We start from the raw sequence: 64,978 nt of genomic DNA on the forward strand, positions 1-64,978 counted from the left end.
ACGAACGGCCTACTTTATGTAAAAAAAAAAAAAAAAAAACAGAACGAAAACAAATATGTAACACATCAACGAACGACAACCACTGAATTACAGGCTGCTGAGATGGGACAGACACATACAGATAGACTGTGGCGGGGTTAAGCATGTTAATGGGATCCCAACCCTCCCCTTACATGGGACAGTGATGTAACAGTACAACATGAGAACGAACAATTTGAAAATTGTTAGTTGAAAAAAATCTTAAATTATCAGCTTGATGCAAATAGAAATACATCTATCAAAAACACAAAGTGGGCGTGAACAGGTTCTTGTATATGCAAACAACAAAAAGACAATATGAAATTTGTATAAACACTCGATGAACCACGGACGCACTCTAAAAAAAATCCTGACGGCTCTCGAAAAAACTCAAACATATAATCAAAGTACTGAAGTACTGAACATCGGATGACCGCAAGTTCTTGTGGATGATTATAAGCACATGTCACAGAAAAAGATGCCTTCATACAGCACAGAAAACCCGAAGTGACTATAGAGAGTAAATGCTTTAAGGTGTAACTAAATGCATTTTAAATGTTCAACAAGTGCCAAAAAGGAGAAGGTCCGGTAAGGGCACAGTTTGGCCTCAAATTTCAGGTTCATATGAAGAAAGATTTTGTACACTTTTTAACACTTACATGCCTACTTTAGTCGATTCAATTAGTTTATGTTAAAGATTTGAACTGATTAAATCATTTCAGACGCTCACATTCAAGCTTAAATATGATAATTCTATCAATTATGCCATAATATGTCACTTTTTAGGTCGTTTTTGTCAAAAATGAAAGTGGCCGCATCCGTGTTCACTCTTAACCTTTATATATGTAATGTATTATTATCAAATACAACTTACATTAAAATATTAAGAATGAACACGAATGCGGCCACTTCCATTTAAGACGAAAACCGTCTAATATTTAACTCAAATACTAAAATTGTGAAGATTTCAGTAATTTCGCGTGACTTAATGATGCTCGTACTCGATATATGTTCATTATATTTTCAAAACAGCCCATAGTTATGTAGCTGAAGTATTTCCAATAAATAGCTAAACGTTTCCATTATAACAATTTTGTAAAACTGATATATTTTGGGGTCAAAAAGGTGTCTTACTGAACCGACTCCTTTATACTATTTCTATTTTTTAACGTATGACCACGTCCAGCGACGATTTTTTTATGCATATTCATGACGATACAAACTAACAATAAACTTAGCAGATAGGAACTGCTAACTGGGTCGACCTAAATGATTTGACATTTCCACTTCCTCTTAAAAACAATGAGATGTTTGATAGACATTAAACTCAGTGTGTAGACTATTTAATACCATTTGCACCATAAAGTCAGTATGGACATGTTTATGCCCATTGCAGATAAAATTTGATTTTAATCTTACACTATACAATTAAAAATGAATTTTAGAGAAATTATTCAAAACGAAGCGAAAGCAAGTGACGCCGATACAACACAATGCAAACAACAAATACATCCCAACAAAAAAGATTCAAAGACTCTCAAAGTGAATAACCAAGTTGTCAAAACTACAGTGTATCTTAGTGTTTTCGTCTGACAGCACTGCCTTAAAAATATCCATTCTTCTGCATGCAACAATACTTCCATTCATTCCAGAGAGTATTGTATTTTATGATATAAAGCATTATTATGTGTTGAAGACTAAGCTACCTGTCAGATTAATGATTGATTGTTTGTTTCTAAACGCCCAGTGGGAGATAGTGCATGCATTTTTATGACGGGAACAAATTCATACATTATTGAATAGGTAAAGGTCTGGCAATAGTGGTCGGGTGTGTTCACATTTCTCCAACATTTGATAATCAGACATACAATTACATCATGTACTTATTGACTGGCATCTTGGTATTTACCTGTAATTCACCTGTTTCAATTCTTAACTAAAATACTATTGCATATATACATATAAAGGGAATTTAAGAGGACCACAAAATCCCCAATGTCTTAAGTCTTTTGGTTGATGAAACGTGATTAATTCCTATATGTAGAATTTGTAATATCATTTAGAATATTCCAGGTTTTTCTCTCAGTAATTGATTGAAAGGAACTTGTTTACAAGCAAAACATAACAAAAGCACTGAACTCCAAGGGAAAATTCAAAAGGTGAGATAGACTAACAACTAATAAATTAAACTCTATCAATCAACGCAACAAGTGACAAACAACTGTAACATTAAAGACTTGGAACAGACATTTCCGAAGAAATTGGTGGATTAAACATTGTTGTATAGCTGGTCAAAAATTTTCTCTTGCTACTTAACCAATTTTTCTCAGTGGTAACTTCATACAATTTCCAAATTTCCAAAAATGTATTCGAACACAATTAGTATTTGGAAGCTATTTGTAAAATAACGGTGTCACAGATTAACCTAAATAATGCTCATTTGTTGTACCCACTAAGTTGTTATTTAAAGCACGAGCAAAATAAATCAAGTGGAGCAAGAAAAACCACCCATCTAGATCACCTTAATTTTCCTCTCGGTTGTTTAGGGGTTTGTTTTGCTCAATGTTTACGTTTTTTTAACTGTTTTACTTTCAGTTATCTTTTGGTCAAGGTGTTATACGTCTTTTTTGGCAATTTTTGTTTTTTTGCTACATCTATTTTAACTGTAAAATCTCAAAGTATTGAGATACACATAATATATGCTACAAATAATATTATTACTTTTTTCTATAGCAAATTAGCAATATAACGCTTATATGTTGAATATCAAACTTTTTATGCATTATTTTGTTGATATTATCGTAATTTCCATAAAATAACTTAAGAATACTACATTGAAGACCTGTTGGTGACCTTCTGCTGTTGTTTGTTTTTTATTTGGTCGGGTTGTTGTCTCTTTGACACATTCCCCATTTCCATTCTCAATTTTATTAAATAAAGGCAACAGTAGCATACCGCTGTTCGAAATTCATAAATCGATTGAGAAAAAAACAAATCCGGGTTACAAACTAAAACTGAGAGAAACACATCAAATATAATAATATGCCAGACGCGCGTTTCGTCCACACAAGACTAACCAGTGACGCTTAGATGAAAAAAGTTTGAAAGCTTAAAGTATAAAGTTGAAGAGCAAAGTTAGAGATTTTCATTACACTATGGCGACTAGTTTTTATCTAACTGAGTAAACTTCGTTTTTTATATAAACTTCTGATATAACATTGTGGAGTTACGGAACTTTATATTTGTTGCAAAATCATCAAAACTAAAAGGTCGACAGGCGTATCATGCGCTCATGATGTAGTTTTTCATTTCCATATTCTCAAATCTCTCTTGCTTTTTTTTTCTTTTTCTTGTTTTTTGTTAGAGTATTAATGTAACACTTACCATTAACAGCGGTTACGTTTTGGATTCTGATCAAAGAGCAGTATGCTTTTGCAATGAATATATTAGACGAATACATTTATGTTGAACAAGTACTGCAATTTCTATCCATAATTTTGATAACTAATAATCTAATAGTTTCCTTAGTTTCATTACAGAAACTTTTTAACACATATTTTGCAATATTGCATATGAAGCATTTCTATGCAAAATTTTAAAATGGAAGATACTAAATGTGTTGTTTTAAGTACAACAAAAGTATCATAAAATGTCAATTCTCTATATTTCTTTTCAGTTTTTCAGCAGTTTGTCTTTTGGTTTTGGTAAGATGTTAGTCATGTTAAATGTATCTTGTCAATAACTTTTTTTATACTCTATATAATTCCGACCAATTCTTTAACCAATTGATATACTGCCTTTGTATCGTCTCTATTACTTTGTTTATATGAGTCTAAGTATAAACATACGGCTTTACATCAATAAAATATTTCTCCATATTAAGAATATAAACTCAATAAATGCACAAGGATTTTGTAATATCGATGCATTTTCAATTTTTGCATTTATGATTAGGCAATCATCATAAATGCAAAAGAAAAAAGTTCATAGCTTTCATCATGCAATTCTTAATTTCAAATTCTTATTAGTATTATCTATACTCTGGTAAATGTCGTCATTTTTTAACTTAGAACGAAATTGTGACACATTGCGAATGTTTGATGCTATGGGTCATGTAGATAAAAAGTCATTTTCCCAGTTCCTTGGTTGGGTGTTTTGGTTGCCTATTAGTGATTAAGATTTTATAATACCGTTCAATGGATCTTCCTTTTCTAGTCGCAGTCTTAATTTCTCGCACCTACCAAACTTTTATCTAAGTTCTCGGTATACTTTTAGTTATTGGTGATGTTGTGCAACTATTTATGCATACCATGATATGTAATCATTATGTACAATGTCAAAATTCTTTTATATATTCCCGCTTAAACTAAGTTAAACCAGAAACATCAGTCGAGCCTACGAAATCAACAATTATAATAATTGTGTTGTGGAATTACATTGTTAAACATTCAAAGAAAAGAATCACAGCAGACTATTCAATTCTCCGGTACGGGAAGAACATATCGATATTGTATGATTAAAATTTACTGCTATAAAATTTGTGAGATCATTTTTACGTGCGGAATATATATCGCCATTATGTTACAGTGCTTATCCAGTGACCTTTGGGGTATCACATTAGCAAAGACTAAAACAGTTTACCAAATAGCAGTTAGATTTCTACTCCAACTAACTGATCAACTGGTAAAATATTTTAGCAGATTGCTCAAGTACAATGTTGTTAGTACAAAGTGAGTGCTGTAAAATAAAAAGTAATACCTACCATCCAGATCCAGTTAGTTGATTCTTTTGTCATTCATCTTTAACACAAATAATATCTTACTGTAGTATGAGCCACTGAATAAAAAGGTATAATTTCGACATGGAAACTTCTAACATAAATAAATATTATAAATGAATAGTTCAAAACATTGTTTTGTAGGTGTATATTTTATAGCTTTGTCTTCCAAGATGAAGTTATTGTGCAATTGTGATTCAAATAACATTTTCTATACAAATTACTGATCTGCTGGCAACAAAGGTATCAACTAACTGGATCTGGATGGTAAGTATCACTTTTTATTTTACAGCACACACTTCTTACTAACATCATTTCACTTGAGCAATCTGCTAAAATATTTTACCAGTTGATCAGTTAGTTGGAGTAGAAATCTAACTGCAATTTGGTAAACCTGTTTTACTCTTTGCTAATGTGATACCCCAAAGGTCACTGGATAAGCACTGTAAACCTTATATACATTTTATTATTTGTGTTGTGACAAGCTATTTGACGTTTGTCTGAGTGTTTGTTTTTTTTTAATATGAAACATTTGAAGTCGAAATCTGCATCTGGGTCAATTCAATTTGGTACAGTTAATGTTATTATGTTTTCACTATAAACTCTTGTTTTCCAAAGTAACTTTATCCTTTCATGTTTAAGGTAAAAAGGAATAATACTGCAAGAAGTAAAACCTTAGGAACAATCATCAATGTCAAATATGACAATACAATAACTTTGATTTTGATAACCAGTGTTATTAAAAGTTACTGTGCCCACTAAGTTCGAGGCAAATGAATGTACCAAAGTATAATCCAGACGAACTGCAAACAACCAGATAGCACGATCGATGAGCTCTTATTTTCATCTACTTGTACAAGACAAACCGTAGTAACGCTAATAAAACAGAAAAATACCGATATACTAGTCCAGCTTTCTTTGACACCTTTATTAGATTGTAAGTAAGACATGATTGTTTGACATTGCTGGTCCCATTGTGATTAAAGGTGGTAACCTGTTGATATTTTTTTCTGTTCATAAGAATACTTGTTCGGTAGGAGCCAAGGCTCCGTGTTGAAGGCCGTACTTTAACCTATAATGGTTTACTTTTTAAATTGTTACTTGGATGGAGAGTTGTCTCATTGGCACTCACACCACATCTTCCTATATCTATTGGTTCAAACATTCTGAAAGTTATAATTGAGGAAGCTAACAAATTCTATATTTCTTTGCATTTAGGATTCTGTAAGCGTATGCCCATGTCATGATAATGAGCAAAAGATTCCTTCAAAGAACTGGAGTAGTACCGAAGAGTATTAACAAGCAACCTTGAAGATGCAGAATATTTAACCAGACCAATTAACGAGCTTCTTATGCAGGTGATTTAAAGTGTCATGATAAACATTATGTTAGTTATAGCCTTTTTTGGGGCCTTATATAATATTTAAAACATTAATATTCCTTAAACAGGGAATCTACATTGTTGACCCAACCTCGAAGTTAAGCAACGTTCTATAAATGTAGAAACATTATTTAAAAGTTTAGCTTTTGAACATTAAATTCATGATAGTAGTTATCAAAAGTACCAGGATTATAATTTTATACGCCAGACGCGCGTTTCGTCTATAAGACTCATCAGTGACGCTCAGATCAAAATAGTTAAAAAGCCAAAACAAATACAAAGTTGAGGAGCATTGAGGACCCAAAATTCCAAAAAGTTGTGCCAAATACGGCTAAGGTAATCTACTCCTGGGCGTAAGAAAATCCTTAGTTTTTCGAAAAATTCAAAGTTTTGTAAACAGAAAATTTATAAAAATTACCATATAATTGATATTCATGTCAACAGCGAGGTGCTGACTACTGGGTTGGTGATACCCTCGGGGACGAAACGTCCACCAGCAGTGGCATCGATAGTGATAGAATACTGCAGAACATATCCAGACAGATTATCCTTACTCCACAAAAATCATACACCGTACAACAATATGACCGTTCCATTTATTAATACTTTCAATTGCATAATATGTAAAGATAACTTAAAGTTATACATGTATATATTACGTAAACATTCCATTTGGAGCAAAAGTCTCTCAACATTTCAAAGAATGATTCTTGCGTATCTGCTTGCACTGACGTGTTTTTGTAAGTAAATTAAATAGTCATTTATTTTGCATAGACTTCACAGATATTTAAGATGTCGTTTTTTTACATTTTTTGTTGTCGCCTAAGTATCGTTTTACCTTAAAAGCTTATTTGGATTCTTGGAGGTAACACGGTTTGCTTCTGAATATTGTCATGACTTTACACCCATAACATATTTTTTTACTTAGAAAATCCCATAATGACTTTGTAATATCAAAACGCTATTTATTTATGCATTTATGATTGTCTAAAGCCAGAAAAAGAGAGTTTTATTTCCTGTTTTCTGATCAATGACATCATATTTCAACCTACAGTATTGTAAATGATGCACGCGGTAACATGCATGGCTAGATTAAAGAGATTTACGTGACTTATGTAATGAATAGATATGGAACTTCTTAGACACAGGTTGTTAAATGTTGTTTTCTATATACGTCAACCAAAACGTCATCAATACATGAGGCTAAAATAAATTCTACGAATTAGAATACGTTCACAGTAGTTGATTTACAGAAAATAATCACATTGAATAAACGCATTAAAGGCATTTAATGTCAACACAATAGTTGAAAAACATCAATTATGGTACAAAACTTATAATTATTAATGCATCACCAAGAGCTACATCTTCAAAAGAGGGACGAAAGATACCAGAGGGACATTCAAACTCATAAATCGAAAAAATCTGACAACACCATGGCTAAAAATGAAAAAGACAAACAGACAAACAATAGTACACATGACGCAACATAGAAAACTAAAGAATAATCTCGTACAGGGTGATCAAATCATAACATTTAGGAGAATTGAAAACCCACAATTTACAATTTGTGTGTCAACTGGCACCTACATTGTCGTGATTTGACGACAATTTTTAAATATCTAAATCTACTTGAATATAATTTTCTTTTTTTCGATGTAATTGAATACTTAATTTTAACCGTACAGAAAATGGCAAAAGCGTTTGATATTGGTTATTTTTTTTTTTACAATCAACGGTCTTGTGTTTCAGATGCTGTTCACTCAGAATGTCCATTTGGTTGGGTTGTAGGTAATACTTCATGTTACCTGTTTCATCATGAAAAATTGACATGGACTGTGGCATCAGTAGGTTTATTTTGCGTATATAGACATATAGTCTGTAGTCAAGTTTAACATCATTTATAACAATTCCAAATCGAAACATTTTCATATAGAAGTACGATGTCTAAAACAGCACCAAAACATAAATTGCGACTTTGATCATGCACCTGTGCTGGTTTTCAAAATTAGTTGACAGACATGAATAACCAAAAATATTTCATAGAACATCACACCACACTTACTACCAACGTGTTACTCCTCAGAAAAAAAGACTTCCAAACTTTCTAAATAATCAGAAGATGATACATGTTATGCTAATACTATAAGCCTGGATCTGTTAAGTCAATATATATGATTTGGTTTTACCACTTTTACGTTCAGAAAACCTTCCCTTTTGGATCATGAAAGGTGAAATTAAAATGACGTGCAGTGAAACAAAATCCGCCAAGTATCAACAAACATCTACTAACTTATTGAGGAAATGAAAGACGGCAGCTAACTTGGAAGCTGTTACATTTTGTCAATTAGCTCATACTAATTTTTTATTATATTTTAATAAAAGTATGGAAATCTTTTAAAATACATGTCCGTCTCCAAGCTTTACTCACATGGTTAGACATTTCGTTCTAGTTTCTGTTTAAAGACTTTCAGGATCATCTAGTTTTGCCGGATTAATAAACACCTTTAAAAATTTGCGGGATGAAATTCGATTGACTGCTGTAAATAATCATCGGAACGAAAGTAAAACGGAGTGTTTTCAAATAATAAAAACAATGCTTGAACACATGATCTTTATTTCAATCAGATTGCAATTTTGGTTGGTTGTAGATTCATTTCCAATATAAATATCGTAATTATGTACTTTGCTGATGATTATTCTTAGTTAATATGAAAAATGTTAATAATAAAAATGTACAAGCAATAATGAACATGATATATAACAGCTTAATTTTCTTTTTTTTTAATGTAGATTTTCAGCGTCAACCGGTAAATGTGCAGTACATGTAAAAGTTTTGGGTTTTTTTTTCATTGAGAAATCAAATTATGAAAGTTCATCTGTAAAAAACACCAGAATTCGTGTATCTCAAAGTCATATAAGCACAAAAAAGTTTCACGCCAGCGGTTTTCGTCGCATGATATAAGTATTTCATACTGATTAACGTTTAAATGAATGTCAAAATATCCTTATTGACTAACTATCTCATATACCCCAGATTCCTATATACAATTGTAAATATCTGTATAAAACTTTCAGCACTACTGCCGATCGTTGGGAGGACATCTTGCTACAGTGGAATCTAAACAAGAAAAAGAAGAAATTCATGAATTTTCAAAGTATCATTCAAATGGTACGTCAAAATTAATACTGAAAAGAGAAAATATATTCAAGCAATAAGCAAACTGTATGTGCAACATTATAACTTTAAAATAATATTATATATGTCATAGTCACCTGAAACGACCAAAAATAAATATTTTTAGAAACGAAACATCATATTTCTACACAAAATTAATCTGATTTCTTCTATATTTAGGACAATAAATGAACAGTAATATATAGAAGTTTCTCCTGAATTTCACGCACCAATTATTTTCTTCAATCTTAACTGCTTATATAATTAAGAAAATGAATTTCATCTTCAACTTCAGTGTTACATAATTTACATATTCTATCCACTCGAAGCCCCACATATCTGCCTCTTTCAATTTCTAATTTTTGTGCACTGACTCTAAACTTAGTGAGCAGTCACCTTTCATCCTCATTTAAAATTAATAAGTTTTTTTCCATATAAATATTTTCTTTAAATAATCTGTAAGTTCTTAGTTTATTTCCATGCTGTTTATTTTGTCTATCATTGTAAAGTTCAGATTTCCAAATACCATAATATTTCTGTTTTAATTTCCGGTAAATTAGTGATTTTAAATCCATCTTTGAGTTTTTAATAAGTTTAAGATCTATATCAAGATATTTCATAAGAATAGGAATACAACTATACCAACTATTTTTGTTTAAACTATTTAGTGATCTAGAGACCATCAGGGCTTCAGAGAGAAGGATATCATCAGACTTTAATATACATTTATAATATCTTAACATATTTAAAATTACTTCAAGAAATAAGGGAAATCTTCTCAATTCACCCAATACAGCTATATTTGTAGATTTTTTACCTAAACCCAAAGAAAATTTACAGAATTTAACATGAATACTTTTTTGTTTCATGTCCTTGCATAGTTTAAAAAGATTATGTTAATTTTTATTTAGTTTATTTATTACTGAAGATCCCCATATTTCACTCCCATACAACAACACAGGTTTCACAGTATGATCAAATATATGTGAAAGTGTGTTAATTTTAGGTTTATATAAGTTAAAACTTTTTTTATATTTAATTAAAGCTTTCAGTCCCCTTTTATATAAATCATCTTTAGCCTCTGTAAAGCTTCCACTTGCGCTCACATAAATTCCTAAATATTTATAGCCCCTAGCCCTTTCAATAGGTATATTATTAATATTAAATATGTTTTCATCTAGTTTTCCTGTTTTATTAAATACTACTGATTTAGTTTTCTTTATATTTATTTGGAGCCCCCATTTATCACAGTAATTATATAGTTTATCAATACACCTCTGTAGACCATCAGCTGTTTCTGACATCAATACTAAGTCATCTGCATACAACAAGCAATTAAGGTGTAAGGAATTTAAAATAGCAGGTTTACATGTCTCATCAAAAGAGTCAAGAATATCATTTTATAAAAATTTTAAATAAAGTGGGGCTTAAATTATGCCCTTGTTTGACTCCTATGTTAGATAATAGCAACTGCAAAGTGGATCTAGAATCACAGTACCGAGGTTCAAATAAATAATCAGTTACATATTTCAAATATGCAAGTTATTTTTGCGATAGAATTTATATTTCAACCAAATTTCAGAATGAACTTTTGGTATCTTTTACCGACTGTTTGACTTTTAAATGCATTCTTTTTCAAACGGTGCTTGAGGGGCTTTGTGGTCTTGTCATCTCAGTTGTAGGATTGTTGAATTTCCTGCCGTTCAACTTTTAGCACTGGTCACTGCTACCTATACCATTTACAAAAATAACATAAAACAGCCAAGAGAGCTCAAAGTGGCGAAAATCTATCAATCAATTAAAATGTTTTGATTACTAATCGTAATCAAATTGGTATCAACTGCATTTATGACAATATTTCAAGTTACCTTTTCCCTCACCCTCTTGATTTATGTATATAAATACAGGAAGATGTGGTATAAGTGCCAATGGGACAAATCTCCATCCTTGTAACAATTTATAAAATGAAAAACATTATAGTTCAAGGTACGGTCTTCAACGAGGAACCTTGGCTCACACCAAACATCAAGCTATAAAAGGTCCCAAAAATTACTAGTGCAAAACCATTCATTTATTTGAAAACATAGTCTTCACTTCAGCAAATGGGATGGCAAATATTACAAGATTTGTGCGAAAGAGTGAGGTGAGAAATATGGATAATGTAAATTAAGATACGAGTATCTGAGTAAAGTATTTCACATAATCTTTCTTTAAGGTGGTATGGGAGTCTAAAATAAAAATGATAGAATTTGTTCATACTTTGTCAAAATGTAGTATCTATTGATACATGTTCAAAAATATTATGAAAATGATAGGTCACCGCGCATTTTCTCAAGCTACAGGTTGTGACAAAATGACAAATTTTGTATGGATTATACAGGAAAAAACAACATTTTGTGAATAAAAACTAAACAAAATGATAGAATTGTAAAATAAATTAGAAAAAGATTGCTTTCAGACGATGCTTTGAGACTGGTTAGTGGAATAGATAATTTCAATGAATCTGATCGAGGTAGCAACGACATATAGCACATTTGACAACCGGTTTGTCAGCCCTGAGTGGCAACCTGATAATTAATATGACAATGCAGATTGGTTGGAGGATATGATTGGTGATCATTGTCTAAGGATTGATGATGAAGACGATAAACATCAGCTTTGTCCATGTGAAAAATCACTTCAAATAATAAATATATAACAGTTTTTATGTGTTTCTTGTAAATTACTTTCAAATATTTAAATAACAATGCATGATACCCGGGCATGATAATGCAATGCATTTTAACCAATTGTCTTCAAAATGATAGTGTCAAGGTCGCAACACCCTTCTAAACAGATATACCTACTTGTTTTCAAGAGGTGTATTTTCGTCTGTAACCTTGGCATCGCAACTTTTAAATGCAAATAATAGATATAAAAATAATAAAACGTATAACATAACAGACGCTAAATATGTATTTTATTAGTGGAACTATTATTTCGGTACTTTCAATGACACTCCTTACAGCAACACCATGAATTTTCTATGCATTCTGCTGCAGCACATCTCTTGTGTATCCTACAGTTGCGAACGCATTCCAGATAACCAAATCCACAATCAAATGAGTAATAACAGTTAAACGGGTTACGTAGATTAAAAGGACTCGAATCAACGATCTGAAATCCTAAAGAAAAAAAACAAACTCATTATCAACCAAACATCTATATTTTTCTTTAAAAGTGTAAAAAAATCAAGTTCAAAACAAGCAAAGAGTACAACTATGTCTCAGTATGTCAATCATTTCAATCGACAATCGAGCTACATATTAGAACATCATTAGAACATGTAGACGTGATGAAAAATACATATACGACGGTAAAATATGTAAATACTGGAAATACAATGGATAACCTTTTTTGTGTTCGATTAAAAGATGCCAAAAAATATAAAATAGTAGTCTATGTTCGAAAAACTTATGTTTTCATGCCGGGCCTAAACATATGTCTATATATATGTTTCATGTTTTCAAACATATGAAAAGCATCTGTTAAACATATGAAAACATATGTTGCAAATTTTCCTATGTAGCAGCTACGATATTGAACGCAGCCCATGTATTTACAGTCACATTGTTTGATAGAAATATGTTTGAATATCAAGGATTGAGTTGCAAAACTAGGGTCAGGTTTATGAGAAAATTAAACTTTATTGAAGCATATATGCATTTTATATGGGGAAATATAATACAAAATGGCGGCTAGAATACTTCACAAAAAGTCACGTGATGTCTAACTTGGTTGGATATGGACGGCGACAGTTTTGGCATTCATGATTTCTGTTATTATTTAGAACGCAATTGTTCCTGTTGAAGTGGGTATGGTATGTCAGAATAGGCAACAAATGAAACTAAGCGAAACGACAAAGAAATATAAATTAACAAAGGATTACAAGCCTGGCCAGTTGATGACATACTTATACCAGCTTCAGACCTCAATTAAACTGATTAAAGATAATGTCTTCATCATATAAAAATCAATTACAATCCTTCTTTTTAAATATTAAGTATCATACCATCATAAAATAGACCAGTTATTAGAATGATGTAGGTTATGTTAACCTACATCATTCTAATAACTGGTCTTAAAATAAATGTGGCCATCCAACGGCATGACTACAGTAATGTAACTATATCTCTTCTGACTAAACCTGTTTAAATGTTTCTATACCTTTTGAGGTGATTGCTGACATTTTTGTGCTGTACTAGTATAGAATAATACCATAAAAGATTGGATGTGAAATACCTGAACGCATTAGATGTTTGCATATTGGTTTAAATTTACGAATGATAACCTTAAATTAACCTTAAATTTATATACTTAACGATTGTCAACTGTGAATGTTAGATACATTATTGTAGAAAATTAAAAAGAAGCGTAATACTGAATAATATTTCATTATCAGGATAATGATTGTTATTACTATTATTATTATTATAAAAACGTTATCAAAGGTAATACGAATAAACAGACCCTCTATCAAAGGAATACTATTCATAACAATAATCAATAAGACTAAGTGATCATAATTATGGCGAATACAGTACTCACCTGAAACAAAGGCTGCGACACACAACACGACAACCAACAACTTCATTATGGATCTGGAATAACGCGAACAATAGATAGATAGTTGAATATTTTAGATATGCAAGTTTTTTGTATAGGAAAAGGTAAATTCACAAAAAAAAACTGAACTATGAGAAAAATTTAAAACGGAAAGTCAGTAATAGTATTCCTACAAACCATGCAGACTAATCGCATATATTAATCTTACAAAATCATTTCTATACTTCATAGCTGAATGGGGTTCTAGTTTTCTGTGTTTGTTTTATATTTCATTTTTCTAGAAGTGTCAAAAATCAAATTTTTCAGTTCACAAAATATTTAATTGTCTTGAAATAAAGGCAACAGTAGTATACCGCTGTTCAAAACTCGTAAATCGATGGACAAAAAACTAAATCGGGGTAACAAACTAAAACTGAGAGAAACGCATTAAATATAAGAGGAGAACAACGACACAACATTAAAATGTAACACACACAGAAACGGACTAAGCATTAAACAAAATCCGATGAGAATAACAAATATAACATCAAAACCAAAAACATGAATTTAGGATAGAAAAGTACCGTGACACGTCTAATAGTAATGTGAATTCACACTCAAATATAAGAGAAAACAAACGACAGAACAGAAACACAACGTTAAAATGTAACACACACAAAAAGGAACTATAATACTTAGTATAACAATGACCATATTCCTGACTTGGTACAGGATATTTTTAAAGAAAAAAATGGTGGGTTGAACCTGGTGTTGTGGCATGCCAAACCTCCCGCTTTAATGGCAATGTTAAATATAACACTAAAATGCATATCAAACCTCGCGCTTTAATGGCAATGTTAAATATAACACTAAAATTACAACATAACATTACAGGACTGCAATACAAATAAACAGGAGAACATATTAGACAAAGAAACACATGAATAATAGCTAACAAAATGCACCAGGTTTCAAATTCAATACGCCAGAAGCGCACCTCGTCCGTAGGAGTCCAAAAATACTCACTTTTAGCGTTAATATTTTGGTATTATGTAAACTCTATTATTTGTTATCTAAATAATGAAAATAACTTACTTGGAGAAAATGATGAAAGTAGATGGTCAGAAAGTTGCCGACAAACCGGTTTATATACTTGGTTTATTGTGGTAACCTTGAATCTGATATGTTCAGCTAATCTCATTGTTTGATTTTTTTTATTTTAACCACGAATATATCTTTCTGTCATGCGTTTTTATGCTTGATTGTTGTTTATATTAACAATTCCATTAACGCTACTCCATATATCTTCCCGGAATAGAATGATTATACAAATTTCTTTTTGTAAAAATAAAAACAATCAGTTCATTTGTACTAATGAGATATATCGTTCAAACAGATTTGCAAACAATTCAATGACTCAAAATAAAAGTATTTGATGAATGGCTTACAAAAAATAGTAAATGTTAGCTAGTGTATTACTTCAAATAATGTTTCATAATAAAACTGTCTCACTTTGTCTAAACAATACAATTTATAAGCGGTCATAAACTTTTTTGTAATTGATAATTATTCGAAAGAGACATTTACTTGTAGCTTGATGAAAATGTTTAAGCAGTTTAAGCAGTCAAATCAGTAAAACGTTAGTTGCAGTCTAACCTGAAAATTTCTTTGAGCATCACACGTAATGACCATTCGTATCTTTTGTTGATATTATATTAAAAAAATGTGTAAGGGTTCCACGGAACCCAGTGTCTCGCCTACTTTTGCTGTAAATCGCAGGCTCAACAAAAAATGAAGAAAAAAATCAATAAAAAAATTCCTCTTGATACTATCATTTGATTGTAAGAAGCTTCTGTCCAAGTTTGGTAAAAATCTAGGATAGTTAATGAATCTAACTAATGTTTTGAAAACTTAAACTGCCGACTGTATGTAATGTTAACTGGAAGAAAATCTAAGTCCATTTAAAAGTAAAATACAGTAAAAAAGGAGTTATCTTTTTACAATATTTACTTCTGGACACTATCTTATGGTCATAAATAAGCTTCTGTCCAAGTTTGGTACAAACCCAGGATAGTTTAAGAAAGTTATTAAAATTTTAAAAACTTTAACCACAGAGTGAATGTAATGTATTCCTGCAGAAAAACTAAGTCCATTTAAAAGTAAAATACGGAAAAATGGATTTATTTTTTTACAAAATTTACTTCTGGATACTATCTTATGATCATAAACAAGCTTCTGTCCAAGTTTGGTAGAAATCCAGTATAGTTTAAGAAAGTTATTAAAATTTCAAAAACTTTAACCACAGAGTGAATATTTGTGGACGCCGCCGACGACGACGCCGACGGAAAGTAGGATCGCTTAGTCTCGCTTTTTCGACTAAAGTCGAAGGCTCGACAAAAAGGAAACAGGAAAAATATCAAAGAGACAACAACCCGACCAAAGGGCAGAAAACATTTCAAGGCGGTAACGCCCAGACACTGCCTTGATCTTTTTATCGACAGGGGCGGATTTAGGCGGGGGCGTGGCGGACGTGCGCCCCCCCCCCCTAAAATTTGCAAAGTATGGGTTGTCTTCAACGTGTTTAGTCAGTATCAGAAGAGACCATACCTTCTTAACATTCAAAATATATATAAAACAGTCAGTTTAACCAGGGTTTTTCTATACTAAGTAACTTAGTAACAAAATCAACGTGTTTACTAATCAACTGACCTACGATTTATTCAAGTTCTATAAATATTATATACTTCAAAGAAAATGTTTTAGCAGTTAAAGTACAAAAAAATGTTACATTATATTTGCCGTTTTTATAATTAATTTCTTTGATAATCGAAGTGCCGAATTATGTATACCGTATTACATGCATGGCCGATATCCCCACAAAATAAAAATAACTTCGTAAATCACGCGGCATCTCATTCTGAATGATTATAGTTGTTTGTGGCGAACACAGTATATATAAAGTCTCGCACGACCTCCGAAAATCCAAAAAGTAAAAACATATTATGAAAGGACAATTGAAAATCACGGCGAAAAGTGGAAATTTTCGTTTGCCAAATCTAATTCTAGTATCTAATATTGGTCATGTGCACGGATGTTATCTGTCTTGTCTCACTTTGCCTCCGTCGATCCTCCCGTCTATCTGTCAACTCTTTACATTTCCATCGTCCTAACCAAGTTTGTCGAGGATGGTGTTATGTAGTGTTAAAGTAATTATTAAGGCAGCAACCATTTGATTTTCTGGGGGAGGGGGCTATGGGTTTTTTTTGGAAAAAAAGTTTGTTTCCATTTTTTTGAGAAAAAAATAATTTGTTTTTGATTCTGAGAAAAAAAAAATGTTTGTTTCACCCTCAGCTGCCACTATATGTAATGCTAAAATTGAAAGAAAAAAATTGTTTTCGACTTGTTGCGAAAAAAATAATTTAATTGAACCATAAATGGGGGTTGAAGACACAGAGCTCGCCCAGATTTTTTTTACGAGCTATACCAACCAAAAGACAATGATAATTTGACAGTGAATTTAAATTTTCTATTGTGAGCGTCTACAAAGATATTATTAAAACCCGTGGCGTTGAAGATGAATACTTACTTGGTGGGTTAAACACTTAACAAGAAGTTTCTAAACTGATAGGACAGTTAAAATATGAAAAAGCTGCCGGACATGACAGAGTACAAAACGAACATTTGCGTCACGGTCAGGTGGATTGGAAGAGTGATGCATACAAAAACTATTTAGATCCTTCTTTCACTCACCGACAGACTGTCATGAATGTCTTTGCAAAAGCACTTCCTAAAATGGTATAAAATGGTTTTCTAATCATAAAATTTACAATATCATTGTAATCTTAGTTTTTATTTTTCGGTGTACAAATATCTCTACACTATTCCCCTACCTCTAAATACAGGTTTGGATTTCTATTTTGAGAACCGCAGTTTTTATAACACATCATTTATCTTTTGTATTCATGCATTACTTACATTTTTTATTTGCCCGAATTCATTTAGCGTTAGGTTCAATTGAAATAATTACATGCATACTTGATAAACTGTGTTTAGTTTTCCCAAACCTGTCTTTGTTTAAATATATAACCAACACTGCCTTATGTTCTATTTGGCCGCTATTTGAATCCTTCGGGTGTATCCAAACTTGATCTGGAACGTAATATAAGTCGTACCATATCAATCGTTGGCAGGGAGGCTGAAAAGAGGTAGTGTTTAGCACCATTGGCAATGGGGGGAAGGGTAGGTCCCTATTTTCATAACATGAGATTAATATGTGTCTTATCTGTACCCGGGTTTGTCTTTGTTTATTTATTGTCCTACGTTATGCCTATAGTCTAGGTGTTGATTTTCGTTTGTAAATCTAGAAATTTTGTTTTAAGCTAGAGTTTATTATACCTTTCGTCTACTAGTAATTAAAAAAACTTCATTAAATTGTAAGAATATTTGAAATTAGCTCTAGTATCAAATCATTTGGAAAAAAACACAATGTATTGCAATATGACTTTTTGCATTGAAGGATAAAACTTGCATTAAGTCGTGTTCAGACCCTTTATACAGTATTAGACCTTTTCAACATCTCTCGACACCGACTAATGACACCTACAGTTTACAGGTGAAATTGATGGGTCGTCTCAAAGACAAAAACCATCATGATTATCATAACGTAACATATTGGATTTTATACTGTTTTGACTATATAGTTTAAGAATATATATCAACCAAATAGATAAATAAATATATGTATGGTGGCCGGATGCGGCCATTTATTTCGCCTTTTTGCGTTTTCGTGACTTCTCCTTTCATTTTGCAAACGCAAAATTGGGAATTCGAGAAATCGAGAAAGCAAAATCGAGAAATTAAGAAATCGGGGAAATCGTGAAATAGGGAAATCGAAAATTCACCAAAACACGAAAGAGAAAACACGAAAACGCGAAAAACGCGAAATGAATTATCCATATTGCGTTTTCATGGTTTTTGCTTTCTCTATTTCCAAATTTCTTGATTTCCCGATTTCTCTATTTCTCTATTTCCCAATTTCTTGATTTCCCGATTTCCCGCTTTCTCGATTTCTGGATATTCCCAAAAACAAGACAGCTAGAAGCTAAACGTCCAATAGATGAAATGTGACTTAAAGTCTATCATTTTCTTTATAATAAATTTTAAAAAAAACATGTCATTTGGACTCTGTAGGAAAGTTCTATTATTGTCAATGATTGAAAGCAATAAAATCAATGATGATCTCAATTTATTTTTGAGACGACCCTTCACATTTTACCTGTCGTAGTCGTTCTCAACTGTAGGTGTCGAGAGATGTTGAAAAGGTCTATTAAATAGAAACTAGAGGAGTATTGAGTAAGCTTGCACGGGGCTGATCAAATACAAACCCAATACTGTTACATAGAAAAATAAAAATTATCAATGGTCAGGGGTTTTATTCCTGTTCTTCATCTTGATAGTCGGTGGACGGTCTTCAATTAACTCGAAAGAACCATTAATACCATAAAACAAGGACAAGATGGTCCCTATATAGTGTCGACTTGAGTGGTAATTAAAGTAATACTTAAATACTTCACCGTCACTATATTAAAATTCAGTCTTAAAAAATCACCAAAGTCTAAACATAATACAAGACAAGAACAGAACAGACTGTCTGAATCGGTATTAATGATTTTGAGAAAAACGATTTTCGTCTTATCCTACATATCGGTCTTTTGAAGTTCTCCCTAAAACCTAAATATCTTAAATCAAATTGAATCTATATAATTTGCTTTGAGACCAGAATATTGTCGAAAACAGCTAAACATTAAATACTTTTCAGAGGAAGAAAGAGTCTGGGAAACGCTTTACATACACGATTTTGCTTCTTTTTTTTAATTCGAGCTTCTTGGGGCCTTGAACGAATATATTTTGCGTCACTTGTAAAAGAGTCTAGTTACAACTCTGATGTTTGTATTGTTTTAAAAAGTTGTAGTAAAAATCAGGCCGAATGTATACATTTTTTTAAACATTTACATTTTTATAGCTAGTATTCGTTATTGATTTTGCTTGTTGCCGTGTTGAAGGTCGGATAAAGGTTTTAAATCAAATTGTCGTGGACTTTGGTCCACTTTTTAGCTTCCACCCTGTCGAGCCGTATAAGCATAGTCTTTTCTGAAATATTTTATCCAATTCATACGTGACAGGATTATTATCCTAGTAATCAATGTATTGAACATAAGTTCAAAAAATTCCTCAATACTATATAAATATGTTCCGGACCATATGAGTATTTGGACCATACGCGTATGGTAATGACCATATGGGTATATAAAATTAATAAAATTGAGAATGGAAATGGGGAATGTGTCAAAGAGACAACAACCCGACCAAATAAAAAAACAACAGCAGAAGGTCACCAACAGGTCTTCTATGTAGCGAGAAATTCCCGCACCCGGAGGCGTCCTTCAGCTGGCCCCTAAACAAATATATACTAGTTCAGTGATAATGAACGCCATACTAATTTCCGAATTGTACACAAGAAACTAAAATTTAAATAATACAAGACTAACAAAGGCCAGAGGCTCCTGACTTGGGACAGGCGCAAAAATGGGGCGGGGTTAAACATGTTTGTGAGATCTCAACCCTCCCCCTATACCTCTAACCAATGTAGAAAAGTAAAAGCATAACAATACGCACATTAAAATTCAGTTCAAGAGAAGTCCCAGTCTGATGTCATATGGTCCGACCATACGCGTATGGTCGAGTTAATTAACACTCTGTTACAGTTTACTTTAAATACGTCTTAACTCTTCATATGGTATGACTGTTCATTAAAAAAACGCTATCATATAGGTAATTTTATATTAATTTATATAATCATTACAAAAAGATAAGCTAAATAAAATTAAAAGTTTCAAATAGTTAATTTTATTAACTTGTCAAAACTATATAAATAAACACATTTTATACCAATGGTCATTGCAGATGGTCATTACTGATGGTTATTACCGATTTGTTATAACGAGTGAATGGCAATATGTCGACTTCAAAAAATATTTCCAAAAATTTCTCAATGAACTGTTACACAAGAAGTCAATTGAAAGTAACACATTTAAGGTGTCTTGTGAATATGGTGTATTGCAGTCGTGTTACGATATTTGAGATCTAGAGCTTCTTAAAACATCGTAGATATATCGTACTGGCCCAAAACCTCGGTATCACTGTACGCAGAACTTTGCAAAAAGGCTAACTTTTCAAGGCATTCGCAAACAAAAGATGTAAATGAAAAGGATCGTGCACAACAAGGACTAGTAAATGCAAAAAAGCTAAGATACCGTGTGGAATTAACTGTCACCTCAAGGCTACATGCAAGAATGTAATTAGCGATGAAAACTAACTAGGACATCCATATTTAATTTTTAGGTAGTCTTTGAATTATAAAATTAATACATTGTCATGTACATTTGTAACCATTATTGCTTTTTTAGATAGTTTTTGTATAATCGTTTTAATCGTAATTTGAAAAAAATACCTATATGGTCCAAATACTCATATGGTCCGGCCCGTTAATAACCAAACGAGTATTATACTCATATGGTCATGACCATACGCGTATGGTCCAAATACTCATATGGTCCGGAACATATACATTTTGTGTGTCAATATTTTATAGGCAAACTAATACAAAACTGCAAAAAAAACGAACACAAGACTGATTTTTTTTTTAAATGTCATGATTATCTGTCCATTTTTAGATCTATGCTTAGTATTTATTTCAGATGACATGGTTTTCACACCCTGGTGACCCTGCTGTTTTTCATAACAATATAAGGAATGACTGTAATATTTTTTCTGTCTATGAAGAAATGACATAAAAAATCGGGTGCACACTGAATAGCGCGCATAATAACATGGCCAGCCAGATTATATGTGAATTGGGAACAAGTACAGGTGCAATCAGGAGGTTAAGACTTGAAGACATCAATATTGAGATCCTGCAAAAACGTGTTTGTAACAGAAAAAAATAAGTTGCAATTGGTTTGTTATAGGTATAAAAAAAAAAAAAAAAATTGGTACAGACTGATCTTTAAAATAATGAGGTATTTTCGACTAAACTAATTTATGATAAAGGATAGTGCTTAAGTTGATGCCATTGACCTTTGTTGGCAAAAGAAAGTTTGAGAAAACATCTTTTCTCTTTTTCATCTTTTCCAATGCGAACTGGTTTAGAAATCTGTGACTTTCAATATACGACATGATAGCTGTAAGTTTGTATTGGTTTAATTAAGGGTTTGTAACAGTGGTGTCCAAACATAAATTGAACAGATAATGAAATTTTGTGGGAATGTGATGAATACCGAATGGCTAATGTATAAAAGGCAGCAAGTAATTAATAGAAACTGAGATCGATATATATATATCTTAAAACAGTTTAATCTTTTATACAATATTCAACATTATACACAATGACAATAAATATGAAATAACAGCAGTTCCATTATATTTTCTGTAAAATTCTATTCTGTTTCATTCTAGCTTGTCTAATCTCTAATGTTTTCTGTAACTGTCCTGGTAATTCTGTATTTGTAAAATGATCTACAAAACAACATTAAAAAAATGAACAACCATATACATGCATCTTTGATTCCATAAATAAAATCTTAAAGAAAATCTACAGCAACTGAGTAGGGTACAATTACTAAGTAAATATGTTCTTGTATCCAATTTGTGTAGCAATCAGACTCATGTAGGGTTAAGATGAGGGCAAACCTACAAAAATGACACCATTCATGCAATGAAAAAGAGAGATATTAGTTTGACTTTGGTATGGGTTGATATAAATTTAAGGGGGCTCTATTTTTGTAAAAAAAAGTAATTAGGTGACTACAATGACACTGTCATATTCTTCTTATCTAAGGAACGGCATCAAAAGTTCAATGTTGGGATAAAAAAACTTTAATTTACGTAGTTTTTTTCACTGACCCGCCTCTGCCCCCCCTTTTTTTATCATCTTTTAATGTCATCCCTAAATGGCCTCTAAAAAATATCTGAATTTACTTCCTGAAATTTTAGTACTGACAATCAGTCACTTCAGACATACATGAAATAAATAGTTGAAATGTTAAATTGATCAATGATTATTACTTGAAAAGTTTTATTAGATTGAAATAGCCTATATACTGTAATTTTATATTTCCAATGTAAAAATAAGTAAGTTTTCTATTGTTTTCTGTCCCATTTAAATTTACTTTTCAATAAAAAAAAATAATCCTTTTTTAAATGACCCTATATTTGCTGTCATATGTTTTTTTGTGTGTTTTTCATGGTTTAGGGATGTTTAGGCTCAATTTATAAGCAAGATTATAATAATTTATATTTATAAATACATCTGTTAAAACAATCACCAAATAATACCTATAAATATCTAAATTAACAAAAATTAGTAAAGAGAATTTGAAATGATTTTCTTTTGAAATGACTTTCTTTAAAGTTGTCTACCACTTATATTAAGTATTTTAATATACAACTTGTTGATCACGTGATCGGAATGTGTACAAAATAATACCGGAAGTTTGAAAATTCAAAAACAATAGCGCTGATTTTTTATCAGATAGCGCTGCGGTCTGCCCAAATACCACAGCGGTAAATTAGGATAGCGCTGAACATCGCAGAGCTAAAACGGCCTGGGAAGAACACTGACAAATCATCTTTAAATTCGCTCACCTGCAGCAAAATCTCTTATGTTTTCAGGTCTTTCTTTTAATACTTCTCTGAATTACAAATATAAAAAGACATAGAAAATAATTACCGGTATGTAAATTGTACATGTTAAAAATGTATATATTGGTTTAGTTTGTGTACAGTGTTTCCTGTTATTGACAGACTATAAAGAAAAATATGAAATATAAAAAAGATGTGGTATGAATGCCAATGAGACAACCGTCCACAAAAGACCACAATGACACAGAAATCAACAACTAAAGGTCACCATACACCTTCAACAATGAGCAAAGCCCATACTGCATAGTCAGCTATAAAAGGCCCCGACATGACATGAACTTAGTATAGTCTGTCATTGAAATAGGTGTCGCTTTTTTTATAACTTACATTTAGGACTGATATTTTGTAGTATTATGTACATGCAGATGCCAACTAACAATATCTATCTTATTTTTAAAAGTGTACATGTATCTTAAAATGTTTAACTTACATGTAAAAAGTTAATTATAGTCACTGAAAATTAATGACCGTTAAAGACCACCAGCGACAAATTAATGATCAGTTGCCTCAGGTGGAGGCATTAAAAAGTTATCATCGTTTCTGAAGAAATCAAGAGGTCTATAAAATCTAAGGGTTGAGGAGTACCACACTTTAATGGACAGTTTTGTAGTTATCCCTATATATAGCTAGACGTTTATTTAGCAAATACAAAAAAGAATCATCCCAATTTATTCAAATAATCTACCAGCTTTATACATTTGCCTTGTTTGTATCGTAGCCATGGCATATAAACAATAATGAAGTTTCATAATGCCATGCTTCTATACATGTACCTCAAATTCCCCCCAACCTTTCACTATCCCTCAAATAGTGTAAATTTTCTACTGTCATATATTTTCCCATTTGAGTGGTTTTACACTAATAATTTTTGGGACCTTTATAGCTTGCTGTTCGTTGTGAGCCTAGACTCTGTGTTGAATGCCGTACCTTGACCTATAATGGTTTACTTTCATAAATTGTTACTTGGCTTGAGAGTTGTCTCATTGGCACTCATACGACATCTTCCTATATCTATATATGATGAAATATACATTCAATTGTTCCATACAAACTCAATTTACATAAACAGTCAGAGTCATTTTCAGGCACCACATATAATGTATACATTTTGTACATGTCATGTCTTCAAATTGTCATGATACAAAAGTAATGTATTTAATTCTTGAATCCCCTTTAATATATATGTAGATCTGTTTGTTTCATGAGGGTATATTTTTTCTTCTTTCTTTTGAATTAAGAACAAACTGTATCTGCTGGAAAGGGTTGCATTTTCTTATTTTACATTCTTGAAATGAATCTTCAAAGAAACAACACAGTTAACTGCTAGAGATATTGTAAAATATGTATATACAAGAAGCTTTGGTTTTGGGACAAAATTTTGTCATGTTATATGTAACATGTGTAACAAGGCATGCTTTTTAATTTTTGTTTTTACAAATTCTGCAAATTTTAAATTTTAAAGATATACAATGTATCTTCATTTGAAAAATTTCTCTTTTTTAAATTTGAAAAAAGATACATGTAATAATCAATTAAAATTAATATTACGTCTACAACCCTTTTAAAATTTTCCATCCATTTCATATTACAGGCAGATAGCAAAGAAGAGAGGGGTCACCAAAATTACTTGAACATCATCACATACCCAAGGAATCCTGATAATAAGCATTCTACTTCTGGGTGGTCTCTTAGGTATTTTTCATTTTCTACTCTGGTCTTTTTCTGCAATAGACAAAATTTATATTAATACATACATGTAACTGAATATATAAAAGTATAATGTCAGCCTCTGAAGCAGGTACCTAATAGAGTCTTGATTAGGGATTTCCTATTCAGAACTAAACTACTGTATTCTATACATGTGGTTTCATAATTTTGGTTGCATATTTTTGTATTCCTAGTTTTTTAAGTTATTCAAAACTCTTCAATTTCATCTTTTTTTACTTCAACTCTTAACTACATTTTGTACATGTATAACATAAACAATGTATTTTCTTTTATACATGTATATATCTAAATATTCTCTCCACAGTAAGTCAAAAGTCAAACACACCCTGGTTTCTAAGGTAAAATGCAATACAAATATGAAATGGATTATAGCTAAAAAAAAAAACTAGTTAATCAATAATTCAGTTGCAGGGGCGGATCCAGGAATTTGGAAAAGGGGGGCGAATTTTCCAAGAATGTCGAGCAGAGTGAGTGGAAAAATTTTGGGACCTTTTGGGGCTAAAAATATTTTGGGGCTAAAAATATAGAATAAGTGTAATATGCACTTTTAAAACTGTTCCTGGTGTTGGGCATATATATTTTGTAGTTGGTGTAAATGCTAGGGTTGGTTATTTTCGATGCTGTATTCTCCCTATTAATTGTCTAACATAAAATGATAGTACGGATCAAAAGCTATCTACTGATAAATTTGTTGTTGCACTTGTCAGTTAAAAATAGACATGGAAAATCATCGCTGGTTTGTTGTAAGTAATTAGTTATCATAACCTCACAGATTTCTTGTTAACAAGATATAAATTGCGCTATTTGATCTATTTTAAAATATGACCGACACGAGTTAGAAAACACAAAAAAGCAATTTTTATCCAAATGTTTGGTTAATATGTTTCTTCTCCCAACAAATTTATGAATGACGGCTGACAAATGGAGACATAAAGCCACACCCAGCAGGCAGGTTGCAGTCTGGTCTTTAATGGGTTTTACTTTGCATGAATTGGATTTTAGAACGCAGCATTGGCCACTTGCAGTGGGTTGCACTTATTTTTATTGCGTGAACTGATTATGCAAATACGCAGCTTATCTGGAGCTCTGACTTATCACCTATCATCCATGCCTTTCAGTGCATTCATTAAGACCCGGTACCTGGTACTTTTACCCGCCTACAGAAGCGTCTGGTACCGGCAGAAAAAATAAAAATACAAAAAAAAATAATGTGTAAAATTCTTTTGAAATCGTTCAAATCTAATTTCTTTCTTTCCTAAAATGAAAATCTGTGTGTACGCCGTTCAAGTGTATGTTTATAGGTGTCTTCGTCGAGGTCTGTGTTAAAGTGTAGATCTATCTTCTGCCAATTTAGGTACACCTCCAAAGTAAGGAGTAGTGATTGTTAAAAACCATGTGTCTGTATCTGTATCGTAAGAGCGCTTTAAAATGCGACGATTTAGCAGTTAAGCCTATCAATTTTGCACTTTAAAATATAAATGTGTCTCATCATAGCGTTTAAGGAGGTAGACCTAGGTTAAGGGAAATAACTCTTAAAATCATCAGTACGTTTGTGTCAACCATTTTCATAAATATATTCTAAGCTTCTATGTTACGTAGATTATTTTCAATCTGTTTCAGGTAAATGCTTAAAATACGTTGATGTAACTTCACTTTTACAAACACATAACTGATTCAAAGAGTTATCTCCCTGAACCAAGGTCTAACACCTTAAAAGACATCTCAGTTCCATTAGTGCTCAGGAAAATAATTCATTTGACCTTAAGTATAATGCAGTCTCTAACAAAAATAATGGGTGCATATATCAACCAATCAGGATTAGCTACACCATTAATTCTCACTAAAAGTTTTATTACTGCAAATTTGTTGATTAGTAAACAATGATATGACATCAAAAGCGCTATTTTGTGACTGAGTAGGGCTACTTTTATTAACGTTCTGAATTGAAGGGAGTAATTGGTGGTCTGACACCTAAAGGACAGGAGAGTCATTGTGTAGTCCCTATAGTGGTTAGCCCATCAGACAACCAACACAAAGGTTCCTGGTTTGATCCCCAGTCAGGGAGAAAATTTAAAGAACTGTATTTTTGGCTCTCCCTTGACACTATTAGCGAGTATGGTTTTGAGAAATGATGATAGTCCATCGCAAGGGAAAGATATTTGGCTGACCTGTGTTAAGAGCAAGCCATGCATCTTTTGCGCAAAAAAAGACACCCTATGTAGGCTTGTAGATTTGAAAAAAGAGCAGGCTAATCCGCCGAATTCTAGTCAAGTCGGCACCTGGTTAAATTGGCACTTGGTCAAATCGGCACCTAGTCAATTTTGGCACCTGGTTAAATCGGCACTTGATGTAGTCAATTCGGCACCCATGTTAAATTTGTTTAAAATATGTTGTGAACAAGATGTAACTTTGTACAAATTATAATTATAATTTATAATTTGTACAGGGTTTTTGTACAAGTTATAAGTTTTTGACACACATTTTCTTAAGGTGATACAAGTTTATCTTTAAAAATGTTCTAGTTCAATCTTTTAATTCAAATTTATAATATATACTTTAACCTAGCATTTCGTGCTATTATCCTTGTCCTCACAATGGAAATGAGGGTTCCTGAATGGTTTAAATTCTAATTTTAATTTTCTCCTGATACCACATATATCCATAAAAAGTCTTTTTGTGGTCTAATAAGGTTTTTGTATTAATTCTCACCATTAGATTGTATCACATAGATGTGAAAATATGCGAAACAAAAGCCGGTGTTACATTGTGTTTTCACTATGTGATTAAAGTTATTTTTGAAAGAAAATTTATCAAAACATCAGTCACATAATGTTGAGAAAACTTTCAATGATTAACTTTTGTATTTTTACTGCTTGATGCTTTTTAACATGTAATGCATTATCAAATCTAACTCCCAAAATAGATCATGATTGAATTTATACATTTTTAGAATTATTTATATATCTGGGACTAATATGCTATATATAGTATACTTAAATTACTAACTTAGCATAATAGTCCCTGTCCCATATATTATATCAAATATTATTGGATGCCGAATTGACTTTTAATAGGTGCCAATTTCACTAGATGCCAATTTAACCCTCTTGCTGCCGACCGTTTTTCAAAGTTGCATTTCATATGCCGGTAAATACGACAGCTCAATATCTGTGACGTAAAATGCCAAACAACGACGTCATTGAATATATGACGTCACGACATAATGACCGTTACATTTGGGAACCATCGAAGAAAAACATAACACAGTTTAATCTTCAATCTTTTAATTGAAAGAGATACAGCATTGATGAGAAGCTTGCATAAATTTAGCCATGGACATTAGTATCCCTCTGGCACTGCTGGTTTGGACATATGTGTCCCTCCGGCAGCAAGAGGGTTAACCAGGTGCCGATTTGACTTGTACCCAATCCGCTACAAGGCAGCACTCATAACAACAAAGTGGAAAAGGATTAATATAAGTTGCAATAACTTGTTTCCCAATCCACTATAAATACATATGTTTAAACTAATAGACGACAGGGATCCGACGACAGTGCTAAACATTATTTGTTTATCTCAATTTAATTTATTTTTTTTAAATATTAAAACCTTGAAATCATTCAGTTTCTGTTGTTGTTCTTTGCTAAGTGCCCCCAAGTCATCTCCACGACCTAAATCGTATGGTTCCATTCCATGGGGAGGCTTATGTTTCGGTTGTTCTGTCATTTTTCTTTTTGAAAAAAAAGTATGTTGTTGTTGTTGTTGTCCAGGGAGAAATTTGATGTAAGCGACACACCGCTTACGACCATGAAAAAAAATCCTGTATATCTAATACACCAGCAAGATATTTGTGAAAGGCAATCACTACAACGGACTCAAAAAAGAGACAGAATATGAGATTTGCCAAAGGATATCTTACTCACAAGTTGATGACAAAATAACAACGCCATAACAGTTGTTTTAAAAGATGTGAGATGCAGCATACTGGCATGGAAATTTAGCCGGCGCCGATGAAGTTCACCGTTAGCCATTTAGTCATTTTCAAAGTAAATCAAGCCAAGAAATCCTCGCCGGCTAAAAATTCCTCCTACGGCACCCATAAGTAGTTAAAGATTAGATTTCATTCAACAAATTGATTTCTGACCTTTATGTGCCTGTCGCTTTGAACACAGCCATATATCAAATGGTCAATATTAATCATCCACGTAATTTGCTCTATGGGGTGTTTGCAGAATTTAAACTGAGGCAATTTCTTGGCTTGGGAGAAAGGTAGAAAGACCATTCACGATGTGTTTTACATTCGTGTTTCTCCTTTAGTTAAATAAAAAATAACCTTTCAAAAGTAGAGTTCATTGATAAACATATTCCCTGTGGAACACGTCCCCCCTTTTTTGGGGGGCTCTCTATTTTCATCCCTCGAATTAAGCTTTCCAATCTAATTAGAATTAAAACCTTGCTTTCTAACCAATCTGTCCATGAACCGGACTAGTCCAAATAATTATGACGCCTTTCAAGACGTCATAATTATTTGGACTAGAATCGGACCGCCGGGCAACTTTCTTTATTGAATACGAAAATATACACATGCATGTTGTTTGCCTGGAGTATATGTCCGACTGAAAAGAAAGAAATAGCCGCTAACTCCAAGATACTATATTCCTGCATCACGTTATTTTTACCACGTGGAGCTTACATTAGAATAAATACCGAATATGGAAAGTGAAACTACAATTCAAAACATAAAGTCCGTAGGCATTAATAAGAAAAAAAAGGGTTTTTTGGCAAAGGGTGCCAGGGTCTCTGTGTTTAAAATAATACATGCAATATTTGCCACTGCCCCTTTTTTTGTTCTATGAATTCTAACCCTGAGTTTTCTATCTGTAACTATGATAGCCGCCGCGTATCTCACGGCTTTCAAGTATTAAAGTTTCATTCATTCTCTTTAATATGTTAACTTAAATAAGTAAATCAACCTATTAAATTTTAGGAAAACTGTCGACAAACTTCCGATCAGAAGATTATGATATCGTGACCTTCCAATGTTCCAGGAAAAGAGTTGTTAGCATGATTCATTATACATGTAGAAAAATAAAAATATGGACATGGTATATGGTAACCAATTGGACAACTACCCAACAGAGGTTGAAATTCATAGGGAAAAACAAATAAAAGGTATATTTTTGCAATTTGAAGTTTGTTTTAACGCGCAGATCAGCATGCGTAAAAGATGCAACAAATTCAAACTTTATTCAGGTCGGACGTGCAAGCAAAGTATACATTTTACAACACAAAAAAACCAACACGAAATCCTTCATATACATACGAAGGTAGGAGGCAAGATAGCAATTTGTTTACAACCAATTAAGTAAATATTTGAAGAGCTATGTTAACCATTTTATTTCAACAAGCAGAATTCATGTGAATTTTGATACACAACAGCAGCTTAGAAGCAGTAATTAATGGGACCCTAGCCATATATTTTGGTTCAATCCGGCATTGATGAAAGTGAAAAAGTAAAATAGGAATAAGCTTTTAGCAACTAGTTTGGTTTAATTTGTCAAAATAAGATAAGAAACATCACTGAAAAATTATTCACTTACATCTGTTTCAGAGTCATGTGAACTTCCATTTACCCCTTAAGCTAGCGATGGGTTACATATGAATTACTAGTATGCGTGTTTATTTATTAAAAGAAAAACATTTCAACATTGAAATATACACAAGGGTAAATTCGATCTACAAAACTCTTTCCCTTACAGGTAAAAACGATGACTAACATATTTTTAACCAATTATACTATGAATTCTAACAGACCTAGAAACATCGCATTGCACGAGTTGGCTATCTATTTATAACTATATCGATGTTTATATCGGTTCGGTATAACCCTCGTCAGTCTTCGGAGGTCACCTTGGGGTTTAATTGAAGACTCAATTTAATAAACAAGAAATACTGATACTGTTATCGGCCCCATGCATTATTGCTTAAAATTGCTTATTTTACACTTTTTATAATTTGGATATACGTTTTCTATGTGAAAATTTGATCTAAATCGGTGAATATGTAGTTGACAGCTTCTGCCCGTTTTGTATTTATACCTATTGCCATTTGAATTATATACAGCTCGTCGCATCATATAGTTTTATAATTTTTCTAATTTATCTTAACGTTGGTTAAGATGATAAACCGAATTGATCATTTACATAACTATGTTTAAATAGTAGATGCTTGAGACACAATCAATATATATGTACTCTCGGAAAAGATCCAGCCACTTAATGCATCAATTGTTCAATGAATATACGGGTACATCATAGCCTTCATTGCGCTGCATGGTCGACTCCTTATGAATACCTGCATAAAAGCCTAGTTTTATTCTAAATATACAGTATGTGAAAACCATACAAACTAAATATAAGGTTAAATAACGGGAATACAAAACGAAAATCTAACAGAAAAAGGAGAACAATAGTTGCTAATGGAATGTTTCGTAATACTATAAATCACGTCTCGTATGTCAAGAATATAATAGTTAGAAATATCGACATAAAGCTATAGTTACAAGTCTTAACAAACCAATACACAAATTGTGAAAAAATAACTAAAAGAAAATCAATGCGTTGAAAACTTGAACGGGTCACGAAATCTCAAACGCTCGTTTCACCTTTATGATTCAAAAGACAAGTTTCCTAATCAATAAACCTTAAAGTATTTAAACTTGAGAGAAATCTAAGTAATACTGCGTATTGATGTTCTTAAAACTAAATGCTAATTTCCTTAAGTAAAGTAAAACGGAATATAACCAACTTTAAAATGGTGAGTTTTAGACTTTAAATGTTTCTTTCTATATACAAAAGGTTTACCAATTATATTTATTGAGAACTATTAAGGTGTTTCTTATTAAGTTTAAACGGATATTTTCTCAATTCATTTTAAAAAACTTGCAACTTAACTTTCTCTTAATCATTAAATCCCTTGAGTAGACGGTAAGCTATGTGTTTCCTTAATACGGCCAATAGAAAACAAATATTTACTTAGCAAATATACGAACTTTCTTTTACGTTCCATACGTCAAATAACCTGTTATTAATGAGGCTCTTAGACTAAATTCTTAAATATAAACTTTTTATCGAGATATAACTCATTCAATATGCAGAGTTGAAACTTTATAATGTGAATAAGGTTTAAATATGTAAATCACATAGACGTTTAGTGTGTCTGAAATGAAGTATCCAAACTATGGAAGTGCAAGTGCATGTGGCTCACGAGAAAAGAATTACACGGGACTTGGGGACAAATGTTTGCTGTAAGTTGATATTTTATTTTTTGAACACATTTCTTACGTAACTCATATATAGATATGCATGTGCATGTCAATAGAGCAACAATATAAACAACATAAAGACGTATAGTGCGTTTGATTTCCTATTGGAAATATTGAAGATCTTACAGCATTATATATACTGTTTGTCAACTCAAATTTTCAAGTCCATGTTTGGCTAATAAGAGTTTACTCTTGATACTTTCCACGATACCACAAAGGGTAACTTAAACTGGTCAATTCTTTCAGTTAGACATAAAAAGTAAAAAGTTTGCTTAAATGATATTGATGAAAGAAGCGGTTCAATCTAGTGGTTGCTTTTGGTATGTAAGCTCGTGCTTAGCTATATTTAGAGATATGTAATAAAAAAAACATTGATAAATGTAATATTTTCTACAACTGAATTTGTATTATTTGTGTTCAACATCGCTGTCAGAATACCAGTACTGTAGTTATTCTTGGAAAGTCTGTTAATGAAAATCTTGTACTCTCGTATTTATGGGATACAATCACTCTCGTATTTATGGGATACAATCCCAAACCGGCACAGCAAAATGTATCCAATACAAGGGAAAAAAACAGATTGAATTCCATGCATTTTAAAAAATATGCATTTATTCCTTTCGGCTTTTTTTCTATTATGATTGTACTTTGTATGACAGTTTGACGCTTTGCAGAACTTTTTATGATTTTAACAAACATTAGGACTGTTTACAGTAAAAGTAGATAAGAGTCTTATGTTACTAGTATGTGTTCCGTCCCATGTTACTAGTGCGTGTTCTGTCCCATCTTACTAGTATGTGCTCCGTCCCATGTTACTAGTATGTGTTCTGTCCCATCTTACTAGTATGTGTTCTGTCCCATGTTACTAATATGTGTTCTGTTCCCTGTTACTAGTATGTGTTCTGTCCCCTGTTACTGGTATGTGTTCCGTTGACAATACAACAACAGCAAAAGCAACTATACTTGTCCAAATATATTAAAATAATAAAAAACAAGAATGTGTCCAAAGTACACGGATGCCCCACTCGCACTGTCCTTTTGCATGTTCCATGGACCGTGAAATTGGGTAATAATCTAATTTGACATTAAAATTAGAAAGATTATACTATAGGGAACATATGTACTAAGTTTCAAGTTGATTGGACTTCAATTTCATCAAAAACTACCTTGACCAAAAACTTTAACCTGAACGAACGGACGCACAGACGAACGAACGCAGCCACAGACCAGAAAACATAATGCCCCTCTTCTATCGTAGATGGGGCATAAAAAAACCAATGAGGGACATCATACCACATTACGCCAACTGATTTATAGATAAGAAAGCATTAAAGACAAACAGATTGAAAATTGTCGTGTTACCATGCCTCAATTCAATGTTATAATGGATACAAGCGACGTTGCTTTATTTGATAGCACTTTAAATGGCTAGTTTAAAAGTATAAAAATCTTAATTGCTTTCAATACATTTTCCTATAAATCTCGTCAGACTTAAAAGTAAGACTAGTGTTTGTTTTACACTCTACAGTAGACTTTGTTGGTCGTCTTTTAAAATGAAAAAGCACGACTCGCATTAAAGCAATATATATTATAACTCAATTTTTGAAACTTAAATTATTTAATGTAGGAGAACAAAATTGACCTTTGAAAAATAGCTATACAGTACTTTTTACAACAACAAAAAAGGTCTATAATATACGATTCCAGACATTTCCGTTTAAATAGTTATTCTATTGTGGTCAACGATCAATATTCTTTTAACAACCTGGTATAAACCTGAAAACGTTTTTCAGAGACTGAACAGAAAGAAACTATCACGCTTACTACTCGTGTTGTCTGAGACTTTGAGGGTCAATTATATGGAAGACTATTTGTGCCTAATCTACATTACATTTAATTGTAAATTTGTAAATATCAAACATGATGTTGATATCGAAATTATATACTGAGGAGTTTCAAAGATTGTTTCCAATATTCTTTTAAAAAAAAGAAAATGAAACAAACTTTGTGAAATAACAGATATAGGCTTAATAACGACCAAGCATTTCCGATGAGCAGTTTCAACGTCTTTAACTCAGGTTAAAACGTGGCATGTTTAGTAAAGACGGGTTTTGCTGGTTAATGTGTTTGGTCTTTCTCAATATATTTGATTTCAACTTTCAAATTAAAGTTGATACAGAACAAAACGTTGTGTTCGGGTAAAACTAGTTCATTTTACGTTCAATTATAGATTCCCCATTTCCATTCTCAAATTTAATGAAGAAATAAGGAAAAAACGTTGAAATATCAAAAGTAAAAGTACATATAGTAACGGTGATGGGTTCACCTAAAAAAACATGCTTGTCAAGTTATGCAACAAATAATTTTAAATATAAACACTAGTTTTTCAATAGTAAATTAATCAAGCTGAATGCATTCATTTAAGACATAACAGTGACTCAACAAATGTTTTACTGTTTTCTTATGTATTTAATTTTTATATCGATATCTATTTACGCGGTTGTCAATAGATAGGTCTTAGGGGCAAGGCTTGAATGGTACACTTTACACCGATAACGAATAGATATGTATTGTTTGGGGGTAATTTAAAACGGCTTTAAAAACCTTTGCTTGACACAATAATAAAATGTTAATTTCACCCAAAATTTAAAATCGTTTTAAATATTGTTTACTTATGTGATCTTGAAAAAGGCAAATTGCTGAAATTAAAGTTTTACAAATGAAAATCACAGGGTGAATGTGACTTAGTTTATCACTAGAAATCAATCAAATGGCGGAGAAATCATTGTAAAAAATTTGACGTATGTCGATTACATGTTTTGTTTAGATTTTAATAATCCTTGGGACAATTACTTCCGAATATTTCTGTGTATTATAATAGTTCAGTTTTTAGTTTAAACTAGTCATTTCAAAGGATACATTTTAACCTTTCAGTAAGTTTTTAATAATAATAATAATAATAATAATAATAATAATAATAATAATAATAATAATAATAATAATAATAATAATAATAAATTAATATGAACGTTTGCTTATGAATTTTTATGATACAGTAAATTTTAGAAAAAAATTAAGGAGTTTTAGAAGAGGGCGCAGCAGCGAAATGAATTCATATTCCATTAAAGATAAAAAAATAAAATAAAAAAAAATCTATTTTTCTTCTTCTTTAGTAATCATCATTCTACTACAGTATCCAGGATCCTCCTATAGACATTTTGATATTTCAATTTCGACTAATAGATATTGGAATTCACGTTCGTACTAAAAAGGTGATTACAAAGGAATGAAAAAAAAATAGTTTTTTTTTATATTTAATGGAATAAACTAATAAAACTTGTCTGAATCAAAACGTAAGGTTGTAGAATACCATGATTTCCTAAGAATTCACAGACCTGAAACCAAAAAACATAATCAATTATTAAAAATTAGAATCAGAAAGCCAAAAAAAATTAGTTTTCTCGATGTTGTATATTACATTTATTATAAAATTAAGAAAGGAAATGGGGAATGTGTCAAAGCGACAACAACCCGACCATAGGGCAGACAACAGCCGAAGGCCACCAATGGGTCTTCAATGTAGGGAGAAACTCCCGCACTCGTAGGCATCCTTCAGCTGGTATACAAAACCTGAGTTAGAAACAAAAGTTTATGGTTTTATTCAATACAAAGTAACTTATTAAATGAACGCTTTACGCTTTACCTTTTTTAGATGCAGTGAATATTTCTGTTGCCATGACAATATGCTGTGGCAAAATCTTGATGGAAGGATGACATCCCCTCGGCCACAGTCAAGACGGTCGAAATCGTCCAGAGAAATTTATCATCCTGCTATCAAAGATCTAAGTGAACAAGCAGGGCTTACAGCACAATCATTATGTATGTACAGCATATGATTTAGATATAAACTAAAACTTTCTAGAAAAAAAATATACTCGCAACATATTATTATGTTCTTCCCTCTAGTTGTGAGATTCAAATATCAATGTAAAAGAGGAATATTGTCTCATTTTCATCTAAATCTAGAAATGCTAAAAAATATTTCCCTTGCGAAAATTAGTCACTTTCGCGTTACATTATGTTGTAGTACGCATTTTGGAGCATTCAATTTTCTAGAAAAAAATGTTCAAAGAAATTTTTAAAAAGTGAAATAACAAAAATACTGAACTCTGAGGAAAATTCAAAAGGCAAAAAGTCCCTAATCAAATTGCAAAATCAAATGATAAAACAAACCTATTCCTGACTTAAAACAGACATTCTCAAGTGTAGAAAATCGTGGATTGATTGTAAAAAGGATACCATTTAATACGCCAGACGCGCGTTTCGTCTTCATAAGACCCATCAGTGACGCTCAGTTCAATATGTCTATAAAGCCAAACAAAGTTGAAGAGCATTGAGGAACCTGTTTTTATAGCGCTAAACTTCTCACTTGTTTGACAAGTGCGTCAAATTCCATTATATTTATGACGATGCGTGATCAAAACAGACATAATAGGCATAAAATCATGAGAGTATAAAGTTACTCAAATTCATCATGATTGCTAACTGTTTAAATTACAACAATTAAGCTACTTTTACAAATACATATGACAACAACATTGCATTCACTTGGTGGATATTTATTGGCCATATTTATTTCCCCGAGGGTATCACCAGCCCAGTAGTCAGCACTTCTGTGTAGACTTGAGTTATCATAATTGATATGTTTATAATAATAAATTATAAAACACTAAGGCTTTTCTACCTCTAGAATATATTACTTTAGCTGTATTTGGCAAAACCTTTAGGAATTTTTGGTCCTCAATGCTCTTCAACTTCGTACTTTATTTGGCCTTTCAAACATTTTTTATTCGAGCGTCACTGATAAGTCTTTTGTAGACAAAACGCGCGCGCGTAAGTGTCAAAGTTGAATCCTGGTATCTATGATGACTTTATTTTCAAGACAGTTAAACCAGGGCCGTGGACAGTTTATCATAAAAAAATATAAATGTGAAAATCAAACAATAGTGAAAAAAACAATATAGAACTCTAGACAGAGTAAAACGAACCCCGTCAAAACTGAAGATGAATTCATGTGCTCAACAGAAGTGGAAGCCGTCCCCAATCCGTCGTGGTTCATATCGTATACTTGAAAGTGGACAAACATCTCATGTAATGCATACACCATTCATCATATGCTTTCAAAATCAGATCTAGGAGTTAAAGGAAGATTGATCATTGATAAAGTTTCAGGCCAAAAACTGCCATTTAGACCAATCAATTGATGTGATAATTGATAATTGAAATTGATAATTGATAGACTATTTGGACTGTGCAGAAAATATAAAAGATTTAAGAGCGAAATATTCCTTCTTGATTCCATTTAGTCAGAACGTCATTTTACCCAGCTATAAATCTTGGTGTTCATTCTATCAGGACAAATAAAAACTACATATTTTTAAGCTTCATAGAAACACATATTATATAAATGTATCACACGAGTGCATACAAAACATTCATGAAAGTGGCATTTGAAGAAGCATTACTGATTGAAAGAATCAGCTCCTTGACCAAAATCTCCAACAATAAGCATAGCGCATGAAACTTCTAGGTTTTGGTGTTCTCAAAAGTCCAAAACGAGTTTCCACAATCCCCGTTTCCTTTCACAATTTTATTCAAGCACATTTGCTTTCTAGCATATCCACTGCTGGAACATATACAACAATTATTAAATCGACAAACATTATTATACAATTGTTTAAAGAAATCGTTGATAATACTTGCTAAATTTGTTCACAATTATGAAATAATAAGGTTTGTTAAATAACTGTACCATATATCGAGTATTGCTCTACAAAATAGTAAATATGTTATTATGATCTTGGGTTGATCTTATTTTTGTATTGGAGATCGTTAAATGGTCTGCAGATAATTTTAATTGATAATTATCATGCTATACTTAATGATCACAATTTTCAAACTTTGTTTTCTTTGTATTTAAAGAACGATTTTGTTCAACATTCGTGACATATTATTCTACCTTCCATTAGTTGGGTAATAACTCGGCCATATTTTATCTTCGTTTGACCATAGATGAAACCGTTAAAAATATGTTTGTAGGAAAAATCCGGTGCTTTCTTTGAAAGCTATTTGTATCAGGTACCCGACATTTCGCTTGGTGGTGAAAACCAACTTATTTACTTTTTTTTTATTCTGGAACAAGTGGGACTAAGTTGATTTTGTAAATTATGTTGTATGGGGGCTGAGTTTTGAATCCGATTCACATTTGCCTATCGACTGAGTTAAATAATATGAAATAGACAACGTATTTCTTGTTGCCATGGACCTTTTTATGATATATGCACAGAGGATTCTTTAAAAAATAAATCAATCAATAGCAAGTGTGTTTTTTAATTAATGAGAAAATAGGATACATTCTTTGGAAAGGTGTATTTTTGTTTAAATTTTTTTCTAAAATACAATTTACCAAATAACCTTATTTGTTGATTTCCCTTGGGTTTATTTCGAAGATACCCAATTAAAACGTACGCTTTAAATTTGAATTACAGTGGAGCTATTTCTAGTCACCGTGTATCTCCAACCCGTCTTTTTAAAATACGTTCTGATAGTATAAATTAAAATCACAAATATACTGAACTGCAAGAAAATTCAAAAAGAAAAGTCCCTAATGAAATGAAAAAAATAAAAGGTCAAATACATCAAACGAATTAATGACAATTGTCATATTCCTTACTTGGTACAGACGTTTTCTTATGTGGAAAATGGTGGATTGAATTTGGTTTTATAGTTAGCTAAACCTCTCACTTGTATGACAGTCACATCAAATTCCATGAAATTGACAACAATGCGTGAACATAACAAACAGACATAATAAGTAAAAATGTCAAACATTATACAACAGCCAACATAATATTGTGTTATAAACTTAATCACTCAATAAACAAACAGATTTGTAACAATAAGTACAAAATGGCATATAGACCAAGAATATTGGTATGTGTGGGTGCTTTTAAGGTACCGAATTAAATCGTTGTAACTACTTGCCAAGTTTCTTCACAATTATAATAGAATTATAAGATTTGTTAAATAACTTTACCATATATCGAGTACTTCTCAGATGAGTACTATATCGGAAATGATTTTTTTTTCGTTTGGCAATAGATGAAATCGTTTAATAAATTTTAGTAGGAAAATGCTTCGTTTGTTTAGCTTCTGCTTCTTTGTGAAGCTATGTGTATCTTGTACCTATCATGTACTTGGTGCTTCTTTTTCAAGCTAATGTTTTATCTGGTACCTGACGTTTTGGTTGGTGGTGAACAAACTTATTTAATATATTCTTTTGGAACTAATAGGGAGTTGATTTTGTAAATTATCTTGCGCGTTCTCGAAGACTGTATGCGTTTGTTTATTGTTCAGTAAAACATACTTCGTCAATTCATTTCGAAGTTGTAGGAGACTGAGTTTTGAATCCGATTCACATTTGCCTATAATTTATTTCAAGAAGACTGAGTTCAATCATATAGAATAGACAGCCTCTTTCTTGTTGCCTGGAAACTTTTCAAATGTATGCGCAGAAGATTCCGTAACAAATTAATCAGTATCAGGTCATTTTATTAATGAGAAAATAGTATACAATAAACAGTGCAAATAGAACCAATAAAACTTTACTATAAATTTTCCATTTGTTTCGTTGGTTGAATTAGTCTTATGCTTGATTTTATCAGTTTGTTTAAGGACTCCTCCCTTTTTGAATTTTGAAAAGACATAATTTTATTTATTCTTTTTTCTATTATAAAATTAACCAAAGAACTTCATTTGTTGATTTGCCTTGGTTTTTCCCCTCTTGAAGATACCTTATACCCTTATGAAAGTACGCTTTAAATTAAAATTACATATAGGCTATTTCGAGCCATGCACCTTGTATTTCCAACCGACCCTTTCAGATTGTGTTTTGATATTATTTGTGGTAATAAGATTTGATGCATTTTCAAATAATGGTTATTGTTTGTTACATGTTCCGGTTTGTACTTGTTGATGTTTAATGTGGTTCTCTAGGACTAACGTGTTGTTCACGATCAGTATCAAGCTTTTGAAAGTCTTACATTTGATTTTATCAGTATTTTTATGGACTCCTCCCTTTTTGAAATTTCCTTGGAAGGTGTATTTTGTTTATAGTAACTTTAAAAAATGTACCAATCTTACCCCATATTAAGCCTTGAACAGACTTGAAATATTTACCACTTTATAATATTTACACGATGTAGCTAAGCACTCATACAAACTAAAAATCAGCAGTCAGAATGCACCAAAAAAGATATAACAAATTGTTCACAATAGATATGCAAATGATATTGGTAAAACACACATCTTACAAAGCTTAAAAAAATACCGGCAAACTAATTAAGTTTTCAAACAGACCTTGTATGCAAACACCAACAATTTAAATGTGTACTTTTGTTTATCTTTTGTTGATATCTTTATTTAGATAAGACGCTAATCACATTTAAAGACACAAGATTTGGGTTTTATTCATGTTACATTTTAATATTACAATATTATTGTTTTGAATTACTGTACCAAAGTATAATTTTGTATAGGTGTTGAAGAGGTAGGTCAGACGTCCCCGCCATATTATGTCAACGGTGATGCGTCAGTTACCAGTAGTCACGACTGTGCTTCAAATGGCCATGATTTGACCATTATTCCTCCGGAACCAGCAAGACTTTCCACTGCTTCGCCATTCTGTAATTCTAAGAAATTACCAGCGCTGTATGAAAATTCGTATAGCTCTTATAGACAACGTGTTGTGATGTCTGGGATACGCCTGAAATTGCTGAACACAAGTAGACGACCTCACAGCACGGAGCCTACTGGCATAATTGCCCCATCAATACCATACAGCTGTGCAAATGATCCAAATGGAAATGTTAGTTTTATCATTAAAAATACGAATTCGCAAATTGAAGACCAGGAACCAAAAGAGAAAAGGTTAGTTTTTTTTCGAACCTTGCTTTTTTATCTACAGAATTCCTAATTTTGCAAAGCAAATTCAGTTTATTAAACTAGAAGTATATTTGACGAAAGAACCCCATTGTAACACTCCAACTGTAAACTAGTTGATACACAAAAATTTAATGACCTAAACAAAAGTTTATTTTAACGAACTGCGTCTGTGATTATCAAAATGGCAAGGCTTAAAAAAGGAAACAGTAAAGATAACATTGGCAATCGATGACTGTTCCTATTTAATTTACACAATTTTGGTTTTATTTTGCCTTTCAATTCCGTTTTATACCATTTCCAACTGTTTGATTCGAACGCCACTGGTGATTGTTATGTACAGGAAACGTGCACCTGGCCTACTAAATGCTTTGGTGCAACCATTCAACTTTAAAAGCGATGGGAGCAGTTATTGGAATCAGAATATTTCTTCAGGAAAAAAACCTTGAAGCTAAACGGCCGTTCCATTAGCTTTGTAACTACTCTTATTAGTCTGTTATATACAAAAGATGATAAATAATTGATTAGTCAACTAATTAGATTAGGAAAATGAAATATTTTTTTAAAATCAAAATTGTAGTTTATAAAATCTGTATAATTTTTATTCCAGGAAGATTCCACATTACAACAACAAAACTAGATTCAAAAGTCATTCTGGTACACTGTTATCTGACGGTAATCAGGTTCATATGAACGTTTTTCATCAGCATCTTGTCAACATACATCCACTTAAAAGACAAGAAACCTCTTTATGGTTATCCAATGGCTTTAAAGTTCAAAGTTTCAAATCAAAGGGCAAACGATCACAAACTTATATCAAACCGAACACTGCAGAAGGACATTTTCGAAATAGAAGAAGCGCAAATGGGAAATTGTGTCGCGAGTTTAGTAGTCTACATTTAAAACCTGAAGTTGAACGACAGCGAGAACTTGAAATGGTTTTAAATGACAGTTTAAAACAATCAACAGATTTAGGAGATGTAACTATTTCACCATTACAAATACAAGGTGGACTTACTGGACCGAGTAGATTGGCTGCTGATTTTAATTTGCAGAAAGGTTGAAGTACCTTGTTCTTATTTAGGAAATACTTTTTTGTTTTTGTTTGTTTCTGCTAATATAGTCAGGCAAGAATCAATCTTACGTATCATTGAGAAAACAATCTACAGCTAAAAATATCGTATCAACAAGATTTAAATAGAAAAAGTTGAAAAAGTTTATTGTACATTTCGACTTGTGAAGAACCTGTTACACATTCTAAAAATAAATCAAAATGTTTTCAAACTATGCAAGTAAAAACAGAAATAAATTATTTGACACGAATGCATATTCACATGCATTCTAGAAAGTTTTGTTTTGAGATATTAAAATGAGACCAGTTAAGCATTAGCAATGAACTTTTTTTCCAGTATTATTTTCATATTACAAGTAGTCATAGTCACTGTTAATGTATTACTAAAACGTAAACATGCATGTAGAAATGTATATATGTTAGACTATTTATTTTTTTCGGAGTAGGCATTGGAACACAGTTTCATGAAATCATTTGGCCATTTGCATGATTTTATTTTGATCATTAACTGGATAGATTTTTGGACATTTAAAAAATGGCTTCGTAACATATTAATCGGCTTTGTTTTTAATCAATTGACTATATATAGAGTGTTTTCGGCAAACAATAACTTCAGGTCGATTGTTTATCTAATTTACTTTATAACGATTAAATGTAAATAGACAATGTCGTAATGCGCAAAAATGTACACAAGCAAAAAATGGTTTAAAATAAATAAATTAAAAATACGTCAATCAAATTCTTATTAAATGTTAAAAAAAAATATGCATGCGTGAGGTACAAAAGTGTACTGAGAATATTAAATAGTTCTCCTTATTAAACTATCAATGCATAATTGATTTTGAAACTATCGATTTGGTATTACGACTAACTTGTTTTACTTTTTCATTACTTTTTATCAAGATAATGTATTGATTACCGACAATTCAAGGGTGTATAGGTTCAAACAGACTAGCTCCTACCAGTTTCAATTCGCAATTACCGTTATTTGATCTTAAGAATTAAAAAGTAAATTTAATATATGGAAGATTCATCTATACAAACTTAAAAAAGACATCTCTGGAGGTTACAGTGTTAATTAAATATAATGAAGAGTGAAGCCGGTAATGATAAACCGAAATAAAATTACGTGGACATTTATCGATAGTTGTAAAAAAGTTCATGTTGATATAAACTGATTCAAAATACTGACACAATCCTATTAAGTTTTTGCGTAACTTTTCATGCTCAAGTATTTTTATAACATTTGCCGTATAAATTTAGTATTTCCAACGACAGAATATTAATAATGATATTATTTTCTCAAAAAGTAAAAATAAATATTTCATATCTATTTTTTTCTAGCATTTTTCATATCATATCAATTTTAGCTCTTTGTCTAGATCTATTTTGATTTTTGTCAAATTGTCAAATGAAAACTCAAGAACCACTGTACAACTATTTTAAGTAACAACTACGCTAACAAATAATTCATTCTTCGGGCGTTAAAAAATCGTATTGAGGTATTAATCATTGGTGCATTCGTGTAAGCTTTGCTTTGACTTTTAAAGGGAATTAGTGCTGTACATATTAATTTAGAACAATATAGAAACTATTTCGGAAATTGAATTGTAGTGTTACTGCGAAACAGAAATATTTTACAATTACAAATCAAAAAAAAATTGCAACATTTTATTCGGAAGTGGTAATATTGTTAATAATGTATTACATTTACAGTAAGCTAACATGAACAATTTAATACGGTTATTATTTTACAAACTAATGAATGCTTCAGTTCCGATATTGCAAGATTATACAATTTGTTTCTTCAATCAATTTCATTCATGAAATACATCATGTAATAGTTTATGATATCATGAAATAAAACCATAACGATTGTAATTCTAGAAATTTGTTGTAAAAAATCTAACTGCATATTTTTACCAAGATAACGTTGTGTCCCTCCCCCTCCAAAATAAAAAAAACCCATACACGAGTCTAAATTGAAAACTACGTTCAAACCTATTATTTCGTTAGATAAAACCGCAATTATTATACGTGTGCATGTAAAACAAATTTCGTTGTAGAAGGGTCGAAATACAGCACAAACAACATTTTCCAAAAGACCAAAAAAGTTAAAAAGTATATTTAAACAAAACACATATATATTCTAATGCTTTATAACGTTTAATCACATTTTCAGCACCCATTACACTACATCAGACCCCCGCCCCATTTCTTAGCTTGGGATCGTGTTTCTCAATCTAGTTTTCAATGATGTGTTTTGTTACTATTGTTTATCTCTTGGTCTTTTTATATGTTTAGGCATGTAGTTGTCAGTGAATGTTCTACTTATGAGTTTGACCCTTTTGGTCTCTTTCGCCTATCTTTATGACACATGGTGCTTCTTCAGTAATGCTTGAGGTGTTACAGAGAATCAATATTTCAATTAGAGTGCACTGAAATACAGAGGTGATCAAGATCATGACTTACCTACATATCTTATAATCCGTTTACCTGTAGTCTTTGGAATAATTTAACGAACGATATTTGAAATATGTATGAATAAAACAGTATGAATAGTTCTTAGTAAGGCATTTATCCCTTTTCTGGAAATCTGTATGTCAACTAAAAAATAACATGACGCTCGCTTTATGATATATAACAGTTTAACTACTTTCAAGGAGGCTCGAGGGAACAAAAAATAAGCAAAATTTGTATCATTACAAATTTTATTTATTACACATTTAGTTGTTACTCGATATGATATGGTACAAGAATGAACCAAAAAATCAACTCGTTTTGGTCATTGAAAAAAGCTCCCAATTAGCTCTTTTTGGTAAAATCAAAAATGTAATCTTATGGCATTATAAATTAAATAACTTTTTTTAACTCTTCAGTGACCTATATTTTTTATTATTTTTTTTTCAAATAAACTGTACTTAATCTAAACTATTGTAAAATTTCAGCGATTTCTGAAATTTAGTTTTTTTTATTTCGATATTACCTTTTTTCTCCTATAAGGAGAAACAGTACCTCAACAAAAATGCATGCTTCTTTCGCAGATAGATTGTGAGCTTAAATGAAGGTGATCCCCATATTTTTATTTTATTTTGCTGTTAAGTATAGGTTAAAGTTTATTTATAGAATAAAATAGCGAAATCCTATATTTAAATAAATAATGATTTATATCCGCGAGCCCCCTTAAATGGATAAGAATAAACAAAACAAAAACAAAATTTAAGGTAATTCACAAAGGATAAGTCCTTAAAATGGATAAAATAAAACGTTAATTATCAATTGTGGATAGACCCATTCTAGAGGTAAACATGAATTAGATGTGGATACTTAAACATTCAAAAGATCTTATAGAGTACATACAATCTAAGAATATTTCATCTTGCATTAATATTAAAACATTCTCCTTTTCTACTTATTGCACAAGTATTACCCATTCCAAACTAAAAGGAAAATTGAAAGAGTTTCATCAATATAATGACCAACGTAGAAACCGGGAGAGATAAGTCGTACTTTCTTCAAAATTCATTCAGATTATTACAAAATTTCATGAAACAAACATTATCAAGACATTTTGTCATTTCTTGATTGATAAATTAAGGCAGCAGTAGTATACTGCTGTTCAACGGTCATATACATCGATTAAGCGAAAACAAATATGGGTTACCAACTAAAAAATTGTTACGTTTCGAGGACGTGTTTTTAAACATACAAACGTTATTCCCATGGTAATCAACTGTACTTCTCCTCTTTGATGACTTTCCTATATGCATATGAGGCTGAATTTAAACAAACCTTTTTTGGAAGAAACAGAAGAAGTTAGCAGTATTCTTTAGCTTCACTTTCTGTTATAAAGATGATGTCTCGCTCAATAATTCTTAATTTGATGACTGTGTTGAACGCATCTATCATCGAACTTTATACCAAGGATGAAACATATACAGTTAGGTCTGCCGCATACCTATGCCTGTAATTCAGTGGTTGTCGTTTGTTTATGTGTAACATATTTGTTTTTCGTTCATTTTTTGTACATAAAAAGGCTTAGTTTTCTCATTTGAATTATTTTACAATGTCATTTCGGGTTCTTTTATCGCTGACTATGCGGTAGGGGCTTTGCTCATTGTTGAAGGCCTTACGGTGACCTATAATTGTTAATGTCTGTGTCGTTGGCAATCATACCATATTTTATTTTTTATACGTAAAAGTCGCAGTTGCATCTTTGTGCTATCATCAAGAATTGCGCCAAAAAATCGTTAAGGACACCTTACTGATATATATTTATTTCATATTTTGAGAGAAAAAAAACCCACCACATACACATTACACAAACGGGAACATATCAGCAAATCAGAATACGGGAAGACATCATATCAATAGCAATTCAGTTATCAAGATGTTGATTATATAAAAAGTTATCTTTTACAAGAAAGTTCACATACACTTGTTTTATAGTCATACCAGGCCCTTCAAGTATATAAAACATATTCAACTTTTTTTTTTAAATTTCAAGTTTCACATGATTTATAACACATATGCAACACTTTTTAAACAATCAGTTCAACAAGAGTTCTCAATTTAATTGACTCTTTTAAAAAGGAACATACATTTGGTACCATTGAATACCACTTAAAACATATGTAGGGTATTGTTAGCATTTCAAATGTCGGGTAAGGACAATGAACATTTTATTTATGATATTTTGCACTATTAAATTTCTTATTTAAAAATATAAAATAAAAGTATACAAATTTAAAGATTTATGAATACAAAAGAATAATTGAAACGTTTGACAGACTTTTAAAAATAGTAAGTTGAACAAAGAAAGTAATACTTGTACTACAATATTTAAGTACTCTAAATCATTAAAAGTAATGCAACTTCATTCACAATAACGTAATATATCAAACCAGTTGTCAACATATCGACTCATTGCAATGTCTTATTAAGTTAAGAGTGTACTTTTAGGGTTAAGGCATTTTCTGATGTACAAAACCTTTTTATTGGATCTCAAGTTTACTAATTATCTTGCGACCGATCGTTCAATGATATGAGTTGAGGGAGAAATTCAAGTACACAAAACATTTAATACATCTATTTATTTAAAAGGAATAACCATTAACCCTTTCATTTCTTTGACTGAAAGATACATGAAATAAATTTTAAGGTGTACCATAGCCGTTTTATAACGATATTTGGATTTAGATATTTTTTTCTTTTGTTTAAGTCATCATACATGTTATGTTACAATATTTCTATGTACAAAAAGTTTACATATAATATGTTATGCTCTCTGTGGTAAACATGATTGCTACCAAACTGTCAAAAAACAATTGGTTTTATATGTACCATGTCTAGTCCTCAAACCATTTACTTAATGAGAAGAGAGAAAACTTCAGGAACAGAATTTTCGCCACCCACTTGACACCATTTGCAAGTGATGTCTTCAGAAACGATGATTGTTCGTCGGAAGGAAACTAATTTGGCTTACACGTGTTAAGAGATCTTCATATCTCTTTCTTCTGGGATGTTGATAACCTCGGAGACGAAACGTCCACTAAGTTGCAATAAGTTGTTTCCCAATCCACTATATAAAATGATATTTTTTAAACTAAATTTACTAAATGAAATTATTGAACTATAGTGCAGTACGTGATTCCTTTGAATCAATATTCAAAACTATTCAAAGATACCGGTCGGAAATTTTTATATGCCGAAGGCACGTTTTTTCTAACCAGGAACTCATTGATGGCGCTCAAATCAAAACAATGTCACACTGGTTTTTTTTTTTCTTTAAATATAAACAAAAACAATAGTGCGTGTTTTTGGTAATGTTCAAATCTCATTTAATGAGAAAACATTAAGGTAAAAAAGATTAAGGAAACGCACGAACATCAAAAGGAGCGATACTTGGTGTTTCGATAAATAGGCATCTCTTTTAATGCATGTATCACAATCGGGACGATAGGACACAAATCGATAAAAACACTTGTCCTACCTCCATGACAAATATGTTATTTCCCCCAAACAACATCGTTTGTGTGTGTACATGTAAAACTCATTACATTAACTGCTTGATAAATGAATTAGTTCTTGACATATTTCCTCACAACACTTTAATACCAAAGAGGAAATCTTGGGTTATCATGATCTGATCTATATTCCTTTGGAATTTCAACCAAAGATGAAAAACTGAATCATCCATCACAGTATTGGATACCTAAATAACATAATTATCCTTACAAACAACGGTATATTGCTAGGTCTTCCAAGTCCTCCACGAAACCTCTTTCATCTTTCTAAATTATTAACGTCTATCTTATCAGCAATCAAAGCCGGGCTTCAGCGTTATTTTGAAACTGCCTATTCTAGAGGTGGCGTGAAACAGATGTGGATACTTAAAAATCCAAAGATATTTCAGGATACACACAATCTGGGATTCTTTCATCTTGCAATAGTACTAAAACATTTGACTTTTCTACACTTTATACAAGTATTCCCTATTCCAAACTTAAGTACAAATTGAAAGAGTTGGTATTGCATTGTTTCAAAAAAAAGATTGGCCAACGTAGAGACAAGTATATTATCTTAGGAAGGGATAACTCCTACTTTGTAAAGGATTACTCTGATTTAAACAAAAAATTCTCTGAAACTGACATTATCAAGATGCTTGATTTCTTGATTGACAACATATTTGTTACGTTTGGAGGACGTGTTTTTCAACAGACTGTCGGCATTTCAATAAGAACAAATTGTGTCCCTCTTCTTGCCGACTTTTTTCTTTATTATAATGAGGCTGACTTTATACAGGAACTTCGTACTATGAAGAAAGATACGAAGTAAGCAATATACTGTAACTTTACTTTCCGCTATATAGATGATATATAAATCAAAATTTGTTGACTATGTTGAACGCATCTATCTCATCGAACTAAAGATAAAGGATACAACAGATACAGATAAGTCGGCCTCATATCTTGACTTACCTCTCGAAATTGTTATTGAAAGCAAAACTTTACGAAAATAAAGAAGAGATAATTTCAGCGTCCCCATTGTGAACTTTCCATTTCTAAGTAGCAACATTCCAGCAGCGCCTGAATACGGAGTATATATCTACCAATTGATACGATATTCCAGTGTTTTATTTCCTATCATGATTTCCTTGATAGAGGATTGCTGCTCACAAGGAAGTTATTAAACCAAGAGTTACAAATGTTGAAGTTGAAATTATTCCTTCGTAAATTTTACGGACGCCAACACGAGTTATTTGGCCGTTATGGAATAACCGTTTCACAGATGATATCAGATATGTTTCTTACGTTGTAACTACAATCCCCTTCCCTTTTCATGAATGTGACCTTCTGAATTAGACTATTTACCTGGTTTGTAATGATATGACTAACACGACGGGTGCCACATGTGAAGCAGGGTATTTTTACCCTTCCGTGGCACCTGAGTTTACCTTTAGTTTTTATTGGGGTTTAGTTTTCAATGTTGTGTCATGTGTACTTTTATTTGTCTGTTTGCATTTTTTTATATTTTTAGCCATGGCGTTGTCACTTTATTTTCGATCTATGAGTTTGACTGTCCCTCTCGTATCTTTCGACCCTCTTCAAGACTTCAACTGAAATGTATGCGGTTCTGCTTGAAACAAACACGTGCACACCATAAATAAACGTCACAGACACGCCAAAGGCACGGATTATCGTCCAAGATACGACCGGGACGCGTCTCAAATACGTTCAAGAGATTTTTTTTCCTTCGTAGCTTGCATTCCATCTACGTTAGACCAACGCCAGACATACGCCAATATGCGTTACTTGAACGCCCGATAAACGCTTAGTAATGCTTCTTGTACGCCCAATACACTCTTAAAGCTCGTTGTGCACACGATACAGATGATTTACAGGTTGAATGCATCCAAAAATACTAGCGTATTGGCAGCGTACAGGATTTTTTTAACACGATCAGCGTACGTCGGAGCTATATAAAGGCAACGGTAGTATACCGCTGTTCAAAACTCATAAATCCATGGACAAAAAACAAAATTGGGGTAACAAACCAAAACTGAGCGAAACGCATTAAATATAAGAGGAGAACAACGACACAACACCGAAACGCAACACACACAGAAACAGACCAATCATCAGACAAAACACCACGAGAATAACAAATGTAACATGAAAACCAAATACATGAATTTGGGATAGACAAGTACCGTGCCACGTCTTATCTCAATATCTCAAAAATAAGAGAAAACACAAACGACTCAACGTTAAAATGCAACACAGAGAGAAACGAACAATATTATAACAATGACCATCTTCCTGACTTGGTACAGGACACTTTTAAAGGGGAATAAAAGTGGTGGGTTGAACCTGGTTTTAAGGCATGCCAAACCTCGCACTTTAATGACAAAGTTAAATATAACATTTAAATGACAACATAATATTACAGGACTACAATACAAATAAATAGGAGAACATATTAGACACAGAAAAACATGATTAATAGATAACAAAAAGCATCAGGTTTAAAATTCAATACGCCAAAAACGCGCCTTGTCCACACAAGACTCACCAGTGACGCCCAGATATAAAAGATATAAAAGATATACGCTGATGTGTGACGCCGGTATATATATAAAACTAGTGTATAAACAATGCAAACGAATCAAATAATGAACAAAGATGCATAACTCTAGAAAGACGGATGTAAATTTAGTCTGAATAAAAGTGCATTTGAAAAAAAAAATGAAAATGGTCAAAATGATAAAGAGGTTTTCTGATATGAACCGTTATATAGGTAGATACAAATTACACGAAACTCGAAACTTATGAAACCAGTTGATCTACACTAATTGCGAATACTTGGACAACGTATTTCCAACGGTACGAAACGAATCTCGATGTTAACTGACTGACGAAGACAAAAACGCAAGCCAATCCGCATACGGAATGTATAAAAGAGACGAAGTGAAAATTGAATGGTACAAATTAGAAAAAAAAAATTAAAAGGGGGATCAAGCAAACGTGTCTACCTTAGGCGAAAGATGCCAAAAGAATATTCAAGGAATCGATCATGAAAAAAATATTGCCCTTTTTATCACTATTGAAACATCTTTTCGCATAATCATTAACTTTCCCCTTTTTTATGTTAATTTGGTCTTTTTAGTGTCAGCTCCACTGAACGTCATGCATAAAGAAAAATTCAGTTAAATTAGTTATATACTAAAAGATGATATGCTACTGCATGTTTAGAAATTGACCTTAATTGATACTTATACATCGTTGAATTGGGGTAAACGGCGGAAATTTAATTCATAGAAAAATATTCTATTGATAGATCGAATACTAATATTTATGATGAAGTTGTCATGAAGCTTGCAAATCCTTGTTAAAGTGTTGCTGCTAGTGAAAAAAGATTTAATTCAACTTAAAATAAACTTTATAAATTCTTAATTTTTGAATAGGTAACTTTAAATAAGGACAATAATATGTTATAAATCCTGTGACTGTCAGTACCGAAGCAATGACTTTTAAGCCGATGATACACTCGACGATTAACAGTATATCAGCGTTGTTGACCCGGGTTTATCATTTTAAAATACTTCAACAATATATTTTGTTAAGGAGTAAGCATTTGAATACTTTTGTTTATGTACTGACACTACTTTAGTGTGTTATAGTGGTCTCCGACAGTGTAAGCGTAAAAGAAGACGAACATGTGACGAGGTAAACAAAAAAAGCCACACGAGATACAAGGTATGTGAAATTATATCTATTTTATATCAACTTCAAGGATTTGAATAGTAAGACTACTATACAAATCCGTGGTTACATAACGCATAATCACAGAGCGCTACTCATGATTGGTTTTTGAATTTATTTACTATGAATAATTCAAATATTTTTTTTATGATATATCGTATTTAGTAAAATATTCATATAAGATCAGATACATTTTATTTCCAATAGAGGACCCATTATAGGCATAGTCAGTACATTAATTTTTTTTATATCAAACAATTGCAGTAAACAATACACAAGAAATGATACAACTGGAATAAAATGCTTCGCTGAGCATATATACTATATCAATGTCTAAATTTATCAAGTATTTGTATAGCAGTGGCGTTTCTAGGGAGGTGGATTGGAACCTCTCTTTTTTTTTACGATTTATACACTTGAATATGGACATATGGTTGTCATCCCCCTTTTAATTGTTTAAGAGTCTTTTAAAAAAATGACTGGATCCGTCTCGAGGATCCGTCCCTGTATAGTATATTACTTGACAAATCTTTGCTTTAATAAAATAATATATAATTGACTAAGGATTTGTACACTGTAAAAATCCTTGATTTTACTGAATATGCTGTGTGTTACCTGGGTCATTGACAGGGGCGGATCCAGGATTTCCAGTTAGGGGGCGCAACTTTTAATTTTCGCCGAGCGGAGCGAGGCGAAAAAATTTTGGAGTTTTTTTTTAGGTAAAATTATTGAAATATTCATTAAGGGGTGAAATGAAGATATCTCGAACTATTGTGTGTTAAAATTAGCAAGGAATTAAAGTTTCAAGCCGAAACCACCTTAATCCACACTGGACAACAATCTACAGACAGACAGGCGGACAGACGGACGCAAAGTGAGACGAGACAGATCACAATTGCTCACCTGACCAATATATTTTTCAAACGAAAAGTTCTACTTTTACCAGCTATTTTTAATTGTCCTTTCATGCTATCTGTTTTTTACTTTTTTGATTTTCGGAGGTCGTGTCAGACTTTACTGTGTTTGCCACAAACAACTAAAATCAAAACGAGATGCATTTACGCAGTTATATTTATTTTCTTTGGATCCCAAGCATACAGTAATACGGTATAGAATTCGGCTAAATATTTAGGTTGCAAGTGAGAGAAAAAAAGTATAGACACAGAGATCGATACAAATTAATAAACAGTTTTACTAACCTTTCGCTTGAAACAGTATTTTACTTTCATTATGGATATTATAAAAGAATCTCACCTGCCGACTGTTTTCTTGACCGTGTCATGATGCAATTGTGAAAGTGAGTAAGGGATGTTTTGGAACGACGATTATCAAACAAATTGATTATAAAAACCGCAAATACAATGTAACATTTGTTTTTACTTTAATTGCTAAAAACCTATTATATGTGTCATCAAAAAACAGCTCCGCGTTTGACACGTTCCTTTGAAATTATTTATAGAACTTTACTAAAGCGTAGGTTAGTTGATTAGTTATCACGTTCATTCTGTTAAACTGACTGTTTTATATACTTTGAATGTTAAAAAAGATTGAATGGTCTCTTCTGATACTTAAATATGTTGAAGTCAACCTATGCTTTGCAAATTTTAGGGGGGCGCACGCCCGCCACGCCCCCGCCTTAATCCGCCCCTGATTGATTTGCCGTATAACAGTAAACTGCATCGATAAATGAATGACACGTGGAACGCGGACGTCAACGAAAACCATGTTCAAATTTTCCCGCCACTAACACTTAATGAATTTATCAAATACCAATCAAATCAATCCACCTCACATTTGTACCGTGTTACGAACCGGCAAGCTGAATTTCTTAACGAACGACTGCACACGTTTACTGCTAAGGAGGAAGAAAGTCATAGCAGCAATGATTTTGGGGTGCTTTCTAGTGATTTTTGTTGTCCCGTCGTATGTTTTTGGTGCTTCTAAAGGCCCAAAAGTTACTGACAAAGTAAGTTCACTTAGTTGTAAACAAAAGAAAGTAAAAGGGGGAGGGGAATTGTTCAGTTTATAATCTTTTGTTTGTCGTTAGTTTTGTAGTATTGTTTAACATAAAATTATGTTCCTTGCTTCCTTTACCACCATAGATATCACGTATATATTTGGAGTTACAGCATAAACAAGTAAAGCAAACGCCATTTAAAAAAGGGGGGGGGGGGGGGGGCTATAACCCAGGACAAAAAAAGGAGGAGGGGTGTGTGGTGGTGGTTGTTCAAACAACATATCCCAATTCAAAATTCAAATGCATTGGTTGTCTAAAAAAAAAGGGTGGTTTCAACCCCCAGGACCCAAACCCTCCCCTTGGATTCGCCACTGTAAAGGCTTTGATTTCACATACTCAGGCACAGCAAGGATTTGTATAGTAACTTTAATAGCAAGACTATATAAATCCTTGGGCATCCCCTTCTTTTGTTCTAGGTTAGCCTTTTTCAACATTTCCTGCAGATATATCATGTAGATAATTACATTTATAGTTAATTTTTTTGTATTTGGAGTTGTGTACACTTTTTTAGGCGTTTATATAATTTATTTATTGTGCACATATATTGTTACTCGGGACCATCCAGCGCCCTTGTGGGGAAAATCGTTGACTACTATTCAGACATTTATATATATATATATACTGTGAAAGTACTTTTTTTCTTGGGGTACTAATTTTCGTGGTTTTCGTGGATGACCGTATCCAAAAAAATTTAAGAAATGGCAAGATCAACATAAAAAGAGATGTACATTTACATGTACAAGTCTGACATCAAGAAGGATTAAGACATCCATAAAAATAAGTCCCTACACGTACTGTATGTCATGAATTCTTTTCGAGTCAAATATATTGGAAAGTGTTCCATTGCAGAAGATACACATTGTACCCAAAGACTTTTGTGAGTAACAATGGCTCTTAAGCATGTTTAGAGCCACTAGTTTTATCTATTGGTACCTCATGTTTATTTTTGCAATGTATCATTTTATTAACAATATTTTGTTTTTAACAGGTCTATTTTGATATAGAAATTGGAGGAGAAAAAGCTGGCAGAATTGTAATTGGTTTGTTTGGAAAGACTGTCCCTAAAACTGTGAAGAATTTTAAAACATTAGCAGAAGGAACTGAGGTATGGATAAAAAGGCACATTATTGTAATGATTATGTATTTCTTACTTGAAGATAGTTGGAGATACTTAAAGAAAAACTGAAACTTAAATATTTATTCTTCTTTGGAGAAATAGTAGCAAATTTCATGATTATGTGATATTTTTGATTTAAAGTTTATCATGCTTATAACAATATTTCTTTAGTGATATATGATGACTATTTTGAAGAAGAAGATATAAAAGGTGTTGACAAGAATACAATAGGGTCAACTTAAAACATTAAGGGTTTAATACAGAAAATAGATATCTTCATTTTTTTATATTTTTTTTTATTTTAAGGAACATACATGTACATGAAAATTCAAAATGACATAAAGAATTTGAAAAAAAGTAAAAGATATTTTCCATGTTATTTCAGGAGAGAGATGGTAAACCATTAACATACAAAGGAAGTAAATTTCATCGAGTTATTAAAGATTTTATGATTCAAGGAGGTGACTTTACAAGAGGAGATGGAACTGGAGGTTTGTATTATGTAGAGGAAGAACTATCTCTTTATCATGGTATAAAAAAATAGAGATGAATATAATGGAAAATGAGACTATTATCCACCAGAGTTCATATGATGTGCTTTTACACATTTAAAGAACTATTGGTCACTGTACAAGCTTCAACAATGAGCAAAACCCTTACGATATAGTCAGCAATAAATGGCCACACCATGAAAAATGTGAAACAAATTTAAGCAAGAAAACCAACAGCATCCAGCAACAACCACTGAATAACAGGCTTCTGACTTTTGAACAGGCATATAAAGAATGTGGCACTACATGTTTTTGAGTGCTCAACCATCCCTCTGACCATACTAAGTAATTTGTCACCGCACAACAAAAGAACAAAATGTTTACAATTTTCTGTCCTTTCCATCTGCTTGAATTTGTCGTATTTTATAACAAAAATATTCATCCAGTAACAAAACAATGTTAAAAAAAACAAGATTAAACTGTTAATTCAGAAATTTTTGTTATCAGGGTTATTATGGTTATTGCAAAAATTGCTACAGAAGTTTCTAAAAAATAAAAACATTAAAATTTATTTAAATTTGTATGCAGCATGTCTTACAATAATTTATTACACATCTTAATTTATTAATTACAAATGATAGTGAACCAATGCCTGCTGAGTGTGTAGTAAGATATAGTCCCTAAAAACAGTAAAGTGGATACCTCAGGTATGCAGGGTTGTTAAGATAAAGCACATAAAATGTAGAGTCTTATAACAGGAAAGAGTGATAAGACTCTACATCTTATATATTGTTCCAAAATTCCAATAATAAGTACACATGATTTTTGGAAAACATTTGGTGGTTTTAAATATATAGTTAGACATAGCCACGAGCAAGTTAACCTTGTCAAGAATTCTTGTCAGAAAATAAATTAGTCAAACATATATGTATTTTCTGCAAACAGGTTCACTCCAGAGGATTTAAATCATTAGTATTTTATATTGGATATTAGATTTAACAAGCTGTTACCTAGTTTGTATAACACAATACATATGATAATTCTGTTGATAGTTATTTAGGTAATTAAAATATATTGATTTTCATTTCTCTTCTCTTTCTAAAGGTAGAAGTATTTATGGAGAAAAATTTGCTGATGAGAACTTCAAGCTGAAGCATTATGGATCTGGATGGTTGTCCATGGCTAACGCTGGTAAAGATACAAATGGTTCTCAATTCTTTTTAACAACAAAAAAGACCGAATGGTTAGATGGTAGACATGTTGTTTTTGGAAAAGTTATAGAAGGAATGGTAAGATGGGATTATAGAGGCTTTCCTCATAAAATCATTGGTTTAGCATGTTTAGTTGGGGTTTATTCTGGTTGTAAAATGTAAGAAGTTGTTTATCCCTTTTCATTCATAGATAAATGTTAATGCAGGATTAACTGCTTTGTGTTACTTTCATGTAATACACTCTTTCTTATTTACATATTTGATACAGCCAAAAAGAATATTATGGAAATAACAAAAGGAAAGTGGCTATTTCATGATTTTGAAGGTACCCTGTAGTAGTCTTATAGTAAAATGATTTTAGAAGGGTCCAATACCATGTTACACTAGAATAATTTCATAAGTACGTCTGAGTCAGTGACAACTCTACAACAGATTTATCCATTCATGATAGCCATCAATGATGGTGATACATGGCTGTGTACATTATGTGTATACAACTCGTCTAAACATCAACCCAACAATGTTAAATCTGTAAAGGAGTAGGTCCGGTAAGGACCCATTTCGGCCTCAAATTTCAGTTTCATCTGACGAAAGATTTTGACCACTTTTTAAACACTTAAGTGTCTATTTCACTTGATTCAATTAGGTTTTGTGAAAGATTGTATTTAATTTAGTCATTAAAAACGATCCGATTCAAGCTCAAATATGAAAAATCTCTCAAATATGCAAAAAAACGTCACTTTTCAGATAGTTTTTGTCAAAAATGAAAGTGGCCGCATCCGTGTTCATCCACAAACTTTATATATGTTATGTATTATCATAAAATACAACTTACATTTCAATATTAAGGATGAACACGAATGCGGCCACTTTCGTTTCACACGGGAACCGTCTAAAATTTAACTAAAATTATAGAATATTAAAGATTTCAGTAATTTAGCACGACTTAATGGTACTACAACCCGATATATGTGCATCGTCTTGTCAAAAACAGCCCATAGTTATGTAGCAGAAGTATTCAACTGTCCAATAAATGACTAAAAGTTTACATTTTAACAAATTTGTAAAACTGTTATTTTTTGGGGCCAAAACGGGGTCTTACCGGACCTACTCCTTTGCTTTTGCGAGAATTTTTTTTTACAGATCTAACATTGTTGGGTTGATGTTTAGACGAGTTGTATACACTAGAATAATTTCATATATACTGTAACAATTATGGACCTTTACAACCAACTCTAACCATTTTGATTAAGACCTGACTTACCTCTATTATCATATAAGGATGGAGTTTTATATGTTATTCCATCAGGTCTAGAGTGATTAAGGCTGTCAATTTATTCAGTTAAATGGAAATTATTGAAAAAATACAAAATAAATTATGATCAAATACTTTTTCTAAGGCTCGCAATACATTTTAGATAAAAATGAAAACAGAAAGGGAATTACAATGATTGTTTTCCTGTTTATCAAATAATTTTTGGCTGTGCTATCTTAACTGGATGGGGGGAAATATGAATATCTTGCTTTTATCATGTATATTTAGGGAAAAAACACATAAAAGAACAAATTTAAGAAAAAATTGTGTCATAATTTTTGATTTACTACGAGATGCCCATGAAATCACGGTACAATCCGACAAGTGTTAAAACAAAGACTTTTTAAATTGTTTGGGGCAGTATGTTAACCATGTTAACTGAGCATGTGTGAAAGCGTTTAAACCACGGATTGATAACAGTCTCTAAATTTGGATATTTCTTTAAAAAAAAATTGACATTTTCTGTGAAAAAATTACTGTTTCAAAAACAAATTTTAGAAGAACAAATCATTATATTTATACTTGATATCACAAATATTTCCGATTTTGTATAGTTTCAGTGGAGTTGCAGCTCAATGAAATTTGTCTCTTTCTTAAGTAGTATAGAAGTCAAGGAAATCATTACATTGAATCAAGCACATGTCCATTTAGATCAAGAATTTCAAGATTTGTTTTATTTAAATGATGTAAACTGAAATATGTAATGACTAATGCTACACTAAAAGGTGAAGTTTCTCCATGTTAACAGTTATTTAATAATTCTGTTCAAAATTACTGATATTCAAATTAAATTTGATGTGACATGTTTCTTTTTTTTATTACAGAGTGTAGTAAGAAAAATAGAGAGTAATCCGACAGCAGCTGGAGATAAACCTAAAAAAGATGTTGTTATAGCTGAATGTGGTTCATTACCTGTAGATGAACCTTTCGCAGTAGAAAAAGCACCCTCTGAAGAATAAACAGACATTCTCATTTGACCACATCTTGTATAATTTCTAGTTTTTTGGGTCCTCTTTTTACTACTCCTATGAAATGTTTTTGCCATATAATGTGCAAGATTGTAAAATTGTGATTGTATCTGCATGTATGAATTAAAAGAAAAATCATGTTTAGTGGAATATAATGACAGACGTGAGGTTAAATTTGACAAAGAACTAGAAATTATGTAACAAGGGCCTGTGAACATTTCTTTGAATCTAAATCTATTTCAGCCATTTTAAATTATTCACCCTCACTTTAGTAATTTTGTAAAAAGTAAGTTTTTTGTTTTTTTGGAAAAATATTAGAGTGATGTTGATCATGTTTAAAAATGAAGCAAATTACAAAACCTAAAATGAAATTACCCACAATCATTGAAAATTTAAAAGTGACCAACTCCAAGATGTACATGTAGAAGAATGTTTATCATCCTGTTATAATGATGTTATCTTCTCGTATACCAGCAATAAATAGTGCTCATTTTATACAAAATAGCCAAAATAGTTTGTTTTTTATATCATTGCAGTCTAATTATTATAATACTTTTTATTATTAACTGCCTTTTGTTTTTTGAGTGTTGTAAATGATTTGTTTAAAAACAATATATATATTTTGGTTAATCATATCATTTTTCATTTCTGTATACAAGTGCAAGAACTAATGATCTTGTTTCTAAAGTTCAAATAAATTTGTACTTCATATTTTTCTCCAAAAGTTAAATCGTAAGCTTTTTTTTTAAAAGTTATTGTTCTCAGGTTAAAAGATGGAACATATTTGTAACAAATAAATTATGGATAGACAAATATATGTAGAATTTGTCATGAAAAATATATTAGCATTTAACATACAATTCTCAGATTATGATAAAAACTTTTTACATTAAAACATAAAAAAAATAAGTTTTTGGTGTGTTTATTTCATTTAAAAGTTTCTTCAGAAGGCCAAGTGAGCTTTGGAAAAGTTTGCTTACTTAACATGTAATATTTTTCGGATATTTTCGGATCAAGGAGAACCATTAGTGGTAGGCCAATGTTAATTGGAAATTAGTTGTATAAACATTTGCACATCTCATATTCATGGAGAATATTTCGCCCCGCCCTCTCTGTCATGGTCTATTGACTGTGAAACAATTGTTTAGTTTGTAATTAGATACACTACTAATGTTAATAAGTCAATGATATTTGGTATGGAATTTATTGATATTTGCAAGTCTAATTTCCATGAAGATTATAAAGCCCCACCCCATCATAATGGTTCATCAACTGAATACTTGCTTCAATTATGTAACATGTTAAAGTATTGTTATTATAATTTAAATATAAATTTACATAATCAAAATTACCAAAAAAAGCAAGACATATCTCTGTGATAACAGTTTATTTAAGGAAACTATAGGAGATATAGAGAAACTATATCCAAATAAGAATAAAATTTACAAATAAGTTGGTAAGGAGGATTTATCTGGTGATTCCTTACAGGACTTATTGCTGTTTACCAATTATTTGTTCTTTCCCTCTTTTTTGTGTATGCATTCAGCAGCATTTTTGTTGGAAACTAGAGGAAAAAAATTCTTTTTGTATTCTATCGATTTCAGGAATAAAATGCTAGATGGGACCATACTAAAAAAAAATTTTAACTAAGAGAAATTGAAGTGTCGAATGATGTTGCATCTTCGCTAGCCAAGGGTAACAATCCACTCCCCCTCTCTTCACCCTTGGCGAATTGAGCCATCATTTGTGACAACAATGTTGCGCCATCTATCGGAAGATAAAAATCAGGCTAAATCCGAATGCATTATTCTTGACCAATGGTAGCACTTGAACTTTTCAATTTAGAAGTAAAAACACGGTAGCGTCTAGATTCTACACACTTGGCAAATCTGGAAATGAAATCATACGTCAACATTCATGCATTTGTGCATGAAACATACACAGGAACTTCCATTTGTTAATTAAAAACATTCAAGTTTTCACTAAATATAGTCGTATATTTAGGAATGTAAAGACTTGTTGCACAAAAAACATGTGGCATTTGTTTACAAACACTTTCTACATTTACACGTGATCATGTTATAGGCATATTTTGATTGGATGCAGCGAGTTTTGACTGCAACCAATAAAAATCCTTACCTTGTGTCTCTGAAATTTTATCTCAATCCGCCAAGGGTGAAGACAGTGGCATTGGATCGTAACCCTTGGCTAGCGAAGATGATGTTGTTGATTCTTCATGCCTATATATTTATAAACATAAACACTTTTTCACAAGAAAACAATAAAAACATTTGAGTAGGCAGCTATTTTCTGGTTGGAAAGGGTTAGGGCAAATGACATTTTCTTTTTTATGACCTGATCATTAGTCAAGCTTTCTAATGGTATGGGACTTGAATTGTTCCCATCGCCTTTGCTCTTATTATTTATCAATAAAGAGAGATAATCGAAATGTACCCCTGTCTTACAAGTAAAAGGGGAGATAATTGATTTTACTTAAAGTATGGTAATACATGTAACTTGTAAGTGCAACTCCTCCTAAAAGCCTTGATAGTACTTGTCATAGAATATGAGCGTGCATCTAGGCGATACAGCACATTCATACTAAGTCTAAGATAACCTAACAACGCCATTGAAAAAAACAGTAACTAGTCCACAAACATCCTTAAAAAACTAAAAACTGGGATACACAAACTAAACTAAAAGCCGAGTGATCTGAAAGGTAATATGATCCTACTGGGCACCTGTAAAGTTTAATTAACATAACCTGTTAATTAATTAAAAAGTATGTGAAATGTTGAATACACTTCCAAAAGACCATTCCAAGATCACAATAATACCAGGAAAAGTGTTATCAAAATTTGTGTTAGGTTTCATTGTACAATTGATAGTTTTAAAATTGTGAAGTGATTAAACTACGGTATTTATGTGTGTGAATACATTGGTAGAAAGTTTATCAGGCTGGAATAAGAATTTTGATTGATTGATTGAACTTTTGAAGTTCTTGTAATGTAGTAGTGCTTTTCATAACCACTCACCCTTAGATGGACCTGCAGAGTTCTATTTCAGTAAGTAGAGTGGTGGCTTATTGTGTCAAGAATAATAATTATTTTTATATATATTGGTATCACGTTTGCGTCATGGTCGTCTGGAGTCAATATCTACTTCCATTTTTTTTTATACAAACAGTAGGTAAGCTTGGGTATTAAAATTTTATTGTCTTTTAAAATAACAATATCAATAAAGTTAAAAGAGGTTGATTGTTATCATTTTTTGAAAGTTTTTAATATTTCATCCAATTAATAATTCATAGAATTATTTTTAGAATTATTTTTCAGGTGCAAACACAAAACATCTCTGTAACTTAGGAAAGTGTATACATCTCTCTTTAAATTAAGAAACAGTTTGTTGCAATAAAAGATATTTTGTATTGATGAAACTTCTGACGTCACCTATTGTTTACTATGCATATTGTTTGTAATATCAAGCCATATGTATACACTGTACATGTACTTGTTTATACTGATGAGCAGTAAGGCTTAAAGTTGATAAAGAATAAGAATTAGAAAGCACATATTATACATGAATCTTTGGAAAACAAAATTATTCAATTTGTCAACAAATAAAATCTGGTTTTAACTTCCGTTTTGAATTAAAAGGGCCCATATATTTATGTCGACCATCAAAGACAAATGTTTTCTACATTTGAATTTCATTAAAGTTATGTAAAAATATTTGGTACAGAAGTTTTCATTAAGGAAAAAATGCTTTAAGGCATATCATAAGAGCTTAATCTCACAAAGAAATATTGTAGAGGCAATTTCCTTTAGTAAACTGTTAACAAAATAAAACACTTGGTTTGACCAATTTGATATATATAGATGATACAGTTTATCACATAGTCATTAAACAAGGTCCCATCATTGTGAATACTAGTTATATGATTTTTCATTCAAGCTTTACATTTTCTTATTTTCATCTTGTCGATCAAAAAACTATTTTCATTATATACAAGATTTGCAATCAACAAGTAATCATATGAATGTAATTTTAAAGTAATCTAAAAGTAATCATGATTACACCTGTTTTTTGCAATGTAATCAATTACATTACGATTACTTGTAATCAGAAATGACATGATTACTGATTACATAGGATTACACTGTTAAATGTAATCGATTACAGCTGATTACGATTACCCCATGCTTGATGTTCATACACGTAATGAGGGTGTACAGGACCACAGGGTATTGATTTTTTTCAAATATTCTGAAAATGACAGGGAGTTTGACATTTTTGGTTACAAGCTGCACAAAGAGACCAGTTTGTGATGTCCGACTTTCTCCACCTACAGTTTTGAAGATACAGTTGTAATATTTTGTACGATGTTCAAACACAACTGCATGGCCACAGGATTTTGATTTTTCTTTCTTATATTCTCTGAATGACAGGTGTTCATTTGTTTTGGTACTAGATAAAGAGATTATGGTTTGTCTGACTATCTCCCTATACAGCTTTATCCTCATACACAGTGTTAAATTTATAATATTCAATAGTAAGGCTGGGGCATCATTTGTTTCTTGCAGACAGCAGTTTGTCAAATCTGAAATATGTGGAACTCTGTGGGGGCATTGTACATACTGTGGATTCATTTTTGTTGAGCCTGTGATTTTTTTTCACAGAACGCTCGACATAGGGATAGTGATCCCGCTACAACAGTGTTAGCTAACTTCTTAAAAGCTTTATATTTTAGAAGGTGGAAGACCTGGACGCTTCATACTTTGTATATATAGATGCCTCATTTGACCTAATTTAATGGTTCAGTGGTCAAAGTTAAGTTTTTGAGTTTTGTTCTTTTTTTATAATACTATATGCAATAGGTCAACAATATTTGGTGTATGAAAATATTTTATGATCTTGACAAGTTGGGCAGATTTTATTTGACCTTGACCTCATTTTCACAGTTCATTGCTCAGTGTTAAGATTTTGTGTTTTGGTCTGGTTTTTTTTTAACTTTAAGCCATAATAATAGGTCAACTTTATTTGTTGTATGGAAGAATTGTTAGCTTTACATGTCTGCCTGGCATGGTTCATCTGACCTTGTCCTCATTTTCATGGTTCATTGGTAAATGTATAGTTTTCTTGGTTAATGTTAAAGTTTACTTGACAGTGGTAATAAAGCTTTATATTTAGGACTCAACATAATATCAGTGCTTAGTAAAGGCGAGACATTTCAGCGTGTGCTTTGTGTGCGTTGTTTTTCATGGGCCAAGAACA

At 31.8% G+C, this 64,978-nt stretch overlaps 3 protein-coding genes and 1 long non-coding RNA gene across 7 annotated transcripts; 2 read left to right on the forward strand and 2 right to left on the reverse strand.

Annotated features, from left to right (window-relative positions):
- Positions 1-12,296: 12,296 nt before the first annotated feature.
- Positions 12,297-14,016, reverse strand: LOC134714131 (uncharacterized). Its single transcript, XR_010106494.1, has 2 exons — positions 13,942-14,016; positions 12,297-12,518 (listed from the first exon to the last, which is right to left on the reverse strand). It is a non-coding gene; the product is annotated as an uncharacterized LOC134714131 (long non-coding RNA).
- Positions 14,017-22,332: 8,316 nt separating this feature from the next.
- On the reverse strand, positions 22,333-29,250 carry LOC134715807 (RIIa domain-containing protein 1-like). Its single transcript, XM_063578258.1, has 4 exons — positions 29,035-29,250; positions 25,343-25,419; positions 23,641-23,687; positions 22,333-22,512 (listed from the first exon to the last, which is right to left on the reverse strand). The coding sequence occupies exons 1-4, from the start codon at positions 29,149-29,151 to the stop codon at positions 22,415-22,417; spliced, it is 339 nt and encodes a 112-aa protein (XP_063434328.1). The 5' UTR covers positions 29,152-29,250; the 3' UTR covers positions 22,333-22,414.
- A 2,878-nt stretch (positions 29,251-32,128) lies between these two features.
- Positions 32,129-44,576, forward strand: LOC134715808 (uncharacterized). 4 transcript variants are annotated; one of them, XM_063578260.1, is made up of 4 exons: positions 32,129-32,241; positions 36,462-36,628; positions 41,347-41,737; positions 42,360-44,576. In XM_063578260.1, exons 2-4 carry the CDS (start codon positions 36,493-36,495, stop codon positions 42,811-42,813), a joined length of 981 nt encoding a protein of 326 aa, XP_063434330.1. In that variant the 5' UTR covers positions 32,129-32,241; positions 36,462-36,492; the 3' UTR covers positions 42,814-44,576. The 4 variants fall into 4 exon arrangements, with proteins under 4 accessions (XP_063434330.1, XP_063434329.1, XP_063434332.1 ...); XM_063578259.1 differs by lacking the exon at positions 32,129-32,241 and adding an exon at positions 32,487-32,731; XM_063578262.1 differs by lacking the exon at positions 32,129-32,241 and adding an exon at positions 35,431-35,550.
- A 9,720-nt stretch (positions 44,577-54,296) lies between these two features.
- Positions 54,297-60,614, forward strand: LOC134715809 (peptidyl-prolyl cis-trans isomerase B-like). Its single transcript, XM_063578263.1, has 5 exons — positions 54,297-54,551; positions 55,591-55,707; positions 56,105-56,210; positions 57,315-57,499; positions 59,561-60,614. The coding sequence occupies exons 1-5, from the start codon at positions 54,339-54,341 to the stop codon at positions 59,693-59,695; spliced, it is 756 nt and encodes a 251-aa protein (XP_063434333.1). The 5' UTR covers positions 54,297-54,338; the 3' UTR covers positions 59,696-60,614.
- The last annotated feature ends 4,364 nt before the right edge of the window (positions 60,615-64,978 follow it).

This window comes from Mytilus trossulus, chromosome 4 (assembly GCF_036588685.1).
Source record: "Mytilus trossulus isolate FHL-02 chromosome 4, PNRI_Mtr1.1.1.hap1, whole genome shotgun sequence".
Lineage (NCBI taxonomy): Eukaryota > Metazoa > Mollusca > Bivalvia > Mytilida > Mytilidae > Mytilus > Mytilus trossulus.

Coding starts and splice junctions, on each gene's coding strand:
- LOC134715808 (XM_063578259.1), top strand. CDS start 32,649: ATGAAGTATCCAAACTATGGAAGTGCAAGTGCATGTGGCTCACGAGAA. Junction 32,732..36,461: donor CTTGGGGACAAATGTTTGCT/GTAAGTTGATAT, acceptor TACCTTTTTTAG/ATGCAGTGAATATTTCTGTT. Junction 41,738..42,359: donor CAGGAACCAAAAGAGAAAAG/GTTAGTTTTTTT, acceptor TTTTTATTCCAG/GAAGATTCCACATTACAACA.
- LOC134715809 (XM_063578263.1), top strand. CDS start 54,339: ATGAATTTATCAAATACCAATCAAATCAATCCACCTCACATTTGTACC. Junction 54,552..55,590: donor GCCCAAAAGTTACTGACAAA/GTAAGTTCACTT, acceptor TGTTTTTAACAG/GTCTATTTTGATATAGAAAT. Junction 57,500..59,560: donor GAAAAGTTATAGAAGGAATG/GTAAGATGGGAT, acceptor TTTTTATTACAG/AGTGTAGTAAGAAAAATAGA.
- LOC134715807 (XM_063578258.1), bottom strand. CDS start 29,151: ATGACAGAACAACCGAAACATAAGCCTCCCCATGGAATGGAACCATAC. Junction 25,420..29,034: donor AGAAACTGAATGATTTCAAG/GTTTTAATATTT, acceptor TGTCTATTGCAG/AAAAAGACCAGAGTAGAAAA. Junction 22,513..23,640: donor CATAAGAGATTTTGCTGCAG/GTGAGCGAATTT, acceptor GTTGTTTTGTAG/ATCATTTTACAAATACAGAA.